The 72,089-nt window shown below is 32.1% G+C and overlaps 5 protein-coding genes across 9 annotated transcripts; 2 read left to right on the forward strand and 3 right to left on the reverse strand.

The window, feature by feature from the left end:
- On the forward strand, positions 13,007-17,706 carry LOC109326071 (protein XAP5 CIRCADIAN TIMEKEEPER). Of its 2 annotated transcripts, none has more exons than XM_019558722.1 (12): positions 13,007-13,264; positions 13,560-13,625; positions 14,192-14,256; positions 14,516-14,628; positions 14,903-14,984; positions 15,100-15,176; positions 15,328-15,389; positions 15,483-15,614; positions 15,754-15,807; positions 16,948-17,013; positions 17,176-17,250; positions 17,467-17,706. In XM_019558722.1, the coding sequence occupies exons 1-12, from the start codon at positions 13,094-13,096 to the stop codon at positions 17,515-17,517; spliced, it is 1,014 nt and encodes a 337-aa protein (XP_019414267.1). In that variant the 5' UTR covers positions 13,007-13,093; the 3' UTR covers positions 17,518-17,706. The 2 variants fall into 2 exon arrangements, with proteins under 2 accessions (XP_019414267.1, XP_019414268.1); XM_019558723.1 differs by having other exon boundaries at positions 14,906-14,984.
- On the reverse strand, positions 21,946-24,111 carry LOC109326090 (probable histone H2A variant 3). Its single transcript, XM_019558749.1, has 2 exons — positions 23,893-24,111; positions 21,946-22,399 (listed from the first exon to the last, which is right to left on the reverse strand). Exons 1-2 carry the CDS (start codon positions 23,998-24,000, stop codon positions 22,103-22,105), a joined length of 405 nt encoding a protein of 134 aa, XP_019414294.1. The 5' UTR covers positions 24,001-24,111; the 3' UTR covers positions 21,946-22,102.
- Positions 36,820-43,376, reverse strand: LOC109327205 (serine-threonine kinase receptor-associated protein-like). 2 transcript variants are annotated; one of them, XM_019560275.1, is made up of 8 exons: positions 43,104-43,376; positions 42,461-42,596; positions 38,625-38,706; positions 38,099-38,274; positions 37,837-37,974; positions 37,619-37,758; positions 37,134-37,303; positions 36,820-37,079 (listed from the first exon to the last, which is right to left on the reverse strand). In XM_019560275.1, exons 1-8 carry the CDS (start codon positions 43,219-43,221, stop codon positions 37,041-37,043), a joined length of 999 nt encoding a protein of 332 aa, XP_019415820.1. In that variant the 5' UTR covers positions 43,222-43,376; the 3' UTR covers positions 36,820-37,040. The 2 variants fall into 2 exon arrangements, with proteins under 2 accessions (XP_019415820.1, XP_019415819.1); XM_019560274.1 differs by having other exon boundaries at positions 36,820-37,303; positions 43,104-43,309.
- Positions 53,363-53,764, forward strand: LOC109326331 (uncharacterized mitochondrial protein AtMg00810-like). Its single transcript, XM_019559023.1, has one exon. The coding sequence runs from the start codon at positions 53,363-53,365 to the stop codon at positions 53,762-53,764; it is 402 nt and encodes a 133-aa protein (XP_019414568.1).
- Positions 55,838-59,437, reverse strand: LOC109326177. Of its 3 annotated transcripts, none has more exons than XM_019558862.1 (2): positions 59,269-59,437; positions 55,838-57,237 (listed from the first exon to the last, which is right to left on the reverse strand). In XM_019558862.1, the coding sequence occupies exon 2, from the start codon at positions 57,195-57,197 to the stop codon at positions 56,205-56,207; it is 993 nt and encodes a 330-aa protein (XP_019414407.1). In that variant the 5' UTR covers positions 57,198-57,237; positions 59,269-59,437; the 3' UTR covers positions 55,838-56,204. The 3 variants fall into 3 exon arrangements, with proteins under 3 accessions (XP_019414407.1, XP_019414406.1, XP_019414408.1); XM_019558861.1 differs by having other exon boundaries at positions 55,838-57,263; XM_019558863.1 differs by lacking the exon at positions 59,269-59,437 and having other exon boundaries at positions 55,838-56,111; positions 56,192-58,069.

The following is a 72,089-nucleotide window of genomic DNA, read 5'->3' on the forward strand; positions in this document are numbered from 1 at the left end:
AACAATTAACTATTCATCACTTTTGTACATTAGAATACCATTAAACCGGTGTTGGAATTTATTCCAAAAAACCGAGATGGTATTCAAAGGTACTTAATAATTATGTAATAAGGGATTGCTTCGATACCATTATATCGGCGTTAGAATTTATTCTAACAAAGTCGAGATGGAGCAAAGAAGGAATAATTCATTCACATGATTATTAAGAAATAAGTTGTAACTGGAATATTCTTGAAACCATTATACCGGCGTTGGAATTTATTTCAACAAAGCCGAGATGGCAAACAAAGAGTAAAACAGAGTCCTCTTACTTAATCAAATTAAAAAGAAAACATACAACAAGTTGGCACCTTGCTAAGGGACGATTTGTCGAAAGGGAAAACCTCTCAAAATTATCTTTCAACAGTTACACAGCTACAAATTGAGCAAGGAATGATCAAGCAATATTATTATAACATGTTTACAGGAGGCTCAATCAAACATAAAAGATGCAGATAACCAGTCAAGTTCTATTAAACAATATTCATACTATATATGACATAGATATGCATATGATATAGGCAATATAATACAAAAATCAGCAACGATTAAAGCACAATCTGATATCATACATATCAAGTGATAAGATTTTAGAAAGAGTAGATGGAAACTATTACAACCCAAACAAAAGCAAAGAAGTAAAAATGTCTCAAGAGTACAACCCAACAAAATACATGACAAACTAGCCAATAGAATAACTAAACCAAAGGAAACCTAGGTCTAAGGTCTTCTAATCTAAGGATGCGGAGGAAGGTCTCTATCATGAGGAATGGTCAAACTATTATCTCCCTAAATGAGGACCCTCATCTTCTCAAATTCAAAACCTATCATTTTGTGTTTCAACAGTGTTTTGAACAAAGCTCCTCATAGACTGATAGTGGTTATCAATGTAGGCGACCTGTCTTTCCTCAAATTGCTCCAAATTTGTATGATACGAGTCTTTCAAAGTCTGAAAATCTAGATCCATTCTATTATTCAGTGTTTGCTCCATTGCATCCAACTGAGCTAATCCAAAGGGTGTTCCAGACGACTCCCCCTGAGTTCCTGCAGTAGGCTGATCTCTTCCTGCCTGATCCTCATCTCCAAATAAGTCGAAGTCCACAGTAGTGTTATAATCCTCTTGGTATTGCCAAGTATTTCCATACTTGAAAATACCCATCTTGTGGATCAGACTTTCACCAACCAGGTGATCTTTATCACAAGACTCCATGATGATGGTATTAGACACATCAATATGCAGATAATCGATGATCCACGAAAAGAATATGCTATAGCGAAGCAACTTGGATTGTGATGTTGACACACTATACATGACCTTCAGAATCTCCTCGGACCAATTAATCATGACATTTTCCTTAACAACATACATAAACCTTAAGTCATTCATAGTTGGTTGTGCATGATTCGTATTTCTCTTAACTAAGATGTACGCTATTAGATAGTGCAATAGTCTATTTTCCACAAATAATAACCCAACTTTTGTTAGTTCTCCTTGGATATATAGATGGAGACCTCTCAGACAAGACTTGTAAACCTCAGCAGCATCGAATGAATTCTTGACCCAGTCACAATTACCAATGCTTGCACCATTGCTGGATAAACCTCCCACATTCATGAAATATCCTCACTCAGCTCAAATAACTTTCCCGAAATCATAGACTAATACTTACCATCCTTGTATCTGAAGTTGGCATAAAATTCTCTAACTAAGGCAGGGTAAATATTTCCCTTCAATTCCAAGAAGGTGACAGCTCCTTGAGCTTGCATACCTTGCGGAAACTCAAAATTTTGTTCCGCCATCCAGGTTAAATCGACATACATGATGTAAGTTGGTTTTCTCCCCTGAAACTTTGACAAACGAGTCTCGTGCAGTATGAGAGAGTAGTAGGGATCTCCGGGGTCCTGCCTCACATTCGGATTCGGTGGAGTAGGAATGGCAGTACTTCGTGGGCGTTGAGCAGTTGTCTTAATCCTTTTTATTGTCCTCTTTCCATTTTGAGTGTAAAACCGAGTAGAAGAAGGATTTTTGGGGAAACCTAACCTTAAGGTTTTGGAATTAGGAAGGTGGGTTTTTAGATAATTTTGAGAGAAATTAGGATGAATGGAAGTGCAATGTGAATGAAGGGTGAGGTTTATTCTTCTTTTTGGCTAAGTAATCAGATTATGTTGTTGCATCTGAGATTTTGAGAGAAAGAGGATAAAGAGGATTTGAAAAAAATGGCAAAAATGTTTATGGATCTGTTATATCTGTTGTCATTAATCGATTAAACATGTAGGTAACCATGCTAAAAAATATCAACTCGTACAAATGCACGGGTAACTTACTACTTTAAAAGTAAACATGTAGGTAACTAAAAGTTTTATAATTTCCAATAATGAATCTAATGATGAAAGAGAATAAATCTCGTTTTCAAACATCAAAAAGAGTTATAACCATGTCTTTTTTTTGTTTAACAAAAATATTATAAAATTTTATAAAGTTGTGAAGAATATTATATCACTTCTAGTTGGGCAAGAATACTGCATTTGGATTTATAAGATCAATGGAATTACCACAATGCCACAAAACTTGGGTAAAAAATCATTAATTACATTAAAAAAATCATAATAATTAGTGTATAATAGATAAATGGATAAATATATTATTTGACTTTTTAAAATCATAAACATCGTTTCGAACGATAAAAATCATTGATGACTTTATAAAATTATAAAAAAATATTGTAATACCCAAAATATGTAAAAAATAATTTTCTCACTATATATAACCACAAAAACTATAATTTTTTCATGCTTTGATCACAATTACTACCTTTTTCTTCATCATTTTCTCTCTCACTCACTCTACTATAGGCCGAACAAAATTATGTGTTCACATTCATCCCTCTTTACTTGTTGCTTATAAGATAGCAAGCAAATTGAGGTTTGTGTTATATCATGGTAAGTAACTAATAAAAAATGAATGTTAATTATGTCAAAATGAAACTAGCTAGTGAGAACGCTAGTTAGAGTACAAGTGGAATTCGATGTTGAGGCTATGCAAAGACCAATTGCATTACATTTAACTTTCTTTTATTTCTCTTTCTTCGGGTTGAGTGGATGTTTTTGGCTATGTTGTGCAGTTTGAATGGATTGAAGGCAAAAAGAGCACAGATTGGATGCAAGAAGATGGAATTAGACGTTGAGGCTATGCAAAGACCAATTGAAGAGCTAAAAGAAGTCGTGAATGTTGTATTATATTCCTATTTTTTAGATTTGTTTTGTTGGGCTTAGCCCAATATTTTGTAATTAGGATAAATGAGGGTTCTCCCTCAATGATGAAACATTTTACACTTTACACTTTACATTACAATTCTCTAATTTAGAATTTGGTATTCTCTTCTCCATCATGAGTGAGTAATTTCCTTTGTTTCTAGGATTGGGGCTATGCCCTTTTATATTTAATAAACATTTGTTCTTACTTCTATTTTGTTGAGTGTTGTGAGTTGAATCATTAAACTGAGTTTTATTCATGTGATTTGTTTGGCCAACAAATTACAACTCTTAGATACATTAGGGAAGGATCGAGAGGTGAACCCAACTATCTTATCATTCAGTTATTCAAACTAGATGATGTAAACCCTCCTAGGTAGCCTTTGATTCCTAGGGCAGCCTTTGATTCCAAGGGCAACAGAAGTCATGAAGGTCCTATGACTAGGACCAAAGCCAAATCAACAACTTTGAAGGTCACAAAAGACTCAATTGACCCTTGAGATTACATGAAAGAAGGGCATTTATGTCCTTAGGTTACATTTCAACTTAGGTTTATCTTATTTGCATTGAATCAAATAAATGAGATTGCATTCTCATATCGTCTTAGGTTTATTTTCATTCAAGTATTTTAGTATTTAGTTCATGTAATATGGGTTGGGATTTATTTGTAACATGGTCCATATTCGTGACCAAGTAGTTCACATAGGTTCAAGGGTAAGCTAGTCACAGCTAGGATAAGGCAGCATGGCTAGACCAAAGTATCATTGGCACGGCAACAACATTTGGACAAGCAACTCATGTCCAAACCGTGAAGACAAGGTTGAACTCAAAGAGATAAGGCTTTACTTAGAGATAAGGGCGGCTCCTTGCAAATTAAATATAAGGTGATCACAATTGGAAGATTGGCATAAAAATAGGAGAAGATAAATGATTTATGCACATCACATAAATCATTAAACCTTGTCAAAAGCCTTAGGGATGACACGACTATAATCAAGGAATTTAGATTTGTGGAGTTGTTATCCTACTTGCTTAAAGATAAATTCGGTTGCTCAAAGATAGATAGGATTTGGCGAAGGACTTGGTCAATATCTTATATTCTCCAAAATCGTAGCTACTCAAAAAATCAGCCAAACAAACTCAAGACAAGGACTCGCTCATAACTCAGCCACACTCAACCAAGGTCGAGCTCATTCAAGACCAAGTTACCCACTCTGGTTGCAACCATTATTTACATGATTTAATTAGGAGTTTAAATTTCTTTTACTTTCAAATTAAATTAGGTTTAGACTTAGTCTATTTTCTATTTAGCCAAGGCAACTTCGCTTATTTATATTTTGATCAAGTCATTAATAAAGTCAAGTTTAATTTTGGATAAATTTTGTGTGTTTTTAGTTGAGCAAGTTCTCCTAAAACCCTAGGCTGACCGTGGTCGCCACCCTCTTGTTCTTATTAGGCATCCTTGCTTGTGGCAGACTTCCATAGCTTATCAAGCAGCTCTTGCTTGTGGCTCTTCCCCCCTTTCACTCTTTTCCATCTTCTTCAACAAACACTTACTCAAATCTTCCCAAACACCCCATACACATCCAACCAAGACACTTACCTTAAAACTCCCTCCTAACCGAAATCATCAAATCTAAATTACATACCCAACCTTGACCTAAACTCATACACCCCAAAATATCCCTAATGCATAACCTAAATACAACAAATTAAGGCCTAACGTAAACACAAAAATCCTACACTACAACTTCACCCAAATAGCCACAAAACCTACAAACCAAGACCTTTCACTCAAATCCCTCCAACCCTACACATCCTCCCAAACTGAGGTCATAGTCCCTTAACCCAAACACAAATCCTAGCCTACATAACCCTCTAAACCGAACCTAAATCCTACCAAAAACCCCAACTTTCATACCAAACTGAATCCATTCATTAACACTTCTAAGTTCAAGCTAAAACGATTCTTAAATCAAAGGCAACCCCTTGAGGTTGTCATTGCTAGAATCCTAATTCACGAGAGTAGTCTTAGGATTCTCGGGGGTCTCTGGAATTCACCTTGAGTTGCTATAAAGCGATTAGATAGAAAGATCCAAGTAAAAATTTCAATTGATAATCGTACCACGAGAGTAGGTGCGACTTCAATTGAGTACACATGTTAGAGCTCGAGAGAGGATGACACATATCAAAGAGCAATTCACTATCACAACTTAAAGTTCATGAAAAGGAGCAAAATAAGGATTTGTGAGTGTAAAGGCGGTAACCCTTATCTTGGGAACTATTCCTAAATTAGATTTTAATCCTTTTTAATATTTTCATAATTATTTTTGTCAATTGCTCAATTGTCCTAAATTCCATTTTATTCCTTATTTGAGTTAAGTATAAATTAATTGTTATAATTAAAGGAATTTTCAGTCCTCGTGGGATCAATATTTTATTACTTAATGACATAATCGTGCACTTGTGATTTGCTCTATCATGGAACCCGAGAAGATATTGTAAAAGATAATAAAGAACACAGGTCAGGATACTTCTGAATTTTGAGACTATAAAAGTAAAATACAACCAAGAACACACATCAGGGTACTCCCATAACTTAGGTAACATAAACTAAAAGGCAACCACATACACAAGTCGAGGTATTGTTAGAACTTAGGAATCATAAATTAAAAAACAATGAATAACATAGATTAGGGTACTACCAAAACTTGTCGAGAATAAATTTGTTGGTGCAGTGGAAGCGATCGTTGTGCAACGTTGGCCACAAGCAATCAAATAAAGGCATAGAATAAATATAAGAGAAAAAACAAGAGAATTTGTTAACGGGGTTCGGCCAATTGTGTCTACGTCCCCGGGAGCGCTGAGCGGCTACCAAGATATTATTAGAGAATAAGGATTACAAACCCTAGCACACCCATGGGCCTACCTGCCCATGGGGTGTTTCTATTAGGTGCTTTTATATCTGGTGCACATTACAACAAGGGATATGAGTCCAATATATAACATTGATACTCTACTTTATTCTAATACTAGGCAATGTGGGACTTCATATAATAATATATTTCAAACAATCCCAACAAAATTAAAAGACAATCAAGCATACATGTCAGGGTACAACCAAAACTTGGATAGTATAAATTAAAATATTCAAGAACATAGGTCAGACCATTGTTGGAACTTGGGTAACATGAATCAAAAGGTAGCCAGGAACACAAGTTGGGATACTGATGGAACTTAAGTACAAAAAACTAAAAATCGCCAAGAATACAGGTCAGGGTACTTTCAGAACTTGGGGAACATAAATTAAAACCTAATATGTAGCTTGGAGTACTGTTAGAACTTGGAAAGCATAAATTAAAAGACAACCAAGAACATAGATTGGTGTAGTGCAAGAACTTGGGAAATAAAAATTAAAAACAACTATGAACATAAGTAAGTGTATTCTCGGACCATGGGAAACATAAATTAAAATCGACAAAGAATGCAAGTCGAGACAGTGCTGGAGCTTGGGAAACATAAATTAAAAACAACCAAGAATACAAGTTGTGGTACAAATGGAACTTGGGTAATGAAGATGCAAGCATACATGAATGAGCAAGAGTGTGTATGTAAGCATGCATCACATATATTAAAGGAAGACAAAGGTTGATAATAGACAAAGGCTAATATAGACAAGGATCGATAACAAGATTAATGATCAAGGACAAGCTTGAATGGATGAACAAATCAACATACAACAAGTATCAACATTAAAGTCAAGATTCAAGTTCATACAAGGCAAATCATTCAAAAGAAGATCTAGAGGCTAAGTATTTTAAATCTTTATTAGGTCTAAAGATTCTTGCTTAGTAAGAGTCTAGGCTAGGATGAACCCCAACGAAAGTATCATAAGCTAAAATCAATCATCACTAAAATGAGACTTACATGCATACATACATGATTTACAAGCACATGCATACATACATGATCATATGTTTTCTAATGCATTTAAAAAGAGTTTTAAAATCATACATCATTCAAAGGCATGCATTATTATTTTATAAATCATGTAGGAGGTTCATTATCATTGAAATATTTTTTAGAAAATCATTAATCGATTAAGAGATATTTTAATCGATTAAGCGTTGATTTCTTGGGAACCCATTAATCGATTAAGTATGGGTTTAATCGATTAAGGGTTGTTATTGTTTCTGTTTTCTATTATTTTCAAGAACTCGTTAATCGATTAAGTTTAAGGTATAATCGATTAACTGCAGCTTAAAACAGAATGGTATATTAACCTAAGTTTTTCATATTGCTTAATAATTAAGATGAACGTTGATTCATAGAGTTAGAACACATATTCAAAATAAACAGATTACATATTTTATTCAGAAAATCTTAAGCTCTAACTTTCATATCTTTAGAGAGATTTTTAAAGTGTTCTTTTAAGGAGAAAAAAGGGTGAATCTTTACAAGATACTCGCTGAGCTTAATTGTCAAATCTTTTGTTAAAGAAATCTTGCATCTCACGCTTTCAGTTCTGTAATTGTGAGATCTTTTAGAAGGGTTCTTAGATTCTAAGAAGATTGGTTAAATCTGCATATTGAGGTGCACATATAACTTGAAAGAATTGTTAGACAAGGCAACAACATATTCTCTCGGTGTGATTGTTATCGCTATTGATAGAGAATAGGTTTGGGGAAAATCTTAGTTGTTGTTAGGTGTGTCTTCACGAGAAGCAAGAGGTCTTGGTATTGAGCGATACATGGTTGGGGTCTTATCACAAAAAGATGGGAGATCTTAGTAGGTGAAAGAGAGAGAGAGAGGTCAAACCGAGGTTGTCAAGTTCATAGAGATCAAGAAAGTAGTGGTGTGCGTCTTGTATTAAAAGCTTGTTTATAAAAGTACATTAAAGATTCGATAGTGAAGAAAAATCTCTCAAGATCAGAAGAATAGACCTAGATGTAGTTTGCAAGTGGACCCGCAAACGAACCATGATAAAAGTCGTGTCTCATTCTTCTTTTTCCCTTATCTTTTATATTTTTGTATTACTTGATTTACTTAACTTGATATGCATATAATTCTGTGTTAATTGCATATTTTGTATTGTACATTTATTGTTCTTAATCTTCTGTAATAAGTGCATATAAGTTTAGTTGAATCTTGGTAATCTTGGAAGATTGAAAGAAAACTGTTTTCGTTGAACAAAAACTAAATAATCGATTAAGGTATTTAGTTAATCAATTAATAGAAGAATGAGTTAATTGATTATAGATGTGCTTAATCGATTAAACAGTGTATAAGTTTGTATTTTCTATTTGTTTATCAAGCAACAATAACTGTGTATCATATCACCTATTCACCCCCCGCTAGGTGAGTGATAGAGCCCTATGGGACCTAACAGGTAATAGAAATTAGAAAATCCAAGAATACATATTTAGGTATCGCCTGAATGTGGGAAACAAAAAATTAAAAACAACTAAAAATGCATGTTAGTATAACGTCAGAACTTGGGATCATATGGTTTTTTAAACATGAGAGACTGTAAAGTATAGATTAAAAAATCATCGTACACTAGGATATGAAAGGTAAGCATTTTTATTTAAGCTCACTAGGTACGGGGACCTGGAAATCATGGATTCTCTTTAAGAATATCGATGGCATGTGACTTGGAAAGCATGATTTTGATTTTTTGCATATATTGCCACTGAATGGTGTAATGTTATGATTGCTTGGGAATATATAATGTGATGCATGAAACTATTAATATGTGTAGTGAAATGATTAACTTATGGGAGTGAATATACATGTATTTGAATGGAAAAATTATTTTGTTTTATCCTATTTGATTGTTAGATTCAATATTGGCAATAATGATTTAATTGGTATAATGATTTGAATGATTTTGAGATTTAACTAATAAATTAGAATTTATTTTCTCATTAATTACTCACTTAAAATATAATTCCATATAATTAACAAAATGATTTTAGATTAAATAAGCTAAAAAATTAGGTTTAAGAAAAGGATTATGAGAAAAGATACAACATGGGTCTTGAATTCCCTTGTCCACTTAAGTGATATAATTAATTGTGACTGCTTCACAACCCGAGGCAGGAGGAAAGATGCAACATGAGCTACGACTCCATCTTAAACTTTAGAAAATAATATAATTAAAATATTTTTGAATATGCTAATACTTATTATTTAATCTTTAATTTTATTGACTACTTTTTTAATGATTATATTATCCATTTAATTGCATAATAAAAAGGGAAAATGTCATTGTCTTTATCAATCTATAATACGAATTTAAATTTAATTAATAATATTATTTAAATTATTATATATTTATTCAATTTAATTATATTAGTTATCTATACTTCTATACTATATATATAGGGAAAATATTATGTAACTACCACCGTGATATAATTTCCCCTTTCTTATTTTGCCCTTAACCCTTTTTAATTTCTACAAAAAAATATATAATCATATGTAATCACCACCAACATATTAACCATCCTCACCTTAATTTGAAAATTAGAATAAATACAAAGAAATATAATATAAAGTCGACCAAATAAAAATTACAATATAAATTATATTTAATACAAAAAATATTATAATTCACCAAAATAAAATATATAAACTTTAAATATTTGACATTCGAACGTAAAAATGTAGGTCAACATACACGAAATGTATGTCGCTACACTAATTAAAATAAAGGAAGTTATTTTATTTATATATACTAGTGTGTACAGGCACTTCGTGCCTGCCGGTTAATATTGCATGGTAATATGTATTTAATTTTTATATATTTCATTTTATAATTAAAATATATTTGTTGTATTCGGTGTACTTTATATTATATTTTTGTGTGTTTATGATAAGTTTAGTTTAAGGTGAGAGATGTGGTTAATGTATTGGTGGTGGTTAATTATGATTATATGGTTTTTTTTGTAAAAATTAAAAATGTGAAGGGCAAAATAGGAAGTGGAAATTACACCATGATGGAAGTTACATCATGTTTTGGCTTTATATATAGTATAGATATAGAAGTATAGATATAGATAATTAAAAATAATATTCATATAATATATGAAAATATTAGAAAATACAATAAAGAAATGTTAAAATAAAAATTCTTCATAAAACATTACTACCTTATGCATAACACGATGAAAATTAAGTTATAGGAATATTAAAACAATAACTAATATGCATCTATAGTAAAAATTATAAAAATATATTGTCATTATCATACAACAATAATTTTTTAGGGGAAGCATTAATGATGCTAGAACTAAACATAAATATAAACTAGCATATTATCCGTGCGAATGCATGGGCCGATATTTTTTTACCACATGATTAAGAACATACATATTATATCTATATTGTTATTTAGGCATAAGGAATAATTTCAAATTTTGTTATTTGAAATTGATATATCCTTCAAAATTTAATGTCTTTCATTGTTCAACCTAACAAATATTAAATATATACAATATCATAGTATGGAAAAACTTGATTTTATTATCTAGAAGACCAAAAATTATAAATACATTTAAAAATGGATGAGTTAATAGGTTAAAATTTGACCCACATTAATATTACATGTATCAATAGAATACGAACTATTGTATTCATTTTCATTACTTAATATTATTAAGTTTAAAAATCGTTGCTTCAACTTAATAACTGATTGAATTGAATTATAAAATTTTTTACTTGGAATTAATGGTTGATGCAAGTATTGTCTTTGGTTATAAAAATTCTTCATTTTTTAGCGATCTTATGAATTTAGATAAGTACTTTGAACTATGACATTTATGGGTTATCAAAATTAACAAATGTATATGTTATTAGGTATGGAATGGCGTGGTTATGAGAATTATAAAGAAAAATAAATGATATAATTTAACTAATATAGACAAAAATTATTAGATTTTTTTTTGCTAGCGATTATGTACAATTACAATAGTTTATTATAATATTTTAAAATTGTATCATTGTCTTGATTATATGACTTCATCCATACAATTTTTACATAATAATATTTTAATGATCTGCAAAGAATGATAGGTGACACATAAAATGATTAAATAATATTAATTGAGAACGTTTTAAAATCTATTTAAATGTCTAATTACTGAATACTTCATTTACTATATTTAAAATATGTTTTCAAAGTTTCCTAACAATTTTCATACATAATTTTAAAGTAGAAATTAAATTATCATAATTAATGTCCCTCAATTCCTTAATTATAGGAAATTAAACATTTATGAATTATCAACTTTTATTCTAATTAATAGTAAAAATAATTATTTTTATGAAATAAATTAAATATCAGTCGGTCTCCTTATTAATTCTACTATCATAGTTCCAATTCAAGAATAAAGCTCTAGAGTGGGTACCTTTTCACTTGACATATTGAGTATAGAAACTATAATTCATGAAACAATATATTGTAAGTAACATAACAAAACAAAGAATAAACTCTTCACTATTTTTTATTATATTTAGTTGTTCCATAAAGGCAATTTATATCTTTTGAGAAAATAATAATTCATTAAAAAAGAAAAATCTACAAACAAAATAACATATGCACAGAGGAAAAACTAACACGCGTATAATGCTATAAGGGAGACAACTCACTTCTGGAGTGCGAACGAATCTATAAAATAAAAAACCAATGAAAAATTATTAAGAACGTATCGATAAAATAAAAACATATCTAAAAAATATGAACATATATACAAAATAAGAACATTTCTACATAATAAACAAAAAAACAATGAAGAAGAGAAAGAGAAATTATTGAAGAGAAGAAGAGTGAAAGAGTGATGAAATGAATGAGTGAAAAGTAGAAAGATAGGAGTGATGAAACATAAGAGGAAAATATGAAAGAGAAGAAGACTCACTTCATCTTTGGAGAGTAAAAAGTCATCCGGATTTTAAATCTCTTCATTGAGAAAATAGTGATTCTTTTGAAAGAAAAATCTATAAACACAATAAGTTATGCACATACAGAAAAAACTAACATGCATAAATGTTTCAAGGGAGATAACTCACTCTTAGAATAAGGAAGACATCTACAAAATAAATGAAAAATAAAGGAGAGAAAAGTAGATAGAGGAAAAGATTTGAATGTTATAAATAGATATTTTTTTTCTTGTGTGTGATGTTATATATTAAACACAAGTGAGACATTTTAAGCGTAATTTTTTGCATAAGATAATGACATGTGTCCCTAGCTGTTAAAGTTCCATCTCAAAACCAATTGGCGATGTGAGACTTACTTTCCAACATGTCCCTCCACATAAGCCTGTTGCACCAAGCAAAGAGTTACCTTTGACCCATAACTAAAGGGCATCTTTTGGCCCATAACAACCAAAAAGAAGTTGGACTCTGGCTTTGATACCATGTTAAGGTTCCATCTCAAAACCAATTAGCAATGAGAGGAGTAGCCCAACAAGTATTTAAATCATTCCCGAAATAATGAGGTATGCGATGTAGGACTTACTTCCCAATACTATCTAACATGGTAAGAATTTTTTTTTGTTTATTATTATTATTATATATATAGGTAATAGATAAGGATGGTGTACATAGCAGCAAACACATATGAAACGGAAACCTTTTGGGCTACTTGAGGGGCCCTTAATGAATATGCAGCAGCCCATAAACAAGTTTTACATAATAAACTCATCAACAGACATCACCCTAAGCAAAATAACTTTGCAAAGTTGGGTGGAGATTTGAACAGAGGAGAGGGTTCTGATTACAAAACAAGTTCATCATCATCATGTCGGGTATGGGAGACGGATATGTCGGCACCGCCCAAGACGCGGTGAGGATACGGCGGTTGGAGAAGCAGAGAGAAGCTGAACGCCGCAAAATCCAAGAACTCAAAACCAAGTCTGTCTCCGAAAACGGCCAGCCTGGTCTTCTTCAATTCGGTTCCAGCACTTCTGAGGTCACATCCTTTATTATTCAGATTCCAAACCCTTATTCAATTTCTCTTAAATTTAAATTTCGGAAGGGATCCCATTAAAAAAACCTGCTTCACATTTTAGCCATTCATTCTATGAAATTCTAATGGTTGAAATTTACTCAGTAATTTAAATCATAAAATGGATAGCTAAGATGTTGAATATGTTTTTTTAACTTACTTTCGGCCTCTTCTGGAAGTAAGTGAATCTCACCCCTTTCAATTTTATATCTATATTTTATTTTATTTATTTTTATTAATACTCTTATTATTGTTTCAGATTCTAGAGACTGCCTTCAAGAAGGAAACTGTGGGTCTCGTCACCAGAGAGGAGTATGTAGAGAAGGTAAAAAATATATGCATCCATAACATGTGTCATTTTTTTTACTGTTATGCCCATAGTTTTAAGTTTTTAATTAGGTTTGGATTGTTGCAACTCTGGAAAAATGATTGCAGTTGCGATGATGTTGCGATGATGTTGCGAAAGTTACCGAAAATATGACCGAGGTTTAAAACCTTAGTTATAATTAACATTTTTGTTCTGCTTTGTATTGAAATATGCTGCAAATTTATAGATAATTCTATCCTATAGGTATAGCATCAGAAGTTGGAGCGTTTTCATAGTAGCTTTCTAGCTGCTTGTATAATACAATGGCTTGTATCTTCGAGAAATAGGAATTATGTAGAAGATTATAGAAATATGTGAATTGCCATAATATGATGGAGGTATATTGTTCGAGCTGATACTGTGTTACACTCTTCAACCACCAGAAATTGCTTTTCCAATTGTTATGCCATCTAATATATATTTTTTTCATCCGTGATTTTTCTCCTCTTATGTCCAACTATTGTTTCTATTGTCCTCTAAAACCAACACTTTGGTACTAAATGACATGTTGTATGTTTGTGTAGAGGGTTAATATTAAGACCAAAATAGAAGAGGAAGAGAAGGAGAAGCTTCAGAAGCAACAACAAGAGTAGGTTTTCTGTTTGTTTGTGTTGCTCTTTCCCAATTAATTAGGTTTGTTTCTCTTGGTTAATCATAGAGGGTGAGCCTCGGCGCAACAGAAATTTTGCTTGCCTTGTTACCTGGAGGTCATGTGTTCAAATCCTAGCAATAGCCTATTTGCTTGTGAGGGTAAGGCTATGTACATCTAGGCTCCCCAGACTCCACTAGGTGGGAGTCTTGTGCATCGAGTCTCCCTGTCATTGTTAATCATCTCCCTCTTTGAACAGGGAAGAGGAGTTTCAATTGCAAAAGCGTAAGAAGAGGAAGATAAAGGGGAACTCTCGATTGTCATTTGCTGAGGATATTGAGAATGATGGTGAAGAGGAGGAAGAACAAGATAGTAAGCAGCTTTGCCACAACACTTTACTTCTTTTGTTATCTTTCAAATCATTGTTTCGAATGATGGCTTCTGTTCATGTATTGGCACTTTTACAATGTTTCTACAGCACTGAACTGTCTTACTGCATTGTTTTCAGAAAATGACAGAACTACAAAATGTTTGGTGTTTTTGTTTTTTAGTTAGTTCCATTTTAATTATAAGTATATCCTGATAGATGAAGTATATTGATGGTTTTCATTCTTTCGAAATAACATTGAACTTTCCTCTTCCGTGGCAGAAAATATTGAAACAAATAGACTAAGGCATGGTAAACTTGGTAAAGACCCTACAGTTGAAACTAGCTTTCTACCTGACAGGTATGGAATATCTCCTTTTTCTATCTCTCTCTTGCCCCTTCCTCCAATACCCCTGTCCTTTCTTTATTATTTGCTTCCCTAACGTTCGGGCATAGGAGTGCCGAGGATTCTGTAGTGAGCGAGAGGCTGAGGAGGAAGCTGAGCGTGAAAGACTGCGGAAACAATGGCTTCGTGAACAGGAGCAAATTCGAAGTAAGTCTGCTGACTAGTTTATATTTTTTCTATTGTATTTAAACTCTATTTAATAAAAAATGGTAAAAGGTTAAGAAGTGTAGCTTATGATGATGCATAAATGCTAATAACAATAAAATAATTGACATGTGGTGTTGTTCCCGTGTTTCAGATGAGCCTCTTCAAATCACGTACAGCTACTGGGATGGAACTGGCCACAGGCGTGTGATCCAGGCAAGTGAAGGCAACAAATTTCTAAACAACAAGTATGCATTTTTATATAATAATTGTATATCAAATACTGAACTATTTCATGATATGATTCAGGTACGCAAGGGTGACAGTATAGGAGAGTTTCTCAGAGCAGTCCAACAGCAACTGGCTCCTGAGTTCCGAGAGATTCGAACTACATCAGTTGAAAATATGCTATATGTGAAAGAAGATCTTATCATTCCTCATGTAAGAGCATGCAATCAGTGTAATTTATTTCACAAATCCAGTGAATATATTGCCATCTGATTTAAACTGTACTGAAAAAACATCTTTTAAATGAAGTATATCTGCTAATTTATCTTATCTGTTTCATTGTTTATTTCAGCAACACAGTTTCTATGAGCTAATTGTGAATAAAGCTAGAGGCAAGAGTGGACCGGTATATTCCTTTCCTTTTACTTCCATTTATTTTTAAATTTCTTCCCTTTTAGAAGGTGTTTCTCTAAGGGTTAGTTTGGGAGTTGGATTTTGGAGGGGAGGGGAAGGAAGGGAAAGGGAAATCGTGGAAGTCATCTCACAAGTGTATTTCATGGCTCCTGAGCCTTTCATTTCCCTTCCTCCCCCTCCAAAATCTAACTCCCAAACTAACCTTAAGTGGTTTTCTTAAATTGATGAATGATGATTGTAGTATTTCATATTTGCTGTGAGGGCCAATCTCATCCTTTTTCTCTCTCTCTAGAACAAGGGAAAGGTACATTCAAAAGTATGTATAATAAGAATAGAACATATAATAAAAGAAACTATGTGGAGGATGGAGAATAGGTTCTTAGCTGCAGACTGAAGGAGGAAAATAAGCAAAAATAAATAAAAATATAACAGTGACAAATCATATGTATTGGAGGAAGTTACAATGCAAAGCTGAGATTTGTACAAGTGCATACTAAACTAATACACCTACTTTGTTGTCTTTATTTTTTTTATTGGGAGAGGTTGCTTAATGGTGTAACTTATTCAAATTACAAACCATGCAAAGCAGAATTAAATTCCTAATTTTTACATTGTATGATTATTTGTGCTGCCTTCAAGTTATAATTGTTACTGATGAGGATGATTAAGTATGCTAGGTTTAATTATTTCTTTAATTTTTTTCTTTTCATGAATATATTTCCTGTCTTAATTTCAAATCATAATTTCCATTAATGTAGAATGAATTTACTTACCCTCCATTAAAGTTGGATACTCTTGTTTTCTTAATAGGTGTAAGTTGAGTCTTTTTCTTCTTGTTTGGGTGGGATTAAATTGATTCTACGGAAAAAAATTATACAAAACTTAGCAGAACTTTTTTTTGAATTTTATTTGGTTTTCCCTTCCTTGTAATAACTGCTGGTGTTTGCTTAGTAATTATCATGCTTTGATAATTAATGTTGCTTATATTATTTATGTGAGTGCTTCTTCAAACTTGCATTCCATCCATATTATGTCAGCCTTAAATATCATTTGCATATGAATTCGAATGTGTTTCCCAGTTATCCTGTAATAATTCGCAGTATCAATGTTGCTCATTTTTCTGTATATACAGCTTTTTCATTTTGATGTTCATGAGGATGTCCGAACAACTGCTGATGCCACTATTGAGAAGGATGAGGTACAATTCTATAACTAACCATTACTGCAACTGTTTTGAAATTTAATTTTATAGTGCAGTGAAAACTAGACATATGCACATTTGTCCTTGCTTGTTCTTGTAAACTTGTCTTTAGATTCTTGCTTAATTATCTCACTCCGTTGTTCTTATCCCAACCAACAGTCTCATGCGGGGAAGGTCGTAGAAAGGCACTGGTATGAAAAGAACAAACATATATTTCCAGCTTCAAGATGGGAGGTACTTTTTCTTGTGTATAGTTCATGTGCTAGTTTTCTTTGTCTTCTGCCTTTTTGGCTGAAGCATTCATGTGTTTGATAAATCTCCATTAGAATAGGATCCTATGAACAGAGATATTTAATTGTAATGTTCTGGCTAGGTTAAAGTGTTTATATATGTGTAGGACCTTCTTACTTAGCTTCTGATTTTGATTACCATATTTATCTACTATTGCAGATATATGATCCCACAAGGAAATGGGAACGTTATACCATCCATGGAGATTGATTTGTGACTGCCACAAAACTTTCCTTTGCATTTGTTGCCTTAGATTATGATGTTATTAATATATTAATGGACGAGAATATTGCAAATTCTGTTTCATTTATTGTTGAAATGATACTACATTATTTTGAAGTGTGAAGACTTGATGTGTATTTCACATTGTTATCAATTATGTGGTGCTATAATGTTAGAACAAAGATGGACGGCAATTAAAACCGAACCTTTGAGTACTCATTTGAATGTTAATTTGGTGCTATAATGTTAATTTGGGTTTGGGTTCAGGGTTGGGTAAGCACAAACTCGACACTGACCTGCTGTCACCATTCCTTAGGGTGAGTTAAGGTACAATAGTACGATTGTTGCTTATTGACTAAGAGGGTATAGGTTCAAATCTTGAAAATAGTTTTTCTGCTTATAGGGTGGCACTATGGCAGCAACATAGGAGTATGGTGGCACTACATTTATTATCCCTAGACCCTACTAGGTTGGAGTCTCATTGGAGCCGTTTTTTATAATATTGGAGTATGGTGGCACTATATCTTGTGTTTGCACCTAGCTTTGATCTCTATTGACAGGATAAATACATAATATAATGTCTATAAACTGTTAGTATAAAGATTTATATACATTCAGTGTGTCATACACTATTAGTACATACTTTTTTTTCCCTCTTGTAAATATATGTTGTTCACCTATGTTTGAAAAATTAAGGTTTGGTCACAGCTTTTGTCATATTATTTAAAGATGTAATGATCATTTGCATACTAATTAGACTGCGATTTTAGCCTTTACCATTTCACTGACCTTGGTTAAGATAAGTCTACAATCTTCACCCATTGAGTTAGGCCTAGTACTCTAAGATGGTATAGAACCTGACTCTCTCGCTGGGTAGGCCACACGTAGATGTCCAGTATTGGGCGTGAAAAAGTGTTCAAATAAGTCTCACGTTCAAATAAGCTGAGATTATAATGTATGGCGCAATTGATGAACTATTTGCTAAGACATATGTAAAGCCTAAAGACATTGGGATTCTTATTGTGAATTGTAGTATTCACAACCTAGGTGGGATGGGATGGTGTGCAGGGCTGACCGATCAAAGCTTGTTTCGAATTGTCTATTCCATATGGGATGAAACCTTATATTCCAGATTTCAAGCTAGCTTTTTGAATATTTTTGTATCCATGCTGGAGGAAGAGGTGTTCTGGATTTGCTTAAATAGTGTTAGTGTGTTATCTAACATTCCAATCTCTTCCCTGGGTATGATCTTAATGGTAAATCCAATTCTTCCCTGTATTGAGAAAAATGTCTAAGCATTCTTAGTTAATTAATTATGAGAATAAAACATCTCCTTATATAATGAGATAAATAATCTCATTCAACCACTAAAATCATGTTATTTGACTGAAGGAGATGACTTATCTTTTGGTATGATGATATACTTTATTCTAATTAATTATTTGTATATGTATCTTTACAAAACTCATGTCCTGCCAAAGTTGCTTTTCATGATGATTGTCGTCAGTCAGTTAACAGCTTGAAATTGTGGCTTACATTTGGTATCTATGTTCAGATTTCTCTATTTCCTTAGTAATGATTTCAACCCTTAAATAATTTATCTGGTAAAATGTTTGAATTAAATTTGGGTTAAAAATGTAATAATATGCATGTACTAATAGACTGTCCTTTAGCAACAGAAAAGTTTTCTCATCTAGTGGATTTTGAGCGTAGTTGCAGATTTTTCAATGGGAACCTAGCTGATTTAGTTTCTCTCATCAACACTCACATCAGTCATATGGTTATGTCTTTGTCACTGCCTAGGACTGCTCTTTGGGCCAAGGCGTGTTCTTTTTCTCGTATAACAAATGCGGTTTTGACCAAGACTTTCATGGAACCTCTTTCCCTTGGTTTCTCATTCCTCATTATTGGTCAAAGAAATGAAAGGTTTGAGTGTCATCTCACGTATACTTCATGACTCTTATGTCAATCCCTTCCCTCAATTGCCCTCTAAAAACTAACTCGCATACGGACATTTCTGGTTATATTGAAGCTATGCATAGGCACTATCATACAATCCCTGCTAGTTGAACGGTGCTGCTTGTCAAGGTAGTGATGTGGCTGGTCGTGGTGTTTGACTTCGTGGTGCTGATGGTGAATGGCTGTGTTGTGTTTATGTGTTGTGATATTGATGTGGATCATGTGACTTTTGAGCAACATTCACCTAGTATTTCTATGGCATTCATAGTTGATATAACAGGATTCTCTGCTCCTCCTCGTCTAATATATAATCTTCTCAAGTTGGGCTTATTTCCATTGTTAAGAGTCAATTTGCAGGTTCAGTTTTAAAGTGGAACAAAGAGCAATAGAAAACTTTTATTTGAACATGGTTTTTCAACTAATAAATGTTATGTTAGAACAAATGTTTTTTTATGTTAGAACAAATATTTATCTTATATGATGGTCCTACCTAACTCAAACATGATTACAATGGAAGAGGCAAAACACACTCTATACAAATCTGGACAAAAATCTGTTATTTCCAAGTCTGTCATAAATCAATCACAATATGTCATATTAGCTAAAAAAAATTTAAATATTCATGACTTTGTCTATTTTTACTTTATTGTGATTGGTTTGAGACAAGCTTAAAGACATCAAATCCACATCCTAAAAAACTAAGAAGGTCGTGTAAATTTTGTAAGGTAAATGCTAGTGAGTGTGTCAGAAAAGCAACCATATGTCAAGTACATGAACATATCTACTGTCTAATAGTTTTGTATCACTCCATGTGTAAAAAGATATGATTGACCAAAAAATTATTTAACAAATTACAATTTTAACTTACATAATTTTTTTCAACCAATCAAAATTAATGATACATGAGAATGGTATAAAAAGTAGGACAATAGATATTGTCTCCCTTAGAACACCATGAGTTAAATCAGTTGATAGAGTTGTGTGAGCACCTGACATTAAATAACTCCGCACAATTTTCTCATCTCTCCATTCCTCATTAATTATAATGTTATTTTAAAACAGTTAATCTTCCTACATCTTCTCATTTTGTAACACACCTATGAAAAACATGACCGCTTTACATTTTAATTTTTTTCCTTTTACAAAAACTATTTAGTATAATTGCCATTTCTCCTTTTTCAATAAAAAGGCTATAATTCATGAAGAATGATTTAGCACAATCCTCCCAACTTAGCTGCATTGTTAATCACCTTTTATTTTCAATGAAGAGGAACAATATCCTAGTTATGATATGGTTAATCCTAAATTAAGATTCTTAGAGATAGTACCACACTAAATTGATAACTAGATCAAGTATATCCAAGATCAACAATAGCAACTTAACCATAAATAGAATGTTCTACTGTTTAACCAAGTGCAAGTAACAAATTCACAATTAGTCTAGACAGATTTTCCATTAAACAAATCCATGATATTAAGAGTCAATTTGCAGGTTCAGTTTTAAAGTGGAACAAAGAGCAATAGAAAACTTTTATTTGAACATGGTTTTTCAACTAATAAATGTTATGTTAGAACAAATGTTTTTTTATGTTAGAACAAATATTTATCTTATATGATGGTCCTACCTAACTCAAACATGATTACAATGGAAGAGGCAAAACACACTCTATACAAATCTGGACAAAAATCTGTTATTTCCAAGTCTGTCATAAATCAATCACAATATGTCATATTAGCTAAAAAAAATTTAAATATTCATGACTTTGTCTATTTTTACTTTATTGTGATTGGTTTGAGACAAGCTTAAAGACATCAAATCCACATCCTAAAAAACTAAGAAGGTCGTGTAAATTTTGTAAGGTAAATGCTAGTGAGTGTGTCAGAAAAGCAACCATATGTCAAGTACATGAACATATCTACTGTCTAATAGTTTTGTATCACTCCATGTGTAAAAAGATATGATTGACCAAAAAATTATTTAACAAATTACAATTTTAACTTACATAATTTTTTTCAACCAATCAAAATTAATGATACATGAGAATGGTATAAAAAGTAGGACAATAGATATTGTCTCCCTTAGAACACCATGAGTTAAATCAGTTGATAGAGTTGTGTGAGCACCTGACATTAAATAACTCCGCACAATTTTCTCATCTCTCCATTCCTCATTAATTATAATGTTATTTTAAAACAGTTAATCTTCCTACATCTTCTCATTTTGTAACACACCTATGAAAAACATGACCGCTTTACATTTTAATTTTTTTCCTTTTACAAAAACTATTTAGTATAATTGCCATTTCTCCTTTTTCAATAAAAAGGCTATAATTCATGAAGAATGATTTAGCACAATCCTCCCAACTTAGCTGCATTGTTAATCACCTTTTATTTTCAATGAAGAGGAACAATATCCTAGTTATGATATGGTTAATCCTAAATTAAGATTCTTAGAGATAGTACCACACTAAATTGATAACTAGATCAAGTATATCCAAGATCAACAATAGCAACTTAACCATAAATAGAATGTTCTACTGTTTAACCAAGTGCAAGTAACAAATTCACAATTAGTCTAGACAGATTTTCCATTAAACAAATCCATGATAGTAATCTACTCCTTGGAAGACTTGTTGATAAGAGACTTGTGAATGTGAGGAATTACACCACCTCCAGCAATTGTTCCTTTTATCAGAGTATCTAGTTCTTCATCACCCCGGATTGCAAGCTGTAAATGCCTCGGAGTAATACGTTTAACCTTGAGGTCCTTGCTAGCATTCCCGGCGAGCTCCAATACTTCAGCAGTCAGATACTCCAATATTGCAGCAGAGTAGACAGCAGCTGTAGCCCCAACCCTACCATGAGCTGTTGTCCTTGTTTTCAGTAGCCGGTGGATACGGCCAACTGGGAACTGCAGATCACATTATAAAAGAAGCTCTTGAAGACAAGAACATGGAGCATGCTAAACTTGTCTAATGTTTCATTAGCTAATGCAGATAACAAACTAGAATGTTGTACAGTATTTGAATAAAATGATTGAGGCAAGATAAAAGGTTTAGAGGGGTCTAAGTTATGTTTCAGTTTTTTCTTTCAAGAAAATTTTTAAAAAAGAAATTAACTCGAAAGGTGGTTTTGAAATTATGAGGACATCACACCAAGCTATATGTGGTTTCACCCAATAAAATATCTCAAATAAGATTGACATTATCAAAAGTCAATCAACTAGTTAGCAAGAAAGGCCTGATTTCAATGTTCAAAGCCAAAGGGTTGCATAAACAGCGCCAGAAATCACATAGGACAGCACAAAAACCAAATACAATAATACATTATCATGTCAACCTATCATCAACACAAGGCTAAATTATATGCCAACTGTTTAATTTCACAATCATGCCTACATGGCTATATGACCTAAGAATTTATAATAACTAACAATAAATGGAAATGAAAAATAAACAACAATCCAAAACCATATGTATGTAAGTTAAATAACACTGGATGGGTTTGCAAATTCTAGATAGTCACCTACCCCTTAACATTTTTCAGGTTTAATTCGGCTCGTGTACTTTTACGAAGGCTCATACCTGATGAAACCTAGATGTGACAACATGCCCATTTACTTTAGCTAAGCTTAAGATAATAATTTAAAAAGATAAATATAGTGTTGCTAATGAAAATGTGAGCGCTAGAACGCTTATGGAGGAGCTGATTATTTTCAGGAGAAGTAATTTTATTCATTACCGCCCCAACTCCTTTATAGGAGGACCTAAATTATAGGATTAAATACCTAAATTTGTCCCTAGAAGAGTAATCCCCAACCCCATTTAGTTCCAGAAAAATGAAAAATCATACAAAAATACCAAACTTTATGATCCAGAATCTCAAATATCAGTTAAATTAGTCCTTGTTCAGACAAATTTTATGAACACATCCCTACCTGGAACCATTTAACTCCGATATTTACTATAAATTGTCACCTATGGCTTGACCCTAAAGCAGAGTATTTTGCACTCATTAAGCTTCTACAATCTGCTCTATGCAGTAGGTAATAAAACTACTGAGATTTTTCTTAAAAAATCACAGTTTCTTTTCCTTATTCAAATGTCCCACACTGAATGTCAATGCACACTAAACCGTGCAGACACCTTGAACAAAATTACATTATACTGCAAACAACAATAAACCTAAAATTACAAACGAAACCCTAGATTTTACTGTAACATAAGAAAAAAGGACGGGTCAGTACATGAGACTCCCACTCATCCATCTAGTGGGATCGGGAGAGGGCAGATGTACACAATCTTATCCTCACAAACGAAGAGGTTCTATCCGTAAAACATAACAAATAAAAATAAAAATAGAGAGGGAGATCTAGAAAAAGGGGGAGAAAGAAAGAGCGAGGACCTGAAGACCGGCACGAGAAGAACGGGAAGTGGGCTTCTTCTTGTCTTTGTCTTTGTTAGCCGCAGATGTTTTGCCTGTTATCAACCCTTTTGCTCCCTTCCCCGACATCCTTTACCACCAAAACGACGTTGTATTGTAGAGAGAGAGAGAGGCTGAGTTTAGAGAGAGAAGGGCAAACGCAGGTAAAGGTGATTTGATGCTGTTTGTTGGGTCCCGTCTGCTATGTGACTTTGTCTATTTATTAATTAGCCCCATTCTCTAACCCTCCCACTTTATTCAACTTCTACCATCATTTTTAGTTTTAGTTTGTAGTATTATAACGAGTTTAAAATCTATGCACTGATATAAAGATTTTTACATTGTCAGCACATTATTCACCATTGATTTATAATATTTTTATTTAAAAATCAATACTAATAAATATATGAATGATGGGGATTTGCTGACAATGTAAATATTACTTATATTGTCAATATATGTATATTAAATCCTTATAACATATTATAATTTGTCTATGTTTGGTTAGGTTACTTAAAAACCCAATATAATAAGTTAATTATTTTATTAGGAATAAGATAGAAATATTACTTTTTATAAAGTAAGTTATAAAATTGTTATAAGATTATTTATTTCTCTTATGATTATTTTAATTTGTTTACATTTTTTAAATAATCATTTTACTATTTATCATCATATACATATATTATTACAAAGTTTCTAATTTTTATTATTTTATTATAAAAGTTAAAAAATTAAAATCAAAGACAATATAAAAATATTATCATTTAAAAACAACTTGATTCACATTTTTAATATAACATTTAGTGAAAAAGTAAATGAGAAAAGAGAATTGAGATTAATAATAAAATAGGAATTAACATTTTAATAGAAAAAATAAATCAACTCTGAAATACCATGGAAGATCTTCAATTTTAGATTTTTACCACAAAATTAAGTTATGTTTATTATATCACCTACATTTTTCCTAATGTAAATTACCAATTTATTTGATATATTAAGATTTTGAGTATATAATGTGTATTTAAAATATTGTACTCAAGTGTTAACACAATGATATATTGAAAATATTTTTAGTAAATATTTCATTCAATTTTAACGTTTTAAGTCTATTCAAATTTTTTTAGAACATTCATGAAAGACTTCTAATATAATTTTGGTATAACATATTTAAGATTGGTGTCACTTTTAGATTCATTCTTTTAAATTTTCAGATTTTTTTAGTTTTATCAATGTAAATAGTCATTATTGAAATAATAATACTGAAGCCATTTATTAATTGATTAAAATAAAGTTTTAGTGTTATTTTATTATTACTCATATAGTAAAATTATATATTTATCTGTTTAAATTGATCTTGGGAAAAGAAAAAAATTCATTCTCATTTTGCCAAAACCTCAACGCATCCTTTGTTTAGAGAAGGAGAGGGAGAAAGTTTGGTAAGTTTCTCACTTCTTCCTTATTTCAGTGTTTTTTCCCTATTTCTTTCTCTTTTTTCTCTCTCATTTTCAATTTGAGTGAATGTATAGCGAAAATGTGAGTTTTTGTTTTTTTTCTTGTGTTCCTCCTCCTTTACTTCATCTTTAAGCTTGCATGTTTATAGTTGTATCAACACTAAATTATATTATGATCATTGTATATTAATCTATCATCTATATCTATAGTTTTAAATGCTTATTATAGCGTTGTGTTGGTTAGGATTAGTTTTCCCCTTTTTACATAGCTTCTAGTTGGTTTTGAGTGAAATTAGTAGATATATATTATATATTATTTTTTTTCTACCTTATTGTGACTTAAATTTTAATGTTACATTAGTTTATATACAAAATATGATTTTTCAACCTAATTCTTATTTAGGTGTAGGTGTTGAGCAAAATACTATTTTTACGAGGTGCTTATGTTGTGAGAGCTTCTATTAATTAGTATTGGTTCTTGGATTGTGATGTTGATGTCATTAGGAGTTGGGTCAAGTGCTGGAGGAATACAAAAGGGTTAGGCAAAGCTCAAGTAGCTAACTAAAAACCCAAGGTGAGAGAGACTTTATTTTTTGTCCTTGCGGTTTTGATCTTGTGCCACAGCATGGTACGATGACCTAAAAGTTGGACGCAAAATTGCATTGAGTTTGTCTTTAGAGAATAGAGTATTTCCTCATACTAGGAAATAATTTATCTCATCCTGCTAGCAAAAGTATGACTTGTGTACTATTTTGTTTAGTTTTAGAAATATTTTCATAGAAAATGATTAAATAAGACACATGTCATATTTTTTAGGGAAAAGTTTACAAAACCTGCTTAAACTTTATGTCCTTTGCAAATAGATATCGTAAAATATTTTTCTTCCTAATTACTCCTTAAACTTTAACTATTGGTGAAATTGATCTCTATATAGTATGTACGTATAATTTAAAATAACCATTTGTTTTTTAAAACTAAATCTTGAAAATTATGTTAGTATCTCTCCTTTTCATATCCTTTTTTTATAACCAACCACTACATTAATAATTAGTACTCTCCTAAAAAGTAGAAACTACTAATAATACACCATTGTTGCAAAGTTGGAGGAAAATATGGTTGGCATAAAATTAAAGTATTGGATTTGGATTAGGATTAAAAGATAGGATATGGTATGGGGATGAAATATTTTGGTACAAATAGACTTCAGACTTATTTCTCTTCCTGTTACATGGTTGTTTTATAAGTAGTGTATGCCTTCTTATAATTTTGGTACTTTAGTGGGATGGGTCTTTATATAATCAAGGGTATTCCAATTTCATTGTTAGTAATTTAAAATTATATGTCTACTTGCAAAACCCATAAAGTTTAAGGGGGTTTTATAAATTTTCTCCTATTTTTCCCTATTTCCACTACCTCCAATGCACCTCACCACACCATAACATTTGCTATTATCCCTTGACACATTTCTTTATTCTTTATTCTTTATTCTTTATTCTTCTTCTCTTACATGTTTTTCTCTCTCATTTTATTACTAAGCATAGGAGTGAGATGTCTCTAATGATAAGGGCGTCGATGATAATTCTATTCAATCTTGTGTCTCTTATTGTTTGATCACCCTTGAAGCATCATTGTAAGTTAGTTTTCTATATCTATTTGCATCTCTTAATTTGTTTATAGAATTTTTTATTCAAAATAATTATTATTGTAATGTTGAAAATGACATGAACAGTGACGAGATGGTAGAGATGGAGAAAAAAGTAAATAATCTGTAACACTTTGGTATTTTGATTATTTCCCCTTAATTTTGTAAAGAAATCGTTGTTTATAAGTTTTGCTACCTAATCTATAGCACAATATTGATTCTATGTTTTTTTATTTTCGTTTTACCTTATGGTTCATCTATTTTGTTGTACAACATGAATCGACTATGTGAATCATATTGAGATTGATTTTTTATTTAGAAGGTAATCCACAATCATTCATTCTTCATCATCACAAATGGATAAATATAATGGAAACTCATGTTGTGATTCATCACATTTCACCTCCCCTTCACCAATAGGAATGTGGCTTTCCATTTGTTACTTCTCTTTCTTATTCATTCATTGTATTTCATTTCATAATTTAATCTTATGGTTGTCATCTTATAGTAATATTGATAATAACTTGATTGATTATGAACTTAAATGCTATGATTATATTTAATTTAATATTTAAAATAATTTTGATAATGATTGTGTAACGATATGTGAGTATTAATGTAATATTTATGAGCAAAATTTGATTTCATACATTACAATTTAAATATGAATAAATGGACGATAACTCAACTTGATTTTAGGAAATTTGCAAGTAAGAATTAATGCATCATTGAAGATTTGGAACAAATAAAAAATAATTGAGATTATTTTGTGTTGAACAATAGGAAGGTGGTTTTACACTCGTTCTTTCCCTTTCTTATTCATTCATTGTGTTTTATTCCATAATTTAATATTATGGTTTCGTTTGTCGTCTTATAGTAATAATGGTAATAATTTGATTGATTATGGACTTAAATTATATGATTATCTTTAAGTTAAAATGATTATATTTCAGTTAATATTTGAAATAGTTTTGATAATAATTGTGTAATGATACGTGATTATTAAGGTAATATTTATTAGCAAAATTCGATTTCATTCATTGCAATTTAAATGTGAATAAATGAACAATAACTCAATTTGATTATAAGAAATTTGTAAGTGGGGATTAATACATCAGTTAAGATTTGGAACAAATAAAAAATAATTGGGATCATTTTATTTATTTTTCTCACTTTTTTTTATCTGCAATAAAAAATTTATTAATTTATTTGTCTCACTTAAATGTGTAAATATGTTCACCTGCATTTTTAATTATGTGAATGCATCGGTAACATGTGCACTCTTTCATTTCATAATTTAATCTTATGTTTGTCATTTGTCGTCTTATATTAATATTGATAATAATTTAATTGATTAATGACTTAAATGCTACGATTATATTTCAGTTAAAATTTGAAATAATTTTGATAATAATTGTGCAACGATACATCAACATTAATATCATATTTATGAGCATAATTCGATTTCATTCATTCTTCTTAACTCTTCTCTCATCATTTTTATCAGTTGTATCTTAAATTGTCTAAATTCTCACATCTCATTCACTCTTCTTAAATGTAAGATTTAAAATATATATATAATCTTAAATAAAAGACACATACATAAATTACATTTTCAAGGAATATGAATCACATGACATGATCACATGATCAATAAATGATAATATTTGTAACCCTTACTTTTCTTTTGTCATATATGGATGACTCATTAAACTGAAATTATGGCAGTTATTTATGTGTGAAAGAAATATATATATATATATATATATATATATATATAATATTTATAATAATTTTAAAAAAATGTTATAGATAATATTATTTATAAGATGGAAAGATAGAAATGAACTAAAAGATTACTATATTATTTTTTTAAGTTGTTACATTATATGCAGAAGTTAATTACATATTAAAAAAGAGTTATACATTAAAAATATTATATTTCAAATGAAAATTTTAATAAATAAATCATATATAAGGTGATAAAATATATCATAACTATTTATAACTTATAATTGATTAAGAGAGGAATTATATTTTCAAAATAAATAAATAAATATAAAATTAAATGATAAATAAAAATGTTCTTTAAAGTGTCTTTTTCGTTAATTTTTGTTTATTTTGTAGACTTTTTTCTTATTTTATAGAACATATCTCATTTTTTATTGATTCTTTTGTCTATTTTTTTATAGATTTATTTATTTTGTAGTTACAAAAAAAATAAGAAACTAAATTATAACAAATATTATTTGCAAATCCAAAATACATGAAATATTTAAATATAGCTCCTTGAATACATTTAATTTACTTTATTTTGTTTCTTACATTTGTTATTAACATCGCAGAGATAACAATATCAGTTTACATATTTTGCTACTTTGTAACAATAATTGTGAAACTCATGATTTTTCTAACCATATATTTATTTATATCATGTGGGTTCATATTAGTATGGTAATTATAGTTTGTACTCAATTATATATTATCATACCTTACTATAATATATATGATCAATATGATATATGATTTGTCAATTTATTGGCGATTAGTATATTATCATGTATTACTATGCGACAAATTTTGTGAAGACATTGTGTCTTTACATGATAGAAAACATATCCAATGAAATTAATTCACAATTTTAGTGTTTCTATCTATTTCATTTTATTTTAACAAATTATTACACAATATTACTAATATATATTTAATAATGTTGATACTTATGTGCTTCTAAATATTCGTCAAAATCAATCTGTCTCATGCGAATGTTTGAGTAATATTTGTATTCTTAACCATATGAATGCACGGGTAACATGAGTGTTCTTAACCATGTGAATACACTAGTAACATGTGTGTTTCTTAATCATGAGAATGTACTTTTAACATGTGTGCTCTTAACCATGTGAATGCACAAGTAACATATGTTTTCTTAACCATGTGAGTGAATGCATGAATAACATGTGTGTTATTAACCATTAGAATGCACGAGTAACATGTGTGTTATTAACCATTAGAATGCACAGTTAATATTTGTGTTATTAACCATACGAATACATAGATAACATGTTTGTTCTTAACCATATGGCAAAAAGTTATTGCCTCATGCAAATTCACAGGTAACTTATTAGTTAATGTATAAGACTCAATATTTAGAACTTTACTGTTATTAAGTGTATGATTGGTAATGGGTGTGTTTGGTAGAATTTTGTAATTAATGATACTTGTCTTGGTTTATAGTTGGTATAGTGGTAACAAAATAAGTGATGTTGATGATTATATATACGTACACATGTACATAAAAATGTAATTTAAATGTAGTTATGGTACATGAGTATAAATAAGTTTGACATACATTTGTCATTGTATTAGATGAAGGTTGTGATGGAAAGGAAAGATTCGGGATAAAAATATATTGGGAAATGAGTATGAGTGGTTAATGGTGGTGATTTATTATGAAAATCTTGAGAGTTACTTGGGTAGAATAGTCTAGCGACGATCTGTGATGATCCCAGATAGATTAGGATAGCTCTACTTAACCAAGTGATTCTGACACCCTTCTAAATTATCTAGATTACTGAGAGAGCTCCTATTACGAGAGTCACCTACTTAGATAGGTATACTTGATGATTCATATTAAATTGTATATGATATCTTGTACTCACAGTCGCTTTCTGAAAGGAGGTGAATTGAAAATCATATTAAATCGTATATAATGTCTTGTACTCCCGGTTACTTTCTGAAAGGAACTAAATTGAAAATTGAAAAGTAAAAGGTTGAATATGGATCTACATGCTTGTATTTAACATTGAACTAGTTGGAATACATCTTGTAATTCATGCATCATGTTCATGAAAATGAGTTCCATGTTTGGGAAATCTTATGTTGTATGTTTATTTTTTGTTATGATTTTTTTTATGTTATGGAGCTTATATTACATATAATTCCACATATTATGCCTTAAAAATATAACTTTCTCTTTTTGTTTAGTGCATGTGTTATGATCATAAAAACAACAGACAATACTTCTCCCTAAGAGAGAGTAGAGGATCATGTTCCCATTAGTTTGGGAAAATGATATTGATGTGGGATTGTATTTTGGATGGTTGATGAATCAGTTATTTCATGTGTGATATTTTTTTTGCAATGTGATTACCTATTGTAATGATGAAATTAACATTTGATACTTTTGATAGGAGAACAAGTTTTATTTTGAGATACGTAATTTCTTTCTATGTTTGTAACTAAAACCAACTATGTACTGCATTTCTATAAATTATTTCGACTCATAGTTATTATATAGTTGTTTTAGATAATACATGTTATCTATGAATTTTAGTTGTGATATTTTGATGGATATTAAGACAAGTGTTTTTATTATGGTTGCTTTAGAATGACAAGTGTTTTTATTATAGTTGCTTCATAAATTCTATTCAGTGTGAATATTTTAATAATTATCAGTCTCTAACCAAAACAATGACTCAAAGGACATAACAATATATTTTTAAACATTCATCAATTCGACTTCACTCTCTAGGATTATTTAAACAAAAAAAAATGATTTTCAAAAATTAATTGTGTTTATTTTACGACTAAATATAAATATTCTATTGTTAATATTTTCTTATTCTAAAGCGACATAATAAAAATATTTGTCATGATATCTACCAAAATGTAATGACTAAAAGTAATAGATAACATGCATTACCTAAAACTACATAATAATTATGAGCCAAGAAGATTTATAGAAATCTAGTTCCTAATTAGATTTAGTTACAGACATGGAAAGAACTTGAAGTATCTCAAAGTAAAATTTGTGTTCCTATCATAATAATAGAGGTTAATTTTATCATTATAATAAGTTAACTACAATACATAAGAAATATCATACATGAAGAATCCTTCACCAACCAATCCAAAATATCATTCTATCAAGATCAATATCATATCCTTAGCTAATGGAAACCTGATCCTCTACCCTCTCTTGAGGAGGAGTGATGTCTGCTATCTATATGATAATAACAAATGCAAGTACATAATAGAAAGAAGAAAGAGAGAGTAAGTTATCTTTTTAAAATACAATATGTGAAATTATATGGAGTGTAAGCATGATAATACAAAGTAAACAAACAACATAATATTTCCGAACATGAAATTCATTCTCATGAACATGATGCATCAACTACACAATGTATCTCAACTAATTCAATATCAAATACAATGCATGTGATTCATATTCAATCTTCTACCTTTCAACCCAACTCTCATTATTTTTTAACTCAACTCTTTTCTGAAAACAACCGAGAGTAAGACATATAATACAAATCATCTAGTGCATCTCGTACCAGAAGTTCTTTCACCAATATAGATAACTCAAAGCGTGTGAGAGTCACTTGGTTAAACATGGCTATCCTCATCTATAGGGGATCAACTTGAATCGTCATTAGACTATCCTACCCAAGCAACCCTCAAGGTTTTGAAGATGAATCACCATCATTAATCAATGAAGTCAACGAATATAAGTCCATGGGCCATCATTGGACTATCCTACCCTAGTAGCTTAGTGGTAGCGACTCGATGGAATCAAAGATAAGTCATTGATGTCATGAGTTTGAGTCGTAGAGACTTCCTCTTGGGGAATAAAATATTGCAAATAGTATCTAAGCTTGAATATGTTTTCTCAGTAAACTCATGAGCCTATGGGGTATCATGTCAAGGCTAATGTGTTAAATTTAAAATCTAGGAATGTTGCCAAGCATGTCTGTGTTATAACTTTAAGTTTATTTTTTTAGAAAATAAGTAAAAACTACAAACTTTCATTCATATGTAACAATCACATACGGTGCGTTTATTTTAGTTTATAAAATAATATTCCTAGAAATAGTGGTTAGGTATAACATATAGATGTGTTTGTTTCAATTTATAAAAAATCCCTTGTATAAAACTTTTCTAAGAAAAATATACTCTCATGTCTCTATGCTTTCTTATTCCCATGGAATTGCTTGGGGATGTGTTCCCGCTTCTCACTAATTCTTCACATCAAGAAATGTTTAACTTGCAACACCCACATGCTTAAAAAAAGTTGGGCATTATCTCCTATTTGAGATTTGCTTTCAACTGTGACTCTTTATAGGTTGTCACACATTACGAAAAAGTCTAAATATCCACACATCTACCCCAAATCAAATTTTTTATACTAGGAGTAGGAAATAAATTAATCTATATTAATTCTAAGGTGTTACTTAATTTTCTTCTTATGATAATATGGATCAATTACTACGAAAAATATTCAAAAATGGTGGTAGACTATATAAATAAAATGTTAAATAGAATCATATTTTTTTTTATAAAATTGGGTATTTTGATAATTATATTATCTATTTCCTGGAATAAACATTATAAACAAACAAAGTTCCAAGTTATTTGCAAGAATTATAAATGTCAACCAAACATATATTTTAATATATCTGACATTCCTGATAATAGCATTCTAGAGGATATGATTCTCCAAAACAAACACCCCTTAAGTGTGATTACAATATTCTCCTTTGTCACGATATGTCACACTTAAAGCCTTCCCATCCCTTTTGCTTTTTTTTTTTGTGTGTGTGTAAATTTTGGTCCTTTTCTTTAATTATTTTTAAGACAAATTATATCATTTGTTATAGAAGTTTAAACTTTTTTTGTCACATCGAATGGGCTATGGCCTAGAAGAAAAGAAAATAACTACACAATTACTCATCGGAACAAACAAGCCCTTGATTAGCTTGAAGGATACATGGATCATAATGTGAATGATGATGGCTAGAAGTGAGATTCTTAATGATTAGAGTAAATTACACTGACACCCCCTGAGTTTTAGTGAAATTACATAAATCACCCCTCACTTTTTTATGGAGACACGTCCAAATAATATATGAGTCAATATTTCTTTATTATTTTTGGTTCGTTACACTATATTATAAGAGCTATTTAAACAATATTTCTTTAGAATTGTTGATGCATTTTGTAACAAAAAATAATAAAGATACATTGATTTGTATATTATTTAGACTTGTCTACACAATATATCATGTTTTGTTTAACTTAATTGCATTTATCACATTTTTTGTTTAAAAGATTACACTTATTTCTTATACAGGGTGGTCAGTGTAATGAAAGTACAAAACTAGGGGAGGTTTGTGTAAGTTTAGAAAAGTGAGAGGTAGTTTGTGTAATTTCACTAAAACTCAGGGGATGTCAGTGTAATTTACTCTAATGATTATTACCAAAGGCCAAATTAGTAAAGATAACCAGTGGCACTTTTCCCTATAAAATGAGACATGTGATCTCAATCCTTCTATATAAAAAAGTATCCTCATAGCTCTCCATACCTAACAAGAGAATGTTAGGGTCATGTACGTTGGTAATAATCATTTTGGGATCAATTTTTCGACTATGATAACTCCACCTTTGAGTAGTAAAAATTTCCAACCCATCAGAATTGTAGAAAATTCTATTATTAAGGCATTGGTAATTCCCATATATTTTTTAAAGCCATAATCCAATGGCTTGAATAATCTCTGATGCCCTCTCTCTAAGGAGAAGTATTCCAACTAATATTTATCACATCATAAGCAAGAACCTCTCCTTTGGATTTCTTCCTATGAGTATCCAAGGTGTTGTTGATGTGCCTTTGAATAATATGGACAACTCGTTTGGGTTGATTTATCTCTATTCCAAACTAACCAGCAAGAGACTATAAAACAAACTTTGTACTCAACACCAACTAACCTAAAACCTTGGCGAAAACTTTGTTTAATCTAAGAAGAACTCAATGGATTTGGATGAGTCTAGTACATAATTTAGATGTTCGGAGCATTCGGGAAATCTCTTAGATATGAACCTATTAGGAGACTTTTTTGTTTTCACTCTTTGACCCCCCACGCCCCATCAAATTATAGATCCTGATTCTTGAACGCCATCCTCGTTAGCCAAGCAAGTATAGACCAGGATGACTGCAAATTTTCCACTATGGTCAGTCCAAACCATGGCGTCTTCTCCATCAAATTGAATAAGATAGAATGAACGGGTCAGGTCGGATTCAAGTTTTAGCTCCTTAAACCTCAACCCTTCAAAATTAAGAAAATGAACCTCATTGCTGACCCTAACCTCATTTTTCCCCCAATCGAACAAATATAGAAGAGTAGTTTCCTTAATCCTTATATATAAGCTTGACTTTACTAAGCATGGCGAATTTGATATCACCAATACCAAACCCCAAGGTGAAACTCAAATGGGGTTGAAAAAATAAACTTGACCCTAATTTAGGTGGAGCAGGGCACTAGTAGTGTTTTCCCATACTTATACACATACTATTTATGGGTACCTGCAAGGTAGCGGATATTTGCGAGTACTATGTGAGTTTTTAAGTTTCAATATATATTTATATATTTTATAATAATCAATACAGTTAAAATAATTATTACATGAATAATAAAATTTACGTACATGTTAAATTTATCATATATTTCTATCACTATAATTCATTATAAAATAATACAAAAATAGATAATATATAATTATAAAATAATAATAATAATGTAATATATATATATATTATTTAATTAAAAAATAAATTTAAAAATATGTCGGGTACCCGCGGGGCAGGTATCATGATACCTGCTCTCATTCATAAGCTATTTTTACGGGTACGTGTTGCAAGTATTTTAGCAGATACCCACAGGGGTATTTTTGTCATCCTTAGTGTAAACTAATATTATGAAACTTGAATCGAATATCAAACCAGAAATTATTTTGCATTAGGTTTAACCGGCTAAACAATCCGATCAGACCATATTATGTCATATATAATTAAAATATCTAAAAATATATAAATACAAAACTTTATTAGTTAGTAATTATGTATAATTATATTGAAGTAATATTTCTCAATTTTTTTTAGCTAGAATAAAAGAAAATAGTAGAGTAACTTTCTACCTTTTATGTTAATTTTTAAGTAAATACGATTTTAATCAAATTTAATATAGCCGGGTGAAAATTTACTCATTTCAAAATGGTTAAACTGCTAATTTAATTCAGATTAGAAACCAAAACTATTTTGAATAACTATCCATTCCTCACAATATTGATTTAAACAGTTTGAGGATATAAATTGAAACCCAGATGTTTGACAGTTCCAAATCCATCGGTCATCTAGTAAATTGCCACCCTCTCTCATTATCACCAGTGGGTAAGATGAGATAACTAATAAGTTGGAACCTTTGTTTGATTGACCGAGGTAAATATTGTAATATTCCTATCGCAAATAAAGTTGATCGTATGTTTCATTTGTAAATTCACAAGTGTATTTGGTGTTTAGTTATTCGTGTACGCCTCAGAGGCTATGACACTTTCCCTTATAATTTCATCATATTATTATTGAATACTAATCACAAGACATTCTTTATTGTATTTATGTTAATCTGTTGATTAAATAAAAATAATAAAATCCTTAGGATATAGTTCAATTCTAATAGAGTATGAGTGAGCTCTTATCAATTGCACCAACCATCCAGTTTTACGTGACAAATGATCTGACTACTTTAATTTAGTTTTCATTTTCCAAATTACACCAGACATAGTTTATATCATTTTACATAAAAAAAGATTACAATTTCATTTTATAAATTTAGCCCACATCTTCCATGCAGAGAGAATCTACAACGAACTAAAACGCTCTAGTTAATAATCTTTTACTCTAACAGCATCTAGGGCTCGTCGAACAATGTAATATCTTACACCGGGTAAATCCTTAACCCTCCCCCATCGAATTTCTATTATCTATATATTCATGCCATTACAATAGAGACAAGATTTAACAAAAATTGCAAGCATTCCCATGGCCCCTAACGAACATGGCATGAAAGCAACCATAAATATTAATCCAACTATCCAAAACCACTCTCAATCCAGTAAATGTCCAATACAAACTAAAATTCACAAATCATTTATGCTAAAACTATTCTAGACAAAATGGGCGCAATTATTAGTATCATTTATTCCTCCCTTGCCTCTTCTTTTTCTTTCGACTTCCCCTCGTCTGCGATATGAAAACCATCAATCTTGCGCGAAACCTCTTCGGCGGTTACCTCAACCTTTTCAGTTGATCCATCTCTGGATAAAGCCTCTGATTCATCATTAGTCAATGGACCTGTCTGCCATATTCTGATGGTTCCATCCTCAGATCCTGAGGCATATGATTCTCCTCCAGGAGAGAAACGGATACAGTGTACCGGACCATGGTGGCCCTTGTTGCATGCTGCCATACAGATAGGTCATAAAAGGATTATGATATAATGCATCAAATTAAAGATGCTGTTTGCAGTTTGCATCTGACTAGAATTATAGAAAGTGCTTTGTTTGCATTCTCTCCTATTTTGCATTAGCCTTATTTAGAAGCTGAAAAACAGAGCTTCCCATAAAGCTAAATTTCAGCTTATGCTTTTTAGTAAGAGCTTGACCATATAAACATGTAAACTTCTTTTACGAAGGAAAGCGAATAAGATTAAACAAATGATCCCTAAATCTATCCTAACAGCTTTCTTTCATATATAACTAAAGTTCAACAACTTACCAATCTCATTGCCGGTATGGAAATCAAACACACGAACCCACATATCTTCACCCCCAGCAACGAACTTGTTCCCATATTTTGGCTCCAAGGAAGCTGATTCCATAGTGCAGGGCATATCATAGCTCTTCACCAATCCATAGCTGATAAAAACAGGTAATGCTATGAAAAATTTAAGCAGAATTTGAAAAAGGAATTGACCAACTAGGTTTAGTACTTACTGATTTGCATCCCAAAATTTAATGGTAGAACCATCAGCTGTCGTAATATATCGACCATCCTGACTCACTTCAGCACTGGTCACTGATGACTTGGTTTCAAGTGTCTGTTCTATTTTACCACTTCTTACATCCCATAACCTGTGAATGTTCAACTAGATTCAGTACACAGACTTGAACCTTTTATAAATTAAAACATTAGATATTACAAACAAGAATACATTCCCAGACAACTTTCAGCATCAACTGGCTAAATGAGGCATACCTGACTCCTCCCATATCAGTACAAGAACTCAATAATGTCTGATCACTATGAAGCCATGCAACAGTTCTGACTGAACCAGGGGATTTATCCACTTCTCTGGGTGGTGCATCAGGCCGATTCAAATCATAGATACGGAGAATCTTCTCTACTCCTCCAGTGAGCAAAAGGTGTGTATCCTGCTCCCAAGTATATAAATATAAATGCACATGAACAAAGAAGCATATGTAGGAAACCCTCAGTTATTGGTTATCTTAGTCAAACAATTGGTTCATTAACTTATATAAATCGAAATAGGATAAAAAGCTATTTCAGCTATTTGTGATATGACATCACGATTCACATTTAACAGGCATGTATCTACTTTGGTGCTTCTAGGACTCTAATCCCTGCAATTTGTTTGCATTTGCATGTCCACTATTTTGTTCTTTTGTAGCAAATAATAGTTTTCCTTAATATAAATGGAAATCAGCAACCGTGATAATGAGAATGAAAATAAAATAAATACATAATACAGTGCCAAATATACCTCAGAAAAAGCACATGCTCGAACAATGTGCTTGTGCTCAAAAGAGTGTAACTCATCCCCTGTTAATGCATCCCAAACTTTCCTGCACAAGAAGCCAAAGAATATGATATATAATGCACTGCAATTATCACGGACTCTAAAATGTTTAAACTGTATGTAAATAAGCAAATACCAATGCCGAAACAAAAGCAAACAGGACATTAACTTTCTTCTAGTACTGAAAAACCAATACCAAAGCAGTTAATGGTGGAACATAGCACACACTCCACACAGCAACCTTCCCTAAAAATGCATGGTATAGCAGATTGCATAGCGGCAACTACGGTGAAGAGATTGTCCTCAATAAAAACACTCCAAATTTCAAATTTTAAGAAAAGCTATAATTAATAATCCTAACATTGACTACCAAGGTTTGTGGTTCAAGGGCCCAACGTATGGCAAGTCATGGGAATTTATGATCCTATGATCCCTATGCCTGTAGGGTGCATTTTTTCATGGTGTTGCGGATGGCATTGCAGGCAAATAGCAGACATCGCTATGGTAAGTGCAAAAAATAATTAAAAACATAATACATCTAGAGAAAACATAATAGCATAAGCCACATAACAATAAGTATATCGTAGTAAGGCAACAAGCAACAAATAACATAACATATTGTCCAATAAAATAATTATATAATATTATCTCAATTACATCTAATCAATCTACTTCTTTTCATCTTCTTCCTTTCATCTCACTTACATCTTCTTCAGCACAAACAAAGACAGAGCAGGGAAGACATAGACAAAGCAGAATGAACACAGAAGAAGAAGAATGAACACAAAGCAAATGAAGACGATGAACAAGAGATAACACAAGAGAGAGGTTCGATTCTCTTGCAAACGAAGCAAACAACAAAGACTTTGAGTTATGATTCCCAATCTTGGGTAAATTGGGCATAAAAACTTGAAATTAAATCCTAAAGCATACAAAAATACTCGCAAAAGCCCATTAGTAGCGCCCTGACCGCCTTTTCTGCCATTAACCACCACTGCCATGGCTGTCCTAAAGCAACAAATGGTGGGCATTACTATTTAAAGGGTTTTCCAAAATAGTGAACAACGTTTGACCTGGAACTGCCACCACTTTCTGCCATGGCTGCAATTTGATAACATCAAACGATGTCTCCAACGGGTGATTAAATGATAGTTTGTGGAATTCCAACATTGTGCTTGACCCATCTTATGAATGGTGTGGTTGGACCTAACTCACCCTAAAAGCTAGATCAAGTGGCATGGGATGCTCAAGCCTTATAAGGACCCATCCAATGTGGGATCACAATACATACCCCTTACGCCTAGGCCAACTTATCTTGAGTGTGAAGTTCACACATACTCTCTACGGGTGACCCATTATCATGATTGGGTTAGCAATATACCATCTTAAGAACAATGTGCTTGGACCTATATTTGGTCATTGCCCATCTGATGTGGGATCTCAACAACACAAAATACTGAATGGTCTTATTGATTTGAATCGAAGGGAATCAATTTGGTCTAGAAATCAATTCCCGTGTTTAGAAATCATAAAAAAAAATAGTTTGCTCATATTTTTATTAAATCAACTTCAATGTTTGACACAAAGATGAATAAGAATTTTGTTTCACTGCCTATACATTGAATTAATAAGGTGGGTAAATTAATGAGGTTTCAGTCACCAATCAAATAATATAAATAAAATCAAGCCAATTAATATAATTTAATGGATTTCTAAATGCAAACACAACTTAAAGGGAAAAGGATTTCAAAATCATATCAGTTTGTATTTATATAGTACAAACAAAGAATTTCATTTATAAAATACATTAATTTCGAATGTGTGATACTGAACATATTGTAATTGCTTCACTCAAGGTCGTCTAGGATCGAGGTCGTACCTAGGATCAACACAGCACCCACATATCACACACACACAGAAAGGCACCTACAAATCACACAGAAAGGCACCTACAAATCACACACAGAGAAAGACCCCCACAAAACACAGCTAAAACATAAGCAAACAGAGCCAAGTGCGTCTCAATGAAGTACTAGTGTACTACACCCAATCAGTCAAAACTCAGACATGACTCAACACCTTAATGAAGTCTCACACAGCACCACCCAGATCGAGCAACTCAGATGAGCAGCACATACACAACACTCCCAGATAAAAGGGGAAAGCCAAAATGATCTTTAAGCCAAAATAGAGTTTGATCTATCACCTGGCTCAAACAACACATAGGACCATGATCTGATCTTATCCCAGCAATTCTTTGAGCAAACTCATTGATCCTAGCCTGCTTCCACAAAACCGAGTTGGTGGTTGTGATTGGGGTCAAAGGCCCCAGTAAATATTGTAGAGTCGTGCAATCTTATGAGTTGACACTATAGTCTTGACAACCTTGGTTATACTACTTTATTCAATAAGCAAATAAAAAGTGTGGTCCAATACATGGAGCTCTCACCTGGTGAGGCCCAGGGAAGGTAAATGTAAAATAAATTATAAAATAAACAAATTTGAATATTCAAATTTATTGCATACATATCAATTATCTATACTATATATAAAGCCAAAACTTGAAACCATGATTCTATTTTCATATTTTGCCCTGAACATTTTTTATTTCTAAAGTAAAACCATATAATCCTACATAACTATACTTAATACATCTCACTTTAAGTCGGATATTATAATAAATACAAAAAATATAACATGAAGTACATCCAATAAAAAACATTCTAGTTCTCTAAAATAAAAAATTACAAATTTAATACTTAATATAATAAAATAAGAATGCGGGTCGGCAGACACGAAGTGTCTGTCGACATGCTAGTCTTAATAATAGTGAAATTCTAATAAGCATAAATAAAAAGAGACACTTATTACCCAAAGACAATGACGTAGAACAAAAAACAAAGACAACGATGTAAATTACTAAAAGGGAGCAGCGAAATCTTTTCCCATTTGGCTGAGTTGTCAAGACAGAATGGAAAAAAATTCTCTAGGAAACAAGAAGAGGCGCTATGCAAAATATACAGAACCCTCCAGTAAGGCTGGCCTTTCCGTTCATAACAGGCACAATGGCATGTGGACATAGGAGGCACAACAAGACTTCAACACATGGCCATATGTATAATGGGTTCTCCAATATGGGGCAGCAGAGACCAAAGGAATTCCTCGGCACGACGGCAGACAGATGGATGGTTGATTCTGGCCATGATGCCGTAATATAGGCCATCATTCGAGCTGCAAACATGAAGTGGCACCATCATGCCACATAGTAAAATGCTCCTCCACAAGTATTGGAGGGGGAGAAGCTCTGCTACCATCTGCTGCAGTACAATAGTAGCCAATCCTGCCACTATTAACTGCTCTGACTATCATACATCACAATCAACTCCATTTGCAACAAAATATAAACAAACAGGATCACCAAAAATCAGCAGCCAACAATAGTAAAAGATATTGTAATCATATAGTTAAAAGATATCACAACTCATGATCAGGTTTCTAAAACATTAATAAGAAGATGAAAGCCAATGATAGGGTGCATAACAGCGTAAATAATATGCAGCAGGGGGAACAAGCAAACAACCACATCAACATGGGTGTGAATGCAATACATATTATTAAACTCAGCTGACTGGGATATATTGAGTGTAGCTGAATTAACCATAACCAGTAATCTATTTTTTCAAAGGCTACTGAGGCATTGATCCAAAAAATACAACTAGCGTCACTGATCTAAAAACAAATGCATAGGTCAGTGAACCTAAACAGTGGTCAAATTAATAAAAAGTAAAAGAATCACATACGTGGAAAAATCAGCAGAAGCAGTTGCAGCACGTAAAGCATTCGTATCCAAGCAACAACTCCATACTGCACCTTTGTGCCCTTCAAATGTTCCAATCCAATCCCCCGTCTCTCCGTTTCTGAGCATAGGACTATAATCTGAACACAAACAAAATTCACACATTTTTGCATCAAAGTTAAAGGTTTTAAATCTGGGTCTACTACCAACAAGGTGTTGGTCTAGTAGTATAAGACCTATCGGATCCCTAGATAGACTACAAGGTCAAAGGTTCAATTCTTGTGAGTGACGCTTATTGGGAGGGGACAGTCACACACCTTGAAAGAGATTAGTTTTTTACCCATATGAAGAGGAGATACGCCATTGTTACACACGCCCGATATGTTAAAGTTTTGGCAGTCACCAAAACGATAGCAAATGTGGTTTGGGATATCGGCCACATTTGCCTGTAATTGTCCAAAACATCAAAGTTTTGGGAATTCCAGAAACCTCGACAGTAAAAGCTATTTAAAACCTTGATAGGCACAACCCAATAAATTGAATCCCAACTAACAGAAATAACAACCAAACCCACCATATATCATGTAGTAAATAATGTGTAAAAAGAAACCATTTAAATTAAATTAAAAGAAAAACAAAAAAAGCACCTTTGCTTGCGCTGATGAGAAAGAATCCATCAGGAGTAACGGGACTGTAAAAGAGATCAACCACTGGACGAGAGTGACCGTGACACACAAGAGGAACTGCAATCCTTTTCTTATCCATTCTCAAAGCTACGAAATTTAATGTTATGTGAGTCTTAAACCAAATATTATTATTTGATCCAAAATATATGAGAAAAAAACAGAGTTTGTAAAGATTGATCTCCAAACGTTAATGGATTGGGGGAAACGCTAAATTGAGTGAAAATGGAGAAAGATTTTGAATCTTGAGGTGAATCTAGAAAAAGGAGGAAACTAGAAAAATGTATATGTAGAAGAAACCTAAGAAAGAAAAAATATGAGAAAAGAAAAGGGGGAAAAGGGAAAACAGAGTTGGGAGAGGAAGGGCCAGGCGCCAGAATATGTGCCGCTTTTGGATCTGCTTTCTTATAATGTGTGTTTCTTGAGTTGTGGACCCTTCTCTAACAATTAAAATGCCATGAAGGAGAAATATACTTCATCTATTCAATAGTTTGTAAAGTTAATACTTATATAATATCATTATAAAGATTTATATATTTTATTTTTTTTGTTGAAAGAATCAATAATAATATTAGTGTATATATTTTTTCTCTATTTTTTATATTATTCCAAATTTTGGATGTTTTAGAAATGTAATATATTTATATATATTTTTCAATTGCACACTCATTTAGTGTTTCTTTTTTTATCATTTATTTTTCACTTTATTTCAATTTAATTTTCAATGTATATTAAATGAGGTTATTTTGATCAAATTATATTAAATTTTACAGCATTTAATATTTTCTTAAATTATGTATATAATATTAAACATAAAAAAATATATGAGGTAATAATATGCAATTAGATATATTTTTTTAGAATTAACATTTATTCTCTAGAGTTGTTTTTTACTTAATTAATAATTTTATGGATTAATTGTCTTTATCTTTCCACTAAGTATTAATAACAATATTTTTTTGAATATGTGAAGTTGTCATCTTTGAACGATGTATCCTAGTGGTGCCCGAAAAAGAAGAATAATATCAAAAAGATAAAATGTCTAAAGAATTAAGTTTTTTGATTAAAAATGATTTGTTATGTAAGAACTTCATTACCAATGGACTCTATGATAAAGGGTAGATTATTATAGTACTTACAAGAGTATCAAAATGTCTCGTATACACTGAAAAAGACATATGATATTAAGGAGGCAAGCACTAATTCCATATAGGGCAATATGTTAGGTCTAGTTCCATGAGATCTAGAAGATATCCATGAAATCTTGTGTGAATATATATTTTTAGATGAACAATTTCAAGTAGCTATTAATATAGACAAACTACCCTTACATGGAAGGACTTTAAAAACATTCTTAGATACTAAACAAAATAATTTTCTCTATAAAGTTTGATTACTCGCATATACATTCAAGAAGGCACATAGGAAGAACCATAAAGATGAAGTGCTTGTTGTCTCATAGGACAACACTAAAAAGAAATTCAAATGTGCAATTCTAGAATCATATAAAAAATTATTCAATAATCAAGACTGCGACGTGAAAAAGAACTACAACTCCATCCGCATAACCTGATCGGAGAGTCATCTCTTATTGTGATTTCTAATGTCAAACTTGTTGGATCAGATAGGTAGTGGGTAGCTACTTACGCTTGTCACCATGTCTTCTATGAGTATGTTATCTTCATGACATACACTATAGTTGAATGTAAGAAAGTGTTGTTAGGTGATTCTCACACCTCTAGAAAGACAACTATTATTAAAGAAGTTGTATCCAAAAATGAGGAACAATCTAGTTTTTGGATTTCTTATAAACAATGATGAGTATGCTCAAACTATAAGGGTATATTTATAATTCTTACTAGGAATGAGGTCTTTGTTTGAAAAAGGTAAACCAATGTTGAAATGTTTAAAATAAACCTCAATATGAATAATATATCTTCTATGTCTATGTTGTGTGATTTTAATATTTGACATGCTAGATTATGTCATATAGATAAATAAGTAACTTCCCAATTTCTTTATTCACAATATTTTTTTCCAAATATCATAGAACTCTTAGGACTCTTAATCACGATAAAAAGTATCCATTTTTCAATTTTTACATGTTTGTCCTATAATATAGGATTTTATTCTTAGAAAGATTAAGAAAACAATATTATCACATATACATAAATGTTATAGTCCTTTAGTTGGGGCATGATCTACCTCTTGTTATACTATGAGACAAAATTATCTCTAATGAAGTGACATCCCCCATTTTTGTTTTTGTTTCAATTATGTCCCGAGTATAGTTAACATGGCAGAATCCAACTAATTCACATTCAACATTTATCTTATCATATAGACTAAGATTAATGGTACCTTTCAAATTTCTAAATATTGTTTTAACTAGTGATAAATGTGTTACTCTTGAATCAACTTGAAATAGAGTACATAAACCAACTTAACATGATATTACGTCTAACACAATCCAGTATAAAAGAGATCCTGTCATATCTCTATATACCTTCTAATCTACATTTTTTATACATTTTGTTTTTTGCTTGTTTTGTCTTAACCCGATTTTCAATTGAACAACAGTTACATGACTTAAAATGAGGGAGAGAAAAAATATACTCTCTTTCAAATGATTTGGAATCGTCACTATGTTTCTACATATAAAGTACAGAACTGTGCAGATCAGCTATGCTATCATTGTGCATGATTTCTTGACTCTAACGCTCTTGTTGTGTGACATGAATATTGTAATATATTGGTTTAGTATTACTAAGGGTATCCTCTTATCATATGGATAAAGAACTAACCCTTTCAGGGTGTGTCACTATCTTTCCTAACAAGTGTCACTCTTATGCATCAAAATTTTGACCTTTTGGTCCTGAGGATTTAATTTTGGACCTTGTATCACTAGACTAACTCCTTAATACATGAATATGATAAATGTTTGATGGAGGTAATTGTGAACACTCATTTTTGTCCGACCTAAAAAAAGCCCAAAGCTTTTAAATAAATAGAAATATAAAAAAATTTAATTAAAGTAAACAAATTAAGGTTCATATATCTAACTAATTAGGTTAACCAAAAATTCATAGATAATTAAATTGATCAGATTAAAATAAAATAGCTTAATTTCAAAAAAAAAATTAAGTTTGTAAAAAATATAAAAAAAAGGGCTTGAAAACCTATACAATTTTTTCGTCAAAAGATTTTAAACAAAACTTTTTGGGCTTCTATAAGCCTATAAGCCTATATGTTATTGTCTAAAATAATAAATAAAAATAAGAAAAGAGAATTAAGTTAAAATGGACCTTAAAGAAACCTATAATCATTTCTCTGAAAAAGGATAAAAATAATCTTTTATTTTTATTTTTTCAAATTTTATTATAAAATAAATAAAAGATAATTAAAAAGATTTTTTTATTATTAACTTTCAGTATTAAATTCGAATTTATAAAATAGATAAGTAAAATAAGTGACATATTCTAAATACACATTTTTTATTCCAAATAAGCAATAAAATAATTTTTTATTTTACTTTTTTGAAAACATAATTTAAAAATAATTTAGACATATTCAAAAATATTTTATTTTGAATTAATTCATATATATAAAAGTAATAAATACTTAAACCATTTTAAAATGCATTTTTATTAAATGAAAAGATAAATATAATGAATTAAAAAAATAGTAAAACTCCAAGTCAAATCTGACTTGTGTGTGCCTACTAATATGAGATTATAGGTTAGTGGATATTATTTTGTTAGCAATTTGTTAGGGTTAGGTTAGGTTAAAAAATTATTATAAATATGTGTTAGTGGTATTAGGTTATTCTTCTTCTCTTGGCTGCCGAAAAACACACAGAGAACATTGAAATATACCAAAAAAAGCACCCAAAATTGACTAGGTACGAACGTGCCTATTTTTCACGTCGTGCAACCACCCCCAACCTCCGACCAATCACGCGTCGAAACGCGTCCAGATTTCGCTGCGCCACGCCACACCATATCACTATACCCACTCGAACACGGGTTCCACTACAGCAATGTGCACAGAATCATTCGTGCAGTCCTGTTTCAGCCCAACCAAAGCACACCACGCCAACGAGTGCACTCCGTGTCCCTGCACTCGCCCACATTCGATCCACGCCACTGATTAAAGTGTGGATCCCCTGCGCACGAGATCATTCTTGGTACCCTACACCCGCCTGCTTCAGCGAATCGAATCCCGACACGTGTCCATCGACGTCCAGCAGAAGCGCCTTGCCCAATCCTCTGTTGCCACGTGTCCTCAAGCAGTCCCAACATCCCCTTTGGCTCTGCATAGTGCTGGTAGGTCTCTTTAAATGTATTTTTTTTTTTAAAATGTATGTTTTGGTATCAATGTATTTCTTTTATCAAACCTACATAGATTACATCTTTAATTATAAATCTGAAATTATATTGTTGGTAATCACATCTTATGGCATTAATAATAGATAGTAAATACCTTGTAGACATAGTAATTAAATAATTTCCCCATAATTATTCTTACTATTTCTAAAATGGGTTGTGAACATGTTATTAAAAAATTTGATCAAATAAAATTTATTTTTTATTCCATAATTAATCAAAATCCTTATTAATGAAATTGTGAATTGTTATAAAATAATACACCTCAAACATAAATAAAAAAAATGTTTTGTTCAAAAAGAAAATAATTTTGAGAATTAATCAAAGATGGAGAGAAGGTCACCTTGGAGGCCTCTTTCTTCTTAAATCATCTTCGAAAGGTCCCGCTACGCCGCTTCTTTTCAATAGATTAAATCTTAAAATTGATTAAATTACACTTTCGTGATTAAATAAATAACAAAAATTAATCAAATTACAACTATTTTCAATAATAAATAAAACTTGAAAAATAGGTATTTTAGCTAAAAAATATATTTTTCTTGATTAAAATACGATCAACCAATAAATTGTTCTCTACTTAAAGAACTACGTAAGTCTTGATTCCCTTAATAGGGATACGTAGGACCAGAGTCAATCTTTTTAGGCAGAATAATAAAAATAAATAATTTTTTTTAGTAATAATTAATTAATTAGTCAAACAATTTAATAATAATAATAATAATAATAATAATAAATAATAATAAATGCATATATTTTAATGAAAGGTACTGCTTGAGGTGGGCGAGTAGGGTGATAATACATTCCTTACTATGTAACCGACTCCCAAACCTGGATATAAAAAACCCAAAAACCCAGGGTAATTAGGCTTAAGTAATTTTCTACATTTTTAACTATAAAATATAATAGTGACTCTAAATAAAGTCGTGCAGCCGAAAATCGAGTCGCGATCGTCTTTATGAATGTTATGGTTATCTGATAGAATAACTCATGAAATGCTTGATTGTGTTATGAGGTACGAGGAAAAGTTTAATCAAACATAAAATATTTTAATGGATAGCCAAGGAGGGTGATAATGTTGAACTGTCAAACATGGAATTCTCTATGTTCAGAAATCTTTATTTATGAGCTATAACATTCTTTTATAGATTAAGTGAAAGAAACATATAAGTAAACTTGACATCACAACCTTAAAATATTAGATTTATAGGTCTATCCACTTATATACTCTTTAATTTATTCATTTATACACAATATGAGACTTCTTCATACTTAAAATATCCAACAATCTATTGAAATTTTATACTTACGTGAATTTACCTAGAGATATGTTAATACATCCCTAACCAAATCTGTAAACACTTAGGCCTGGGGATATTTTCAAGACACATCTTAGAATTGAAACAAAGCTTGGTGAGTGATAATCATGGTCATTACATGCTCCTAAGTCCTAATATATATGAGTGCACATCTGCTGTGTTAAACTTAGTGTTACTTCATGTGTTATGATCTTGTGATTGATCAAAAAATTACTTAAAAATTAAAAATTAATTTAAATATTTTTTTCCAACCAATCACAAGATCATGACACATGAAGTGACACTAATTATGGAACAACTTAAAAATTAAATTTTAATTTAAATATATTTTTTCTAACCAATCACAAGGTCATGACAAATATCCACCCTAATGTATGTACCATTGGAAAGGAATATTCATTTATTTACTTTGAGCTTCTATCAGTTGGGATACATGGCATTGGCGCGGTAAACTTGTTTGGAGTTGTAGTCTAATTAAAAAAGTTTAAAATATATTTTTTTATATATATTTTGGCTTAATAATTAGCTGGAGTGAATAGGCAAATTATTAGCCTTTGAAAGATTGCTGATTCCACATTGTTTCTTGAAAGATGGAAAATCTAGAGTCAGACTATACCATCTATTAGATTGATCCATCTCTTAAGTGGTGTAAGAAACTTGAGTAATAGGTACATTTGGGATGCAACACATCACATTTAGAAACAATTGTATTTAGATTTTTCGGTGAAATTATTTATGATTGAATTTTAATTAGAATTAAACTTTTAATGTGTTGTCAAGAATTTATTTATTCTTTCTGTTAGATATTTTTTATTATATTCAGTTATGTAATGTGTTAGAAGTTGGATAGGTAGTTTAGAAAGTTACCTCGGGAGTTATTATGTTTAATTTTGAAATTGATTGTAACATCTCCATTAATGGAGATGCAAGTGCACCCAAAACAAGAGAAAATGTAATATGATTTGACATTTTTATCTTTAAAATACAATTATATAATATTTTTACCCATTTATTGAAGTGCAAAAGTGACCATTTATCTCTCCATTAATGAAGAAGATCCTAACTCTATTTTCTTTGCCTATTTTAAGATTGTCATTCAGTGCATAATGACAAATATTACTTTGCAACTTTCTCTTGTTGACATTGGTATCAAGAGCCACGTGAATTTCCTTTTCAGTCTGCAGCAACTCTTTCTTCAAAATACTAATTCTTTACGCAATTAACCATTCTCATTCTACTGCAATTAGCCATTTCCATTCTATTGCAACTCTTTTTGCAAAGTACTAATTTTTTTTGGAGTAATGCAATACAAACAAAAGCAAAATTATAGTAGGTTGAAATAATGACTACTGATAATTTTGTGCAACCAACCATTCCACGCTTTGATGGTTACTATGAGTATTGGAATATGTTGATGAAAAATCTCTTCAGGTCCAAGGAGTATTGGCAAGTGGTTGAAGATGGTGTTGCAACACAAAAAAAGTCAGAGAATTTATTGTTGCACAAAACAGAGAGCACGATGTAATAAAATTGAAAGACTTGAGACCAAAAACTTTTTATTGCAAGCCGTTAATCGCTCTATCCTAGAAATAATTATTTGCAAAGAAATTTACAAAGATATTTGGGATTCAATGAAGAAGAAATATCAAGGCTTCAAACGTGCTCAACTTCAAGCCTTGAGAAGGGTTTCAAAACTTTGCAAATGAAGGAAAATGAGTCAGTTAATAACTATTATTCAAGGGTCATGAGAATTGCAAACAACATGCAAATTCATGAAAAAAAAGATGGGAGACACCCTCATTGTTGAATTTTTTTTACGCTTACTCATACCAAAATTTGACTATATGGTGTGCTCAATTGAAGAGTCCAGTGACACTGATGAATTCTCCATTGATGAGCTTCAAAGTTCCTTGTTGGTTCATGAACAAAACATGTATAAAAGTTCAACAATGGAGGAACAAGTATTGAAGGCTTCTACCATTACTCATTCCAATAACTTCAGAGGAATGGGTAGGGGTAGAGGACATGGAAGTCGATCAAATAGAGATTCCAACATGAACTTTAAATGCAATACTCACTAACAACAAGGAAGAGTGTTATAGATGCCATAAGTTTGGCCATTATGCCTCTGAGCGTTACACAAAATTGCCTAACTATAAAGGAAAGGGAGAAATATGTAACTTTGTAGAGAAGAATGAAAAAGAAACATTGCTTATGACAACTCATGAGAAATTCCAATCTGATGTATCGTATGTTGATACTGGTTGTAGTTACCACATTTGTGGAAGTAAGTCATCTTTCTCTTATTTAGACAAAAACTTTCATTCTAAAGTGAGTTTTGGTGATTGTTCTACTATAAATATGTTGGGAAAATGAGATAATAAAATTCAAACCAAGAACGGTTTGGTGGAAACCATCTCTAATGTATTCTATGTTCTTGACTTGAAAATTAATTTGTTGAGTGATGTTCAATTGTAGGAAAAAGGTTATATAATAACCATACAAAAAGATGCTTGTGAAATATATAATCCTATCATAGGAGCCATTGCAGTTGTTGAAATGAGTTCTAACAGGTTGTTTCCTTTAAAGATTCAAAGTGCACAAACTTGCTTAACGAGTGAAGTGAAGGATCCCTCATGGCTTTGGAATTTCTTCTATGGCCACTTAAATTTCAATGGATTGAAGATTCTTCAGCAGAAAAACATGGTGGTAAATCTTCCACAAACAGTCAATCTATCTCAAATTTGAGAAGAAAGTGTTGTTGGAGTTGATCATGGAGAGCCAAGCAAGTTTTGGAGTTGATCCATTCTGACATTTGTGGGCCAATTAATCCTACCTCAAATGGTGGTAAACACTACTTCATTACATTCGTTGATGATTATAGTTGAAAAATGTGAGTTTATTTTCTGCAGGAAAAATCTAAGACTCTATCAGTTTTCAGACACTACAAAGCACTTGTTGAAAAAGGAAGTGACATGCAATCAAGGTTCTCCACAGTGATCATGGTGGTGAATACAACTCATAAGAATTTGCATATTTTTGTAACACATATGGAATTAAGAGGCAACTTACAACATCTTACACACTACAACAAAATGACATTCTAGAAAGGAAAAATCAAACAATCTTGAACATGGTTTGAACCATTTTGAAAATGAGTGGAGTGCCAATAAACTTTTGGCTAGAAGCTGTGAATTGGAGCATTCATTTGTTGGATAGAAGTCCCACCTTTGCTGTGAAGAACATAACACCTGAAGAAACATGGAATAGACACAAGCCAAGTGTTGAGCATCTGAGAATTTTTGGTTGCATAACTTACGCCCATGTTCCAGACCAGAAAAGGAGGAAACTTAATGATAAGGATGAAAAATGTGTATTCCTTGGTGTTAGTGAAGCCTCTAAAGTATATAAATTGTACAACTCACTCACTAAAAAGATTGCGACAAGTAGAGATATCATATTTGATGAAGAAAGAACTTGGGAGTGGAATGTGCAACAACCTACTCCGAATACTTCAGAATTTGGATGTGAAGATGATGAACAAGAAAATGGACAATAGCCTTGTACAAATAATTCATAAGTTGAACATGAAAGAGAAGAAAAAATTGCAACACCAATAACTTAAACTTCAATAGGTGCATATGTAGAACCTCATAGAAGTCATATTCGAAAAAGACTAGCTTGGATGGAAGATTTTGAGGTAACTGAAATTAATCAAATTGATAATCCTTTTACTCCTTTTTTTTCTAGATTGTGATCCCACAACGTTTGAGAGTGCCACCAAAAAAACAAAATGACAAAAGGTAATGGATGAAGAAATTGAAGCCATGGAAAGAAATCATACATTGTAACTTGTTGATCTTCTAGATGGGCAGAAAGTTGTTGGTGTAAAATGACTTTTCAAAACTAAAAGAAAAGAAGATGGTGAAGTTGACAAGTATAAGGCAAGATTGATGGCAAAAAGATAAAAACAAGAATATAATGCGGACTATAAAGAGATGTACGCTCCAGTTGTAAGACATGATATCATCCTATTGATGATTGTCATAGCAGCTCAAAACTCATGGCCTACCTATCAAGTGGATGTTAAATCAGTATTCCTTCATGGAACCTTGGGTGAGCATGTATTTTTTGATCAGCCCTTGGCTATATTAAAGTTGGAAATGACATAAAATATATAGATTGAAGAAAGCACTTTATAGACTAAAATAAACTTCAAGAGCTTGGTATAGTTGAATAGAGGCATATTTTTTAAAAGAAGGATTTAAGAAATGTCCAATTAAGCATATACTTTGTTAAAGTTGGATCTGAAGGAAAAATACTTACTTTTTCCTTATATGTTAATGACCTTATATTTACTGGAAATGATTTGAGAATATTTGAAAAGTTCAAAAAGTCTATAATGGTTGAGTTTGAAACGACTGATCTTGGCTTGATGCATTATTTTCTTGGTATAGAAGTAATGCAATCAATTAATAGATATTTTATTTTTCAAAAGAAGTATACCTAAGAACTCTTAAATATGTTTCAGATGCAATATTGTAATCTTATAAGTACTCTATATGAGTATGATTTGAAGCTAAACAAAGTTTCTGAAGGGAAAAAGGTGGATAACACACTATTTAAGCAAATTGTGGGTAGTTTGATCTATTTAACTGCTACAAGACCTGACATAATGCATTTTGTCAGCTTGATTAGTAAAAACATGGAAAGTCCAACTGAAATGCATCTCTTAGTTGCAAAAAGAATCCTTCGTTATCTTCAAGGAACAAAACAATTTAAGTTATTTTACAAAAAGGGTGAAAAATCAGAATTGATTGGGTTCACTGATAGTGATTTTGCAGGGGATCAAGATGATAGGAGAAATACTTCGGACTATGTTTTCATGCTTGACACATGGGTTGTCTCATGGTTATCTAAGTAGCAACCTATAGTCACATTATCAACCATTGGCGCTGAGCTTGTTGCTGATTTAACTTGTACTTGTCAAGCCATTTGGTTGAGGAAAATATTTGAAGAACTATATTTCAAGCAAGAGAAGACTACTGCAATATATTGTGATAATACTTTAACCATCAAACTCTCCAAAAATCATGTACTTCATGGAAGAAGTAAACATATCAATGTTAAGTATTATTTTTGAGAGACCTCAACAATGATAGAATAATTGTCTTGAAGTACTACAAAAATGAAGATCAATTGGTTGACATTTTTACCAAACCCTTCAAAGCACCTTCATTCCAAAATTTGAGAAATTTGTTGGGTGTTTGCAAGTTGCAGCAGCAGAGTTAATATTTAAGAGAAGTAATGTTAGATATTTTTTATTATATTCAGTTTATGTATTGTGTTAGTGGTTGAGTGTGTAGTTTAGCAAGTTACTTCCACTTTAAGGGAGTTATTATATTTAACTTTGAAACTAATTGTAACATCTTTTTCTTTGCTTATTTTAGTGTGCTATTTAGTGCATAATGAAAAATATCAGTTTGCAATTTTCCCTTGTTGACAATTTCTATGTACATACATCTTCATTCAAGTCTTTCAATCTAATGTGTGTCCTTCCCACACCTGTTGCTTTGTCTATGGTTGTAAGACCTCAAGTTGTCCCACCTCTAAACTAGGCAATTGATTTACGCTCTAGACCTTGATGGTCAGAGGTCTATGTTAGGTTATGTATTCACACCAGGTAGTTTAATGGTGAGTCATAAGGCAACACTTAGAGTGCACATACATAACATTTTAAATTCATTTGCGAGTTAAGTTTTGAATGTAATGAAATACAATTCTTTGAGGGTTTTGAAGCCTCCATTTTCATTCTTCACTCTCCAAAACTCAACTTGGACCTTTAGCCTCTCTGGTAGAGTAGAGAAAGGAAAGAAAGAGAAAGAGTGAAGAGAAATAAATAAATTCTCATATTTGGTTTGAAGAGAAGAATGAATGAGAAAAGTAAAAAGTGGATAGGAGCCATAAAATAATTTTCTCTCCTTATATGGTGAGAAAGTGAGAAAATTGATGAAATGACTAAAAAATCATTTGCATTACTCAATATTATATCATTATTTATTTATATAAATTTTTCATAATTATTTTTTCATTTATATTTTCTTACTTCATAATTATAATTAAAAGCTAAAATTTGAAATTACAATAATATAATATTTGTAATAAATTTTAAAGTTATAATTCTTATTTTTTTAATTAATAATAAGATATTTTTTAAATTCTTTTTTATTGTCAGATATTTTTGTCATTCAAACATTTATATCTACCTCTTTCTCTTGTCTTTCTTTTATCTTTCTTTCATATCAACAACACAAAAATCAACTTTATTTCTCATATATCTCTTTCTCTCACATCTCTCTCTTCTCTTATTTTCCACTCTCTATCCAAACCAGTGTTGTGAGAACCGGACCATACTAGGCAATCCGACCAGTTTGACCACTAACCGGACTTGAAAACGGCTCTAGTTAACAATCTTTACCGAATGAGAGTTAGACCACTTGTTAAACCTCGTTAAATCATAATAACCCGAGAAGTAAACCAGGCGGTTTACTTAAAATTAAAAAAAATGGAACATAACTCTAATGTTTTGTTTTACTTCGATCCCAACAAAATATTGAGAGATATTGTTTCAATATAATTATACATAATTATTAGTTATATAAAATTTAACATTTATATATAATTATATATCTGTTTGTAAAAATTATTAATTATATATTAAATCACCCGTTCAACTAAACGGTTTAACCATTTAAACCAGTTAAACCTAATACGAGACCTCTTCCGATTTGATGTCCAACTCGGATTTCACAACAATAATCCAAACAAAGCATTAGAGTAAGTACAAAGAGTGTTCAATAAGAGCTTAGGGTAAAATTCTAATTCAAGAGGGCCAGTAATTCCATACTTGCCTTGTTGTGCTACTGTAATTATTTAGTCCATAAATGGTAAGGAATTTATTGCTCATGCTGCCAACTGGACAAGTTCCAGTATCAACTATCAAGGCCATATAGTGAATCTTTATTATAAGCTCGATTAAAATCAATGAGAGATTGCAGCAAAGATAGGGATGGAAAAACCTATTAAATATATATTCAATAAGTGATCATAATTCATAAACTAGTTAGACTTTTCTCATTCTTCTACAATCAGCACCGCAAAGCCATGACAGTTCCTCTCATTCTTCGACAATCAGCACCGCAAAGCCATGACTGTTAGTGGCATTGAAGATGCACACTGAAGAGTCCCCTCCTTCTATCCTTATGATTCATCTGTAATAAACACAAGTCACTTAATTATCAATATCAGCTATCACAATGTGGGAACATTATGGTAAATCAAATAGATTTACTTGATTTTCCATATCATTGTTCATTGTCAGGAGTTATCCGTCTTCGAAGACGGGCCCTCAAAGGATCTGAGTCCTCATTGGAAGACTCGTTTTCATCATCTCTAGAAGAGGATACAGATCGCCCTTCAAAGGCTTCCCCTAAGAGTCTACTCGATCTCCTCCTTGTTTGCATTAATCTGGTTCCTCTGGTACCCCTTGACGCAGATGTATTAGGTTGAAGAATAAGGAAAAACACAGATAGCAAGCCACCATCATCTATGGGTGGAAGGCCATCGTCAACCCTATTTTCCCCAAAGGAAGTTCGGAATGTGCTAAGCAGGTCCTCGAGATCCCTGTCTTGCTCCAACCTTCTCCAGTTAAGTTGCCGCTCAGGGTCTACCTCAAATGGGCGCGCAAGAGGGTGTTCAAGCCTTGCATGCTTTCTGAGATCCATATATGTGCCAATAAAATTGCAAGTCTCACATGAACAGCTCCTTGATTTTTTATTCATGAAACAACGAGCAGCCTCCACTACTTTCCATTCTTTAACTTGGCCTCGACACAAAGGACACACTACCTTTGGTTTTGCCTCATCTTCACAGGACAAGGAGTGTGTTGTAACAGACCCCTCACTTCTGTCTTCTTGCATATCATCAATGGTATTTATTTCAGGAGTCTGGGCATGAGACAAGTTATTGTTAGAAATCTCACTTTCTACTGGAGGGATTGTTGGAGAGGTTTCTGCAGCAAATGACTTGCGGAACTGATCAAGACAGTTTGAGTGGCGGTAACTGGTGTTGCACATGTAAGGGCGGCACCCCTTCTCATGAGAGGAACAGATGAGGAGAACTGCGTTGTGAGGGTGCTCCATGCAGATTGGACATCTAGCTTCTTCCCATTCTTTAGCATTTTCTTCCGTCTCCAAAGGATTTATAGGTGCATATCTCCTGGCACGACTAGAACTGCTTGGATAAGGTGATGTTCTACTATCATGTGTCAATGAACTATCTCTTCTCTCCTTTGGCATTTTGAGTTTTCAATTTTTAAAATAACTAAAGTCTCCACTCCTGGGAACAACAGAATGAATGTGAAGCTACATACAGAGAGAATCAACATGAGAAATCGAGAAAAAAGGAATGACATTAATGGAAACTTTTAATCCTGTTGTAGAACACAACACATTATTGTAAGATTATTTTGAAAAATACCCAAGTAAAAATATATTCAAAAAGGGTGGCCTAGTGCACGAGGCTCCCACCCGGAGAGGGGAAATGTACACAATCTTACTCCACACATAGAGAGGTTGTTTCTTAGATTTGGATTCGTTACCTCGATGTCACAAGACAACAACCTTAATATCGTGCCAGGGTTTACTGCCTCACCCTTTAAAAAGAATCGTGCTAAGACAATGATTATACAAGAACTGAAAATTTGTATACGCTCCAAAACTAAAGCAATAAAAAACAACAGCAACAACCACCACCGAGGTTTATCCTAGAAAGTGGGCCCCACTAAACTGACACCATTGGGCTATATTGAATAGAAAAATATCATTGCGAGGATTTCATGAGAGGGCTTGGTTTGGGAACAGTATAATCAATTACAAACACTTCACAGCCAAAATACATGTGCTGAAATGTTAGCATTCAATATACTCTTCCAGTTGTTATATGAAAACAACAAAGAATTATCCCATTGGGTAATCAGCTATAATAGTTAATTGACACCAGTATGTTTTATGTACAGAATATAGCACTGCCTCATGAACGTTATTTGCAGGAAAAATATTAAAGGTCAGCCTAACATGTTAAGACTATTTACTCAGTCCAAACATGCTTAAAAAAATCTTGAACTAAGTCATATGCTACGACTTTTCCCCTTCTCTCATTTCTCAATCATGCACCGGCACTAGAATAATTGTCCAATCAGTGCAATCTTGAAAAACATTTGCACCATGGTTTACACTACGTCAAATTTCCAGTATACCCAATATGGGTCAACCATTCACAATTTTAACCAATAATTGGAGATATCTGAATCAAAATTACACACTTCTATCACTTCACCTTGTATTTTCCGTGTCAGCTTAATAAGCAGAAATTTACCCCTTCTTCTCAGATGAGGGAAAAGGAAAACAAAATTCCAAATAATGATCTTAGTGCAGAATATTATATAATATGAATGAGACATCAACCTGAGACTACACAACCACAAAACTATAGCATAACGTTTTTAATTCATTTGTGTTCTAGAATGGGTGAAGAACTAATACAAAGTGACACTGACACTACATTCACGATGATACAACTTAACATAATTAACTGTATTGAACCATAAATGCACATTTCTTCCCAGAATTTAGGAGACAAAATTTATAATTGGCTGATTGACCATATAAGATAACTTCAAACAAGTGAAGGGAAATGAAATGTATTGTTCTATTCTTTTTTGTTTTACCCTTTTACTAGAGCCAAAATACCATAATTCTTAACCTCCATACCATGTTCCGTTCTCTTCACATACACCGGATATAGAGCTTAACCCATATGTTTTCCTTTTCTTGTTCTAGCATATCTACCAAACTCTACTTCAAAGTAAATCAAGTAATCAGTTCAATACAGGATGTCAATGACTGAAGAATAAAGTCCTGAACTTAGATACTAAAACAACAGCAGCAGCAATGCTAGCTTATATAAAAGGGTGGACCAGTTCACGAGACTCTCACCTAGTGGAGTACGAGGAAGGTAGATGTAAGCATATTGGGTCGGGTACATGGATCAATGATATCAACAAAACATTGATTTCTAAATCTTTCCTAACAAGATTAAATAATAAATTCTAGTAACAGTAAAAAAGACACAAATCCTTCTCAGTCAAAGTAAACCCAGAAATTTGAGTATGAAAAAAACACCTCAAAGTTTCAAAACAGGTGAAATTGCAATGAAACCATCTATGAAACACAAATCAATTATACATATCATCTAATATCATAATAGAGAATCGATATACCCAGGGAACCTAAGAAAAGAAGATCGATATACCCAGGGAACCAAAGGGGCAGTGAAATTTGTAAAATAATTAGAGAATCGATTTGTTACCGGACACAAAGGGAAAATGAAAGGCTTGGGATTGAAGAAGATCACACTTGGTTATTAGGAATTTAGGGTTGTGTTCAGCTCGAACAATAAAGTGGGAAAGAAGAAGTTGCTGATCCTGTAGCTATGGAGAGAATAGAGGATTTGATTTTGGGGAAATGAAATAAATGGGCAAGACCGACCCATCAATATAATATAATGTATCTATACTATATCTATACTATATAATATGGGGAAACTTCTTATAACCATATAAAATTACAATATATCCTCACATAATAAAAAATATTATGAAAATTAGAGTAAGTTACATATACCAAAAATATCAAATTTCCAATGTAATTTTTCATAATATTACAATTTATTTTCATACTTTTTATCACAAAAATGATAATATCATATACACTCTAATATGGGTCACAGGCTAGTTAAAATAAGAGAAAAGATATATGCCAAAAGTTTTTTACCATTTGAATTTGAATGTATCATTCACTACTCATTTGGTGGTTACATATGATAATATATTTTTATAGAAAGTAAAATGGTTAAGTGTAAAATAGGAAATAGGAAATTATACCATGGTGATAATTATTGTAGAAGAATATAAAAAAAACTGAAACATGATTATATGGTTTTTGTTGTAAAAATAAAAATATGTGAAGGCAAAATAGGGGAATATAAATTACACTATGATGTGTGATTATGTTGTATTTTTTCTTTATTAAGTAGTATATATATAAATATTAAACTCTTAAAATAATATCCTATGTTTTGTTACATATAATAGTAGGTCAATGAGAAAAAATTGTATATATAAGAGTTTAATATATGTTATCAATATAAAAATTTATTGATAATCGTTCATTATTCATTTATATTATATTTTTGAAGATGAATGATTAAATATGAATGGTAAACGACAAAAATAGTATATAAAATATATGCAATAATATCCGTATATTTTTTTTTTATTATAACTAGCATGTGGACCGGTACCCCTTGTCGGCCGACCACAATCTTATTTTTCTGATATAGAATGTATTACCTTTATGTTATATTATTTAAGAAAAAATAATTTAAATATAAGAAATGCAATATATATACTCAATAGATAGTAAAGATTTAAGAAAATACTTATGGTAATTGATATGAAATACATAAATTTATACAAATTCTCAATTTGTGTCTCTTATTATGTTTTTTATGTTATTGTGTATTATTTTTTGGTTGAGAAATAGAGAAGATAGAAATAAAGGAATATGTGGAATATATATTAATATAAAAAATGAAAGCAATTGAATGAATATGTGGAAGTTTAGTAATTAATAGTAAATATTTTGACTTTATTAATAGTAAGTAGTTTGACTTTATTAATAGTATAGATATGAAATTAGAAATATGAAAGAGTAAATTAGAGAAACATAAATTACTTAATGGGTAGTTATTTTATGTTTTCTTTTATATATTAATATAGATATAAATGAATTATTTATATCTATACTATATATAAAGTCAAAACATGGTGTAACTACCACCATGACATAATTTATATATTCATATTTTTCCCTTCAAAATTTTAATTTAAAAAACTATATAATCCTATATAACCACCTCAAATATATTAACTATAAGTTGCATATCTATACTACTTAATAAAGGAAAAACCTAACCTAAATTTCATGAAGTTATTTTGGGTTTTCCTATTTCATATTTTATAACTTCTAATTTTATTGTATATGTTATATTTTCATCTTTATATATACTTATAATACTAAACATTTATTTCATATTTTATAACTTCTAATTTCATCTTTATAACTTTTAATTTCATCTTTATATATTCTTATATTAATAAACATTTATTTCATAATTTATAACTTTCTAATTTTATTTTATAACTTCTAATTTCATCTTGATGTATACTTATACCAATAAACATTTATTTCATATTTTATGACTTCTAATTTTATTTTATAACTTCTAATTTTATCTTTACTAGCGTGTTGACAGACACTGTAGTACCTATCAACACTCTAGAAAATAAAATTAAGTGAAGATATCAAGACTCTATTCTTGATTAACACAATTGTATATGTATCATTTCTTTAAGATTGAACAATTACCTCAAACGAATATATATTCAACTGCAAATTATAATATATAATACAACTTTATACGTACAATACACATTACAAACAACAGGAAAGCGGGTTGACAGGCGCTAGTATATATTAAGCTCATAGTCAATTTGGTATATTACAATATTATCATTTATTTGTTATCACATTACTCTTCTTAAAAAAAATGTGAGAATATTTGCAACCAACTTCATCCTCCAATAAATTTATGATTGGTTCCTATATATTATCTTAGTTATTAAATTAGTCATTAAATACATTTGAGATTATGTTAGTTCGTAAAGTTCTTAGATATTAAATTTGTCACTAAATTATTTTGTCTATTGAAATAGAGTTAATAGAGAGACGTGATGATAAACTTAATCTTTAATGAGCAAATGTAGTGATAACATTCATCAGTAGATTTTGTCAGTGACACTAAGACCTTTCCAAAATATGACGATGACTATAAAAATAAAGATTTAATTAACAAAGTCAAATTTTACGATTAATACATTAAATACAATAACTCTTTTAATATATATATATATATATATATATATATATATATTACAGATTAATTATCATTAAAATCCAACACTGGCGTGGGACAACAATGCACAATTTCTTGTATATGTCATTTTTTATCTCATAAAAAAGTAGGTATTATGTTTTTTTTCATCCTAGTGGAAAAATCCACTTTATGTTAGGCTAAACGGCAAAGCTTTGGTTAGGTAATGGCAAGATGAGTTCACTCTAGGTAACTTTAGGTCTAAGTCTGTTAACCATATAATTCAGAGAAAGTATATCGTTGATTGGACAATATCCAAATGATAGTACAAGGGATCACTACTTTTCTCATTTGCATGTCATGCCGCATGCATAAGATTGTTATACCAACTAAACAACAAAACCTCTGCCACATGCACACTATACCCACCTTCCGATAAATGACAAAGACATGCCTAGAATACGACTATGATGCCTACAACATGCTATAAGTCAACTACTCACAAAGTATGGACCTACCAGAGTTGCCTAATATGGATAAAGCAAGTCATGATTGTCTGGGGCCGACCCTATTGGACAAGATGATCGGTCATGCCATAAGCATCTATTAGAGAATATTACATGTTCATAATTAAGATATCTTAACTCTCTCTATTATTCTTACATTATGTTCTCTCTACTCCCACACATGACTCATATACTGACTTAAATGTCAGAACACATTTTCAGGTACTCACTCAGGCGCTTCCAAACCAATCTTAGGTGACTTCTAGAAGATTCGTTACCCGACAAACACCAGTCCAGTCCAAATACTCCTATATCGAAGAACAATTTTAATATTCGAATAAGATTTAAAATTAATGTAAAGTACTCATATTTATTAAGAACTTCACCTTGTACATATACTAGCTTGTCGACCAGCACTCAGTATCTTTTGACCCACATTCTTATTTTTCTAATATCAAGTGTATACACAAAGTTTTTGTAAATTTATCAACTTGTGATTCTAATAATGATTAGTGTGTCATTGGATGTTTTTTCATGTCAATCAAAGTTCTTCTTCTTGGAGTGATGAAGAGAGAAAATAGAAGTAGAAGTATGTGTTTTATAGTAGTGACAAATTGATAGAAAAAATAAAAGAACATGTGAAAGTTTCTTATAGTTATTATTGAGATGCTACAAAAAGATAAAATTGAAATATGAAAATTATGTCATGATGATTACTAAATGTAATTGAATGAAATTATACATGTTCAATTACCAGAATGTTCTTTAGACATATTTTGCATTTATATAATAGCAATAGTAAAGTTTAAATATAGAAATTATGTCTGTTCAATTACCTAAACAACCTTAGGTATATTTTGGCTTTATATAATAGTGTATATATATATATATATATGGGATTTGCTAACATGATCCCACCTATTTTTATGAAAGATCATGTTAGCAATGTGTATCCTAATATTGTGACAAAAAATATCCGTAGTTGTTCAACTAAAATAAGGCACATGTCAAGGTTATTTTAGTAAACAACCTTTATTAAAATAAAATAAAAAATGACTCTCCTCTAATCCCAAACCTTCTAAACCTATCTCATTAGCAATTTTCCTCCCAATGCACTCAAGATATCTCATTGAATTTTTGTCAATTTCTTCAATATTTTTATCTCAAATCCTCTTCTCCCCCTTCCATTCTTAATCCCATATACTCCTAGAGAAGAAACATTTCTATCTAAACACAAGCACTCCCATAACTGTTGTCACCATGAAAAAGAGTCACCGCCGTTGTGAAACAAAGTTGTCGTCGCTGATGTGAAACAGACTTGTCGCCGCTGCTGTGAAACAGAGCCGCCATCACCACAAAATGAAGCACTCATTTTCTCAATTATATTGCACTCCTTTTATCTTCCTCGTGGGTGGATTGTTGTTCAATAAAATTACCTCTGTTATCACAATAATAAATTTGAGAAAAAAAAAGCAAGAAGTACAAATCATTTTCTATACTACATAAGCACAAAACATTTTAATAAATTTAGTTTGAAAATGATACTAAAACCATAAGAAATAACAATCCCAAAAAATTCAACTTAGAAACTGCAACATAATAATAATTTAGTCCTAATGCCATGATTAACTAAATGCAAGTTCACAACACCATGTGAAAAGCACCATGCTTATGAGTTTTGAGAAGAAGAAAATCAACAACACCATGTAATAGTTATTATTCAATTAAAACTCCCCTTGTTATGAGCCACTATTGCCTTTTTATAAAATTATTCTGATAAATGTCCCATGTAGTTGTAAATTATGCAAGGAGAAATGGAATAACAAAATTTTGGTTTTGGTTTCTGATGGACCCCCAATTACAAGGGTATACAGAAGAAGGTAGAAGTGTCAAGAGAGTAAGGGTAAATTAAACACAAAAGGAAAAGAGTTTGCTACAAATGACTCTAACTAACAATACACGTGGCAAGGAGTGATGATGAGAGAAGGTTCATAAAAAAGGAGAATATGAGGAGGATAAGGTTACGTTGGAGACATGCATCATTTGGGAATTGTGGAGTGACTCTTGTCACAGGGTAGAGAGGAAACATCACTTTCTGTTTTTTGTTTTCCTTTTACTGCAATACATAATTTTCCAAAATGTACTCTTGCATCTAGAAATACACAATACTACATTTTGCACTATTCTATCTTAATTCTTTTCTATTTTCTATCCTATTTTATCTCTAGTTCCTATCAAGTTGGTATTAGAGCTCCCGATCTTAGGAGCATATGAATGGTATCAACAAGAATGGACAACATGGAAAGGAGGGTGGAGGGAATGCAATCTTCCCTCTAAGAAACCTTTCGTTTACAAATGAAAGCGTTAATGAAAACTGTGACCGGTCATTTGGAAGAGGTAGTGGGGGAGATAAGAATGATGGGAAGAGAAGGAGTAGGAGAAAATAGTGATCGAGAAGGGAGGGGACATAGGGAGGAATTCCGAGGAGAAGGTGAAATGCGAAGAGATGAAAGAGTAAGGAGAGTGGAGATATCTTATTTCACCATAGAAGACCCTCATGGTTGGGTGTATCGAGTAGAACGTTATTTCGAAATCAACCACATTCCCGAGGACGAGAAGGTGGATATAACAATGGTTTTCCTTGAAAGGAAGGCTCTGAACTGGTACCAATAGTGGGAGTCACGTATGGTGGTGATGGTGAGGTGCCCCATGTTTCGACAAGCAATAATGAGCAAGTTTCAAATTGCAGCGTCAAACAACCCATATGAAATGTTGATGGGGTTGAGGCAGAGGGGATCACTGATGGAGTATCTGGAACAATTCGAACTCCATTCGGATCCTTTACGTTTCATAGATGAGGAGTTTTCATGAATGGATTAAAAGAAGATATCAAGGCAGAAGTAAGGTTAATGAGTTTAGGGGATTTGCACGAGTTAATGGAGATGGCTAAAACGGTGGAAGAAAGAAATAGGGTTTTGGGGCGGCCCAATGGGTCGTTTACCCGAAGCAATGGGGTTGGATTTACCCGACCCGCTTTAGATGGATGATGGGTTGGGGCCCAAGAACAAAGGGAGTCAAATTTGGAAGTCAACCAAAATTTTGGGCCAAAAGAAAAAGCCCATTCTACCCATTCTAGCTATTTTGATGCAGCAAACACAAAAGGGAGTTTTGGCTTTCACAAAGGGGAAAATTCCTCTACAAATAGAAGAGGGATAGGTTTCAAAAAAATGACGAAGGAAAAAGAAAATGAGAAGAAAAAGAAGAACCTTTGTTTTCGTTGCGATGAACGATATTTTCCTGGTCATGTATGTCGAAACAAACAACTTCATGTTATCTTGCTCGGTCAAGACGAAGAGAAATGGGAGGAGGAAGATACCGCTGAGAAGACATAAGGTGAGGTTAACTTGCAACTTAATATGAGTAGTATATCTAGAATGACTTCAAAACATTCTCTAGAATTGTGGGGACAGTGAAGGGGCGGAAAGTTATAGTAATGGTGGATTCCGGTGCTTCTTATAATTTTCTATCTCTAGGAATAGTGGAAGAACTGAAAATTCTGACGGAGTATACACAAGGATATTTTTTGGAAATGGGAAATGGATAGCGAATGGGAAGCCAAGGAGTTTGTCGAGGGGTGGAGTTGCAGCTGCCAACATTGAAGGTTGTCTAAGATTTATATTTGTTCGAGCTTGTGGGGGTAGATATGATTTTGGGGTTCGAATGGTTAAAAAGCCTTGGGAAGTTCAGTGCAGATTTGGGTCGTTACTTGTTGGAAATTTAAGATAATTGGAGGATAATTGAAGTTCAGGGATATCCAGCTCTGTCCAGAACGGTGGCTTCTGTTAAGGCAGTAATGAAGGAGATGCAGAATGAAGCAGAAGGGTACTACGTGGAATTCAGGATGATGAGTGTTCTGGATGCTACGACAATGAGTATTCCAGGCAGCATTCAACCGATTGTAGAAGAGTTTGAGGCTATTTTCAGGATCCAAAGGGTTTACCTCCTCGAAGAACATGTGATCATGCTATTGTATTGAAATAAGGGTTAGAGATTCCATACATTTGTCCATATAGGCATCCTCATAGATACAATGAAGAAATTGAGAAGTTTGTGAAAGAAATGTTGGCGGTGAGGATGATCAGACCAAGTGTGAGTCCATTTTCAAGGCCTTTGATTTTAGTGCGGAAGAAGGATGGAGGCTATAGGTTCTGTGTGGATTACAGAGCGCTGAACCGTGTCACTATACCTAACAAATTCCCAATTCCTATAATTGAGCAGTGTTGGATGAGTTGGGGGGTGCCATATTGTTTTTGAAGCTGGACTTGAAGTCAGGTTATTTACCAAATTAGGATGAAGGAGGCTGACATTCCGAAAACAACATCCCGCACACATGAAGGCCACTATGAATATGTCGTCATGCCTTTCAGGCTCACAAATTCCTCATCTACAGTTCAAGCTCTTATGAATAATGTGTTCCGTCCATATTTGAGGAAGTTCGTTCTTGTTTTCTTTGACGACATCCTAGTCTATAATAGGGATATGAGGACTCATTGCGATCATTTGAGATTGGTTTTTCAGACACTACGTGAGCATGTGTTATGGCTAAACTACAAGAAGTGTTGTTTTGGGACCGAACAACTAGAGTATTTGGGGCATCTAATTTCGAGTCAAGGAATTCAAGCCAATCTGGATAAAATTATAGCAATCAGTCAATGGCCTTTCCCAATAGATATTCATGGTTTGTGCGGATTTTTGGGTCTTATGGATATTATCATTGTTTTGTGCAGAATTATGGCATTATTGCACGTCCTTTGACACAACTGCTCAAAAAGAAAAAGTTCAAGAAGTCGGAAGATACCTAGTTGATTTTTGATAAGCTGAAAATAACAATGGAAAATTGGCCGACTTTGGCAGTACCTGATTTCACAGTGCTGTTTGAGATTGAGACCGATGCGGCGGGTTTTGGGATATGGACGACCCTTAGCTTTTGTTAGCCAAGCCTTATCATAAAGAGCAAGACATAAATCGGTGTATGAAAGGGAACTAATGGCCATTGTTTTTGCCGTTCAAAAGTGGCGTCAATACTTGTTTGGACACCACTTTATTATTCGGACTGATCAAAAGAGTTTGAAATTTCTATTAAAGCAACGAGTGTTGGTGGGAGATCAGTTAAAATGGGTAACCAAATTGCTTGGGTTTGATTTCGAAATCCATTACAAACCAGTGTCGGAGAATAGGGTAGCGGATGCCTTGTCCCGGGTAATGGAATGCAATTCCATTTCTATGGTTACTAATGTGTATATGGTCGAGCTGGCATATGAGATCTTAGTTGGTGCACACATTGCAAGAATCATGCAAGAGATAACCCAAGACCCCAAATCTCATCCGCTTTATTTTGTGGCAAAGGGGTGTTTATGGTATAAAGGTCGGTTGGTGCTGCCAGGTAACTCTGCACGTATTCCTTTACTGCTCGTGGAGTTCCATGCCTATCCTTGGGGAGGCTATTCAGGCGTGGTCAGAACTTATAAATGGCTAGCTATGATTTTTCATTGGGCCAGTATGAGACGAGACATAGAAAATTTTGTTGCGGATTGCTCCATTTGTCAACACAATAAATATCAATCTCTTAGACCAGCGGGCTTACTTCAACCACTTCCAATTCCCAACCATATCTGGGAGGATGTGTCCATAGATTTTTTTGGCGGATTACCCAAAAATCGTGGGGCCGACACTATTATGGTGGTAGTGGATCGTCTCAGTAAGTTTGCACATTTTATTCCTTTACACCATCCCTACACTTCTAAAGAAGTAGCTCACGCATTTGTTAAGAAGTCATCAGGTTGCATGGGATCCCAACCTCTATTGTTTCGGATCGTGATCGGGTGTTTATCAGTATGTTCTAGAAGGAATTATTTCGCTTAGAGGGCACTAAGTTACGTTTTAGTTATGCATATCATCCCCAAACGGATGGTCAAACAGAGGTTATCAACCGAACATTGGAGACTTATTTGTGTTGTTTTGTGACTGAATACCCCAAACAAGGGAGCACATCTATTGTCCTACACTTTGTGTCACTCCATGTACCATGGGTTTATGATTTGTCAGAAAAATATTTAATAATTAAATTTTAACTTAAATATATTTTTCCTGACCAATCACATGTCCATGGGACATGGAGTGGCATAAAGTGTGGGACAACAGATGTGTATCCCCCAAATAGTGGGTGTAGTGGCTCCATAGGCAGAGTTATGGTTTAATTATTCCTATAATGCGTCCATCAACATGCCTCCATTCAAGGCTTTATATGAACGTGACCCACCATCAATTATTCCTTTCTGTAGTGAGGGTATTCTCGTTGCAGCAGTGGATGAATTATTAAGGGCGCAGGACAACATCCTTGAAGTTCTCAAAGCCAACTTAGTTAGAGCTCAACAACGGATGAAGATTCAAGATGATAAGAAAAGGAGGGAGGTGGAATTTCAAGTGGGAAACATGGTGTATCTAAAGGCATAGCCGTATAAAATGTGGTCCTAACTCAGAAGATCACTGAGAAGTTAAGTCTGCAGTTCTATGGTCCTTTCACAATCGTGGAACACATTGGGGCAGTGGCGTATAAATTGCAGCTTCCAGAGTACTCACAGGTTCATCCCATATTTCATGTGTCTCAGCTCAAAACAACCCTTATGGCTACTTCATCGTGTTAGGAGCTGCTTGCGGGTTTGACCAATGATTGGGAATTACAAGTGGTGCCAGAAAAAGTTTTGGCCTACCGTAATTTGTTGAGTGGTCGTATGGAGGTTTTACTCAAGTGGGCTGCTTTGCCAAAACATGACAACACTTGTGAGGATTATGCACTCATCCAAGTGACTTTTCCTGATTTCCACCTTGAGGACAATGTCTTACTCGTTGGGGAGGGTATTGATGGACCCCCAATTACAAGGGTATATAGAAGAAGGCACAAGTGTCAAGAGAGAAATGGTAAATTAGGTACAAAAGGAAAAGAGTTTGTTACACATGACTCTAACTAACAATACACGTGGCAAGGAGTGAGGAGGAGAGAAGATTCGAAAAAAAGAAGAATATGAGGAGGAGAAGGTTACGTTGGAGGCATGCATCATTTGGGAATTGTGGGGTGACTCTTGTCACAGGGTAGAGAGGAAACATCACTTTCTGTTTTCTGTTTTCCTTTTAATACAATACATAATTTTCCAAAATGTACTCTTGCGTCTAGAAATACACTAATATACTACATTCTGCACTATTCTATCTTAATTCTTTTCTGTTTTCTATCCTATTCGATCTCTGGTTCCTATAATATTCAAAGGCCTCAAAATGATCCACAATTTTCTAGGATAGTAAAACTGCATAAAAAGGGTAATATAAAAATCTTGTACACCCATCATAAGTCTAACATTCTAATATTATTCCTAAGTTGAATTAGTACTAAAACTATTCAAGTTCTCTTGCAATGTGCATATGAGATCCCCAAGAATTTAGATATACTTCACTCTACGTAGTGCTATATAAGCGATTAGTACCAAGTAGTATCAGATTGTTTGCGGGTTGAGTTTTGGAGGGGAATGAAGGAAAAAGGAAGACCTAAGAACCATCAAATACACCGTGAGATGACTCTAAAGCTTTCCCTTTACCTTCTTTCTCCTCCAAAACTTAACTCTCAAATAGATCCTTAGTGTTCATAATGGATACATCAACCCACATATGATCCAAACCCACTGATTTTATAGGAGGAAAATTTACAACCTCGTACAAGACCCCTTTTGAGTACTCATAATCATCATCATCATTTCACAAGACAACAAGGAGTAGCCTTTAACAATATTAGTTGTAGCTCAAGTACTTGAGCCAAACTATGAAGGGTGTAATTTGTTGTATATAGTATCCTCCAGGAATGAGAAAAACAAAAGTTGTCACAGAAGCTAGAGCAGTTTCTTGTTTAACTTCCATCAGGATAACACCAAATGTTAGGCCAAGACTTTGATAGACAACAACAATGTAAAGAACCACAAGAAGAGAAAGGGCATCGACTCTATTTCATGGTGGCAGTGGTGGCTCTGTTTCCTGCTGGTGGTTGCGACTTTTTTTCACAGTGGCAGTGACTATAGGAGTGCTTGTGTTTAGATAAAATGTTTCTTCTATGAGAATTAAGGGGATTTAAGAAAAAAATATTGAAAAAATTGAGAGAAAGATTCAATGAGATATCTTGAGTGCATTTAAAGGAAAATTGCTAATGAGATAGGTTTAGAGGATTTGGAGATGAGAGGGTAGTAATTTTTTAATTTTAATAAATGTTTTTTTACTAAAATAACATTGGTATATGCCTTATTTTTAGTTGAACAACTAAGGATATTTTTGTCACAATATTAGGGTACACATTGCTAACATGATCCTTCATAAAATTAGGTGGGATCATGTTAGCAATTAGCAAACCCCTATATATATATGGGATGTATCTAGTGAGAATGACCAACTTATATAAGGGTGAGATTAATTATTCTTAGTCATTAGATTAAATTTTAAGGTTAAGATTAAATTACTAACTTTAATCATCTGATGTCTCTCTACATTCCAAATGGTTCAACTTCTCAATGATTTAATTTCTTTCTATTCTTCTTTGATATATTATTTAACCTTATGTTCTTTTTTTATGGGAGCACATCTTCTATCCCATAATTTATGTTATTTCATGTGTCATAATCTATGATTGATCATAAAAATACTTAATACTTAAATACATTTATTTCAAGCAATCATAATCTCATGATACATGGAGTGACACTCAGTATGGTACAGTAGATGTAGACCCCATTTTGATATATTATTTAACTTCCTTCATCAATTTTTCTTTTAAATTTTAGTCAATACACAAAATCCAAATCTCCCCACCCCACACATATTTATTAAGCTTTCCTCCTCTTCACCATATAAAGGTAACTTCCAAATAAGAGATTCAAAACAAGTCAAACAAGCAACCTAGAGAGTAAGTAAGAGAGTTGACATCCACCATAATATGACACTAGTATTCATAGTGAAAGATTATAGAGAGTCTACATTGCATCCTCCTTGGGTGAGTTTGAGTGTTATTCTTGTAGAGTGAGAGAGAGAAATATTATAATCATACTTTATATGGTGGAGACGTTTTTAGATTATGTCTCATGATTGTTTATTTCTCAAATTGAGGAGGTTTTTTCGTGTTAAGATTCTCAGTGTCACTCTTTTATTGTTTCTCTACTAGCTCATTTTCCATCACACAAAGGAGGTAAATTGGTTATGAATTTCCCAATAATGGTATTAGATCTCTCAAGTTCATTCGGGAAGTTACCCTGCATAATTCAAGCTAGAAGGAGTCTCACTTATTGGAGGCGTGTTGAAATTGCCAGTTGACAACTTTTCCTATTGGAAGCCTATGCTGGAGAATCACTTATACTGCAAGGATGTGGATGAGGTCAACTCTTTCAAATACAAGCTAGAAGGTAAGTCTGACAAAGATTAGGAGCTTTCAAATTGAAAAGTTGTTGCAATGATTTAGAAGTATATTGATAGAAGTTTGTTTGAGTATGTGTCCACATACACAAATTCTTATGAGTTATGGTCTAAACTTGAATCTTTGATTTAAAATAAAACTCCTCGAAATAAAGCATCTTTTATTAGAAGGTTGGTGAAACTTGACTA

This window comes from Lupinus angustifolius, chromosome LG14 (genome assembly GCF_001865875.1).
Source record: "Lupinus angustifolius cultivar Tanjil chromosome LG14, LupAngTanjil_v1.0, whole genome shotgun sequence".
Classification (NCBI taxonomy): Eukaryota; Viridiplantae; Streptophyta; class Magnoliopsida; order Fabales; family Fabaceae; genus Lupinus; species Lupinus angustifolius.

What these genes read in the sequence shown, in the direction of transcription:
- LOC109326071 (XM_019558722.1), top strand. Translation starts at nt 13,094, where the DNA reads ATGTCGGGTATGGGAGACGGATATGTCGGCACCGCCCAAGACGCGGTG. An exon ending in TCGGTTCCAGCACTTCTGAG is followed by an intron (nt 13,265 to 13,559) that starts GTCACATCCTTT and finishes TTATTGTTTCAG; the next exon opens with ATTCTAGAGACTGCCTTCAA. An exon ending in AGAGGAGGAAGAACAAGATA is followed by an intron (nt 14,629 to 14,902) that starts GTAAGCAGCTTT and finishes CCTCTTCCGTGG; the next exon opens with CAGAAAATATTGAAACAAAT.
- LOC109326090 (XM_019558749.1), bottom strand. Translation starts at nt 24,000, where the DNA reads ATGTCGGGGAAGGGAGCAAAAGGGTTGATAACAGGCAAAACATCTGCG. An exon ending in CTTCTCGTGCCGGTCTTCAG is followed by an intron (nt 22,400 to 23,892) that starts GTCCTCGCTCTT and finishes TGTGATCTGCAG; the next exon opens with TTCCCAGTTGGCCGTATCCA.
- LOC109327205 (XM_019560274.1), bottom strand. Translation starts at nt 43,221, where the DNA reads ATGGATAAGAAAAGGATTGCAGTTCCTCTTGTGTGTCACGGTCACTCT. An exon ending in GAGCATGTGCTTTTTCTGAG is followed by an intron (nt 38,275 to 38,624) that starts GTATATTTGGCA and finishes ACTTGGGAGCAG; the next exon opens with GATACACACCTTTTGCTCAC. An exon ending in ACTGATATGGGAGGAGTCAG is followed by an intron (nt 37,975 to 38,098) that starts GTATGCCTCATT and finishes GAACATTCACAG; the next exon opens with GTTATGGGATGTAAGAAGTG.
- LOC109326331 (XM_019559023.1), top strand. Translation starts at nt 53,363, where the DNA reads ATGTTTCAGATGCAATATTGTAATCTTATAAGTACTCTATATGAGTAT.
- LOC109326177 (XM_019558862.1), bottom strand. Translation starts at nt 57,197, where the DNA reads ATGCCAAAGGAGAGAAGAGATAGTTCATTGACACATGATAGTAGAACA.